Source organism: Lactuca virosa, chromosome 1 (genome assembly GCF_052849685.1).
Source record: "Lactuca virosa cultivar CGN04683 chromosome 1, Lactuca_virosa_CGN04683_v6, whole genome shotgun sequence".
In the NCBI taxonomy this organism is placed as follows: Eukaryota; Viridiplantae; Streptophyta; class Magnoliopsida; order Asterales; family Asteraceae; genus Lactuca; species Lactuca virosa.
Window position 1 is genome coordinate 198,088,978 of NC_136426.1, and position 72,089 is coordinate 198,161,066.

Genomic DNA, 72,089 nt, shown 5'->3' on the forward strand with positions numbered 1-72,089 from the left:
TCGATAGAAGATTAAGAAGTAAGGAATAAGTATATTAGTGTAGCTGATCGTACCTAAATACTAAGGCGAGTACAAGGCGAGTATAAGACGAGTACCGATGTCTTTTTCCCTAAGATAAAGGGCAAGAAAATTGTTTGAAAAACGTTTTATGGTGTCAATGCAGTTTACGACCTTTTATAGAGGTCAAAGGGACATCCTATGTTAAGTTTTAAGCTCAAGGTGGAAACAACGTAGAGCTAAATCGTAGCGTAGTAATAAGGTCTCACGTATGCGTTAAACCTCCGTGTCTCCTTGTGAGTCGAATCCGGAATGCCCACCAATGGTATCCAAGTGATTACTTAGAAACGACTCATCTACCTCCTTACGCGATGCTCCAATTTTCATCCGTGTCAGTATCGGAACGCTTTCCTAGTTGTAACTCTAGTACGAAGACGATGAAGAGGTATTGAGGAATAATTGGTATAGGTTTCGACTTAAGATTATTACTAGTGTATATCTAGCTACTAACCTTACATCTAAAGTCAATAGCTACCGAGGAATACCCATTATCAGTACTAAGTGCATTGCTCCTAGAGTGGTTAGTGATACAACCTAAGTGGTTAACCTATCACTTGATAAGGGATAAGAGTATTTTTAAATAAAGGCATTGTTATAAAAGTGCACTTAGTTTCTAAGTGTATATAGATGAATGCCTATAATATGCAATGCCAGTACGCACACCGAAAAAATTTGTTTTTCAAAAGTTTAAGTTGAAAATTGTTTTGAACATAATTCTACTATAACCATTTCTAGCCTCACATTAATTTTCCTTAATTAAGCATGGTTGGCCAGGCTATACTTAATTAAAGTCTAATAATGTGTACTCGAATTAGTTATACTAGTAGTATGTTCAGTATTTTAAAAACATTTTGAATTTTTTTGGCTATAGTTGTCGTTCTCCAAAGGAAAACCGGTATTCTCTATAACCTTCGGCTCTGATACCATTTTCTGTCACACCCCGCTAAAGCGGAAACACGAGGCGTGGCAGTATAAAGGGTTTCATAGCAAAAGTTAAAAGACAACACCAACCATAGTATTAAAAATCATTACAAATTTACAATGGGTTTGAACAACTTTTAAAAGAAATTACAATGTAAATTGAAATACAACACATGTGAATGCTCCTATAAGTGATGTGTCCCTAAGTGCCACTTACTCGATTCCTGAAAAAACATGTAAAACGAGCGTCAACTATAAAAATAGTTGGTGAGTACTCACAAGTTTAAAAATAATATTGGTTTCATGAATCGAAATCAAAATTTTGATATAAGTTTCCATAGATAAAAATATATTGCTAAAATGAGTAAATAAGTTTGTGTAAACAAAGTTCGTTGTCATCATGAGAAATAAAGTATGTTGCCCAAAAGAGATGCAACGTTCATATCCTCATGGGAAATAAAGTTTGTTACTAAAATGAGTAATCAAGTTTCATTGCTACAAGGAGCAAACAAGTTTGTTACTATAAGAAGCAACCAAGTTTGTTGCTAAAACAAGTAAATAAGTATTTAGTAACAAAAGTTTGTTGTTATAATGAGATACAAAGTTTATTGCTATAATAAGTAACGAGTTTGTATGTGTATGAGCAAACAATGAGTTCTCAACCAAGCCTATGACTGAAGCCCTATCAAGATCTATGCTTATCGTTCCATAGATTATATGGTATCATGCACTCCAGCAATCGGGCGAGTGAGGAGTTGTCAATTCCTAATAGCGCTATCCACAATGACCATTGGCTCAAAGAGTTAATGGTTAGAGAAAAGTGTAAGGGAAGGGCCTTAAGACGATAAGTTCTCATGTTCCGTGTTGCATAGACATACATAGAGAGATATAGAAATAAAATAGCAATCATGTTTGATACAAATCAATTTAAATACAACGAACAAATAATAGTTTTCCGGGACATGCTTTTCCACCCCAAAACATAAAAACTGAAAATAGGGGAGTGCATGAATACTCACTATGCATTGAGATGATGCAAATGATGCCTTGAACTACGTTCCACGTGTATCACTACCGATTCCTACAATAATGGTATTCGGTAGTGAGTATCTAATCGAAATCTAACACTAGTATACTTACTACTACAATAGAATTATGCCAATAATGTGTCAAAATTTAATATTGATAAGTTACAAACATTTTTCTGTGGAAATTAAGTTTCAAAGAATCAATTGTTATATAACAATTTAAGTGAAAAATTTCCATTATTGAAATGTTAATATTTAACATTTTAGAGGTGTTCCAATGATTAAATATTCAAAACTAAATCAATTTAGGTCTACACTTTCCCAAACTTTGAATTTCAGTTTTAATTGAAGTCAAAGACCTTAAGATAAATTTTCTTGAATTTTTTATTTGTCTGACTATTTTTCACGATTTTAGTTTCTTGAATAACCATAAAATCATGAAAAATACTAAACAGTTAATAAAAATTACCAAACTTCAGATTTTGGTTCTAAATGTACTAAAAGACTTCTAGATAAATTTTCATGGATTATGAATATGTATAACCATTTTTCACATATTTAATTCTCTAAATAGATACAAATTCATGAAAAATAGAAATCAGTTACGAAAATACCCCAAACTTTTTATAACAATGTCATTACACATACTTAAGCTGGGAAAAAATATAAAAAGGGGTTTCTAAACTGTTTAACCCGATTTTATGATTTTTATGCATTTATTCTAATAAAAATGGGGATAAATAGAAAACAGTTTCCAAAATTACCCAAACTTTTTGTGATATTGTTATTAAACATTCTTAAGTTGGGAAAAATATAAAAATTGATTTCTAAACTGTTTAACCCAATTTTATGATTTTTGAGCATTTATTCTAATACAAATTGAAATAAATAGAAAACAGTTTCCAAAATTGCCCAAAATTTTTGTAACACTTTTGTTATACATGTAGAAGCTGTGAAAAATATAAAAGATATTTTTCAATTAGTCTTTCTATTTTTCTTTGTTTTATCCTCTTAAATAATCATTAATTGGAGAATAATTATTAAACAGTTAAAGTAAATTACCAAAAAAATTTTACACTTCATTTACAGAGTAAATAATCTAGGAAAAATACCAAATGTGGATTTTATATACTGAAATCCGATTTTGTGTATTTAAGTGTATTTAATCTTAGAAAATAGGAGAAAAATAGTATACAGAAGAGAAAAATCATCAAAATTTTTATGTAGCCTCCTAATGTACTACAAAGTGTTCTGGTAAATTTTCATGAATTTTGGCTGAGCAGAACTGTTTTTTCTATTTTTAGGCCATTATAAATACAAAAATCGGGGAAAAATAGGAATGCATTATGAAAAATTCTGAAAGTATTTTTCTGAGTCTTATACCTCTGGTAGTAACTGCGAAAATTGTTATATATCATTTTAAGATTTTCTAAAGTGCTTTTATGATTTATTGGAGCCAAACAAAAAGAAAATTCAAAATCATATTAAACAGTAGCAAAAATCGATGAAACTTAATGAGGGATCATTATTTAGCATAGGGGTCATCCACGAATTTAACTAGGATTTATAGACCCCAGAAAGTATTTTATATGATTTATTGCCCTATTTTCTTGCATTAATTATAGTAATTCAAGATAAATGAATTATATTCTGGAAATTTACAGAGCATCTTATTTTGTTGATGGGAATCTGGGAAAAATCGGATTTGGTCAGAAAATGAGTTTTAGATATTTATTTGGAAATAAATCATTCATGAACATATTTGAAAGCTTTTAACAACATACTTTGATGATCTAGCATCTAAGCTTGAAGATCATCACATGCATGTTTGTTTGAAGACCATTCATGAGTTTGAAATGTTCAAAAATCGTTTTTGAAAGAAAACTTAGAGTGTATGTGGTGATTTTACACCAAAACTTGTAGAAAAGTGCATTTTCATGATCTTGACTTAGGTTTAGGTCCTTGGATTTCACCATTTACAACATGCATGTTGTTTTTGGATGAAATCCTACCACCATCATCATCAAAACCGTGAGTAGGTGCAAGTGTTCATGACTTTACAATAGAATGGAGTAGAAGAAAAAGAAAGTGTGTGAAAAACAACAAAACTTTGAAGGAAAATGAAGGGAAATCGATTTTACCTTTAAGAACACTACAATATGATGAAGATTTCGAGTTTGAGGAGTGTTATTGGGTTTGTTTTCTGGAAATTTTCGTGAGTATAGAGAGATGAAGAGAGAAATAGAGTGGTGGTGATGAAGAGTGTGAGAGAGAATGAGAGGTAGAGTGAGAGAGAAGATGGAGTGTGAGAGAGAAGAAGTCATTTAGTGTGTTGGAAAGATGAATTTTGAAGGAGGAGAGAGGGTGTCCGATTTTAGGGGAATAAGATAGGGTTTCCCCCTCTTCCATTTTTATAAAATTCAAATATTTTATAAAAATATCAAACCTTTCATAAAATGTGCACCTTAACTTAGTTTTTATGCATAAAAGTGTTGATTTTTGATTTATAAATTAAGGGTAAATGTTAATGAGTTAAATTTTATTTTCCTTAAATGCATTTTCATAATTTTAATTATTATAAGATAATATTAGAAGCTTCATAATTATTTTTATAGAATTTTTAAGGTTAAAGTTTATAAATGTGAGTTTTTAGGGCATTTAGGGCATTTAGGGTCTTTGGATATCAAAATTAATTAAATTTTTGAGACTTCAAATTATTTTTGTGTTTTCTAACTCTTATTCAAGTTAGAAATAATGCTTCTAATTTATTTTTACCGGTTTATTGGCACTCTATGTAGTGATTCCGAGATTCAAGCGAAATTGAGGAATCAAGTATACTAGTCCTAGTCTTTGACTTTGACTTAAGTTTCTATGAGACTTTGACCTAATTTCTACTACTAGGTCAAGTGCATGATGTGTGTATATGATTCATGAAAAGGTGTTCGAGTCAAAGAGTGACCCAAATATAGATAGTCACTACAGTTAAGTAGTAGTAGAATTCACATATCAATGTGAAATCTAAGCACATTATCCATTGTTTCTAATTATTTCCAAGTTTCTAATAGGTTATATCTTAACTTCTAGTTACTAAGTCTAGTATGTGTCGTGCCTATACGTGCAACTAAGTTTATTCAAATCTAGAACCGACTCGAATTTTGACGGTTGTCACAGATAGCCACTTGTACCATTCCCAAAGAGTCTATATGTTTTCATTAGGGGCATTGGAAGCGAAGCTGCCCTAGGTACCTGAAAGAAAGAGGAATCAAAAAGTTTGACTCTGCTTCAGGTAAGTTCACTATCTAACTCTGTTAAGTTCCCATTTGATGATTCTTAATACAAAATGTGACTCTGTTGCATTTTGATATTTAGCAGGATCAAGCAAAGGGAAGGAAGCTTAAAGAAAGAGTATGTTGAATCTGATCGCGTAGATGGATTTCTATCGCATGGTTTGAAGATCGGATTCTTGAGCTACTTCTTAGGAGTTATGATGGATTGCTAGGAAACATGTAATAGCATAGTTTTCATTTCAAGTTGCATTGTAAGGAAAAGTTTTTCCGCATTTTTATAAATAAATAAAAGTTTTACTTTATTTTATATCTCCTTGCAATGGCATTTATGAAAACTTGATGTTTGTATGTTTCTAGCAATATTGGAAATATGAATTTGATTCTTTCATTTGTGGTAGTGTCTAAATTTACCAAGTAAGGAAAGAGTCTCATCACCCAAGGTTCAATTGGACCGAAGCTTGGAATCGTGCAAGTTGTATAGTATGATGAATGAGAAGTTTCTTTTTTGGAAAATTAAGACTAGTTCCTTGTTCACATGTATATGTGACTCAAGAGAAGGACTAAGGGATCAAGTACACATTCCTGTGCACTAGCCAAAGTCCACCACAAAAGATGGATAAGACTATTCGTCATGATTTACTAAGGTTTGGTAAATATGGTTATACTTACAAGCTTAAATATAATTCTGAGACATCGGAAAAGTTTCAATGTATGGCAGAACGAATAAGAAGAATCAAATTAGGCAGAAGGATAAAAGTTTCTCAAATCTGAAAAGATGGGAGAGTACTTTAGTATCATGTTATATGATCATCTTAATGATTAAGAGACCTTATCACAATTCATCCTCTAAGTGCATTCTGATAGATAAAAAGAGGAGTTATGAATTGTTGAAGTGGTTAAATCAAGAAGATGATTCATACTTCGTTCCAAAACAAATCTTAGAATCATACTCCAAGATTGTAACTTGAGTGACACATCTTAAAGAAGGTTTATAACACTTGTCAAATGTAAGAGTAAAAGTTTTCTATTCTTGTACATTTGAAGTTGGCAAGTTGTGTTGTTTTGGATAAAACAAAGACCAACTAAGGCCAATTGTGTGAAGTGTTTGTGTTGATTAGAATCCACACTATCTCTTGAATATTTGGCAAGAAGATCTTATAGGTCAAGAGGACAGTGGGAGTCTAAAAGATCCTGAAATAGTTTCAAGAACTAATCAAGAACAAAAACTGTATTTCATCACTAGCACATGACTAGAGGTTTATAACCTATCATGTTGACATCTCTGTGCCCCATTCCAGTTAAAGTTGGCTATACATTTGAGTTCTACATGTTCTCAATTGTTTGCATAACTACTTAGAAGCAATGGCAGGCCCTTGTACTGCCCGGTGGCAAGAAGATTGCACAAGTTCAGTCCATATGAGTTTGGATTTGTCACTAACCTAGTCTTCTGATTATGGTTTTGACAAATTCATGTGGATAAGAACACATACACCATAAAATCTAAGGGTCATAAGGGTTCTATCCGATTCATGAAAAATGATGGTGAGAAAACACTTCCACCAAGTAGATTTTAAGTAAGATAGCAATTGTGATCTTTGCATTCTCAAAGTCGTTAGTGGAGCGTGCGTTTAACCGGCACACTAACATGGACTTATGAGAAATGGCAAATATCTAAACAATCGAGACTATGATTACGACATCCCTTTTCATAGTTCTAAAATTGTTTAGACACACTTGTGAGCTATCTAAGATAAGGTGTATGATTTTGATAAAGTCTTATCAAAGCAATCTCGTATCAGAAATCTGAACTTTGGTAAGAAAGTCAATAAAGTATTGACTTCTAGAAGTCCAGCTGTTTTCTGGATACATGTCAAAGCTAGTGGGAGCATAAGTGTTATGCTAATAATCATCATGTTAGTGGGAGCATGATAATTATGATAAGTATTGCAAGTTAGCAATGTTAATTATAGAAAACAAAAGTTTCAATTCGTGAGGTTGCAAGGGTTGAAAAAGTTGTTTTGCTATAATTAAGGGAGAGAAAATTATACTTCATTTCAATTCTAAAGGCTTAGATTGAGATTTTAATCATCTTTAGTCAAGAATATATATATATATATATATATATATATATATATATATATATATATATATATATATATATATATATATATATATATGAATTTTATGTTGGTTTGGTTCAACTTAAGAAAATTTTATATATTGCGTTCTCAAAATTCGATTATGATTACGGCATCCCTCTTCATAGTCAAATTTTGAAAACATGGCAAATAAAAAATATTGTAGCAAAAGACTGGTCTAGAATCATGTCTTTATGTGAGACATCATGAATCGTGTCCCATTTGCTTTGGGTACAGGATCGATTGGATGTGCTATAATATTTATCCTTTCTAAATTTTCCAAATGCCTGGGGCATTAAGAAGGGGAAAAGGTCTAGAATTGGATATGACTAAAATGATTAAGCAATTGTCGAGGACAATCTAAGGTTTACCAAAGATTGGTTGCTCAGGGACAGTTGGAAGTATAGTGTTAACTTTGGAAGGACCATAATGACATATTCTGAAAAGAGGCAACTCTTGTTCAGAAATGATAGTCAAAATGGGAATATGGAGTTGTCTCCATAGATGGAACCAATCTGTGTAAGATTAGAAAAACTTAATGCAAGAAGCATGTTCAAAGCAATGTACTTTGAATATGAGACTTAGTTTTCATGGAGTTGATCTCCTTTAGAATACCCTGTAATGACTGTTGACAAGTCTTTGTTACTTTGTACATATTCATTACAAGAGGGTCAGTGCATATAAGTTTAAAATCTAAACAGATTTCGATAAATGATAAGAATTTGGAATTCTTACATTTACAATAAGGATTTGGGAGTGTGAAATTAGAATCATTGAAATTATGTTCAATTGGTTTATTTCACAAAGTAAGGATCATAGACAAACATAGAGTGCATACTTGGTGTATGGCAAAGCTATTGTATAGAAAAACATAGTGTACATGCTTGGAGCATGGGACAACTAGTGTTTTTTATTCAAGTATAAAGTTGACAAAACCGAAACAATGAATAATGAGTAATTAGTATGGTGATAAATAAAAAGTGTTGTATTTATATTCATAGGTTTTGATACCATATTGGATTCAATTATTCTTGTGTTTCATTTTGCATGTTTTGACTTCCAGAATAAACTAGGTCATTCTTCCCGAATGACTAAGTTATTCAAACCATCCACAGTCGGTCATATGTTGGAAGTATATATGAATCAAGACTGTCATGAGTTGGCTTGTAGATGTCTAAGATGTTGGACATAGCAAGAGTTGCTACAACACTTATGAGTACTCATAAGTTCTGAGTATTGGATTCAACCCACGCTCATTTGAATCACTTCATGGATTTTATCACGAGCGATCATGAGACGATAATATCTTATATTCTTCAAACCTAGAGATATGAGCTGTTACTATGAGTTGGTTATACATTGATTGCACGAAAACGCATTGGTAACTCGATGTTATAAAACGAGCCTTTGTGTATGATTCAACAAGTAGTAGAACAAGCCATATGAGTCGAAGTTTATCTATTCCTTTTATCTTCGGGATAAAAGCGATATCCGTGGGCCCCTCGATGATTTAATGATGACACATGTGAGTGCTTGGCCAAGCCAGAACTGATTTGATCTGTTCAATCAGTCAGTCATCATGAATCGGAAATCGGGAAACAACAAATGGACAGAGAGAATGATTTATAATCCAAGTCTCAGTCCATATGATATCTAGAATGGAGGAATATATGATCCCTTATCTAATGGACTAGTCATTGACAAAGGTCAGAGTTCGACAGCGGCTTTTGAGAGCTACGATTGCCAGTTGGTTGTTGAAGTCATACTCAGTAATAGTTTTAGACTTATCCAAGTGGGAGACTGTTGGATTAGTGTCTAAGTCCATAACTATAATTGGTATGTACTTGACCCGACTCGGCATGGTCCATTTGGGTTGCATGGCATCGGAACATTTGGATAGACCGTTTGTGAGAAGAGGACATTTGTGACATATTAATATATTATAAGTCCTAATATATTAATATGAAATCATGTTATTTAATTAGTATTGATCAAGAATTAATTTGGACTTAATTTAGTGATCAAAAGAGACTAATTAAATATATGGGGATTGATTGTGTAAATCATTCATTCTTATATATGTGGGCTTATGATCCATGATTCCTTATGTTGGGTTTAACCCATGTGGTGATCCATGGATACTCCATGGAGGTTAAAACGCATGGAGCATAAGGAATGGGTAAAGTCATGGGTTACATGGTGTAACCCTAATGTGCACACTATATAAGGACCCCTTTATCTCAAGAAATGGGACTAGTGATACATATATGAGGGCTAGCCGATTTGAGCATGAGTGTCTTCTTCTCATGGTTATTCCATGTGTTGGTGATGTTGTGTGAACCATTTGAGGTGTCACACTTGAGGCACTAGGCTCTCGAGCTTCATGGAGTCAAGCTACATCAACAAGGTATGTATTCTATCTATTTTATTACCCAAGTATCAAAGATTGTATCCTAGTTAGGCTAATACCTTGAAATATTCATATTTGCATGTATAATAGAGAAAACATAGATCCAAGGTATTTGGGGTTGCATGTACACCATAGGAGTGTTAGAATGCTCAAAACCCAACAATATGGACCCTAGGAGGTTAGATCTATGTTCTGGAGGCATTAAGGCCGATTGAAATCGACTGAATAGTTTTGGACATGGAGGGACTCGGTGAGTCGCTCATACGACTCGGCGAGTCAGGTCGCAGTTTTTCCCAAACCTCTTCTGATAACAAGCAATGTGTTGAGTTGAAAGAAGACTCAATCAGTTAGGTTTGTTATGGACCTGAAGATCATGGAACTCGGCGAGTTCAAGAACAAACTCGACGAGTTCAAGACTAAGTCCCAACTGCATGAGGAAGAACTCGACTAGTTCATGGAGAACTCGGCAAGTCCAGGACTAGACGTGCCATCTTGCGTGATGCCGGACTCGATGAGTTCAAGGATGAACTCGGCGAGTCAGTTGTAGAAGGTCCCGATTTTGTACGAAGGAGAACTCGGCGAGTTCTTGAAGACTCGGCGAGTAGGGTCGAAGCTTTTAGCATTCTAAGGATTATGGAACTCGGCGAGTTGGTGGATCAACTCGGCGAGTTGAGTCAACCAAATGTTGACCTTGACCAAAAGTTGACTTTGACCAATGTGTTGACCTTGACTTTGACTTTGACTTGAGTTGACCCTGAAAGGGGGTTAAGAGTATGAAATGGTAATTAAGGAAGATTATTATGTGTAAGAGTTGAGAGGAGTTGATCCCGACATCGAGGACAGTTCAAACACTTCACGACATTGAGATGAGTTACCTTCCAGTAGAAGTGGGTCGAAGGCACCAATGCCGGCCCACTAGTAAGAGTTATAGTAGAGATGATTGTCTTCGTGATAATTATCTTATATGTGCTATTTGTTATGATTATGTACTAGCATGATATGATGTTAGGTAATAGGGGGAATAGTCCCCGTATTACGTCCGTAAGGGCCGAAGGGTAGGTCGGGCACCCTAGATATGCCCGACAATATGTTTATGCTAGGTTATTATGTGGTAGTAGTAGGGGTTGGAATAGTCCCCATAGCCGGTTGAGATAAGCTGGAGGGTAGGTCGGCACCCCAGAAATGCCAGACAGGGTAAGTCGGCACCCAGAAATGCCAGTCACGGTAGGTCGACACCCTAGAATTGCCAGAAAGGGTAGGCCGGGCACAACAAAATTGCTCGGCAGTATGTTAGTTATGTGGTATGTGGTATGGTGGGGGAACTTACAATGCTTCGTGCTTACAGTTTTCAGGTTTGTTTTCAGGTACGTCTTCATCGAAGGGGAAGGAGCTGGCTCGGTAGCAGCACGTCACACACACATGATTCCGCATTATGAGATTCTGGGGATTGTACTATGATATTAATACTATTTTTATGATATGGTTTCAAGACATGTGATTGTGGTTTTATAAAATGATATGACTTGATGATGTTTTCTTACAAACGATTTTCTAAATTGTTATATCGAAAATGAAATTTTTGGTCTTAAAAATTGGGATGTTACACCGTTACTATCCTACCACATCCACACATCTCATATTTCTATATCCTCCCAACCCACCAAAACAGCCGACCAGAAAAATCAGACGTCGCCGCCTCCATCGTCGGATCTTTCTTTCTCCGACGAAATAGAGCTTGCTGTTTTGTATGAACCATCTCTTATATTTTTCAATGTGCTTCCCATTATTCACTCTCCAGATTTCATACAATGCCCACACTTTTCTCATACTTTTTTCCTTTTTTTCAATCTCTTTTTTTTTGCTCTCTAAAACCATATGTCATCTCCAAATCATCGTACATAACACCTGCAACGCCAAACATAAACCATTTTCCAGTTCCTACTTGCTCTCTTTTGCAGTTTTAGTTTGTTCATATTTGTGACCTCAAACCTTTTCCCTTCGCCCAAACTAAACAATCTTACAATTGTGTTTCCTCCATACCTCTAAAGAAGTGGGTGCTCAATTATCTAGTGTTTTTCATACAAAATTGAAGATCCATATAAGATAATAATAGCGATTTGAAATATACAGACTTTTTTTAGTTTGGGAAATTTATTGAAGATGATATAGGGAAGGATGTCATCGAACCTACCCTGATTAAGACGAAAATGATGACGAAACGACAGAGAAAGAGAGAAACAAAGGTGGCGGTAAGTTAGGGTTTGCTGTGACATCCCCCAATTATCACGGTCCGAAAAGACGTTTTATTTATACTTATTTTAAATCAGAGTGATCTTTATAAATGTGGAATTTGTTGAAGGGTTTTATAGGCTATTATGATACATATGAAGCTAAAATCTTAACCCTCAAATTCATATGCAACCTATAAAAAGATCTGTGCTTTCTCTAATTAATAGCATCAAACTATGAACATCAAGAACCCTAATGGTAACCTGTTATAATCAAAATATACATAAGAATATGGTTACATACCTTTTATTTGTTGTAGCAAACAAATCACTCCAATCCCTTGTGTTTGATGGTCTTGGAAAGCTAGCACCAAAAGAATGAGGAAGAGAGAGAGGAGATATGAGGGAAATTTCGTTCCTCTGCTTATAGGTAATGTCATGAACAAAATTTACAAGCCAATAAGTCATATTTATAGTTTAGGTAACTTGTAGGCAAAACAAGATTTGAATTGATTAAATAATAGATTTAATCCTAATTTAAATCATTTCTTTTTATACAACCAGGAGGCTTCCACAAACCCTAGAATAGCGCCCAAAACCATCCATGCTTGGATGGTTCTAGAATTGCCTCTTTTGTTCAACTATTGAACAATTACAATTCATCCATTGCACTTTTAATTAATTCAAATTAATCCCAAATTAATTCCAGATTAATTTTGATTATAAATTAATTAATTCTAATTGATTTCTCATTAATTTATTAATCATATAAATTAACAAATCAATTATTAACAATTGATCTCATATTAATTTATTGATCACATAATAAATCAACAAATTAACTATCTATTTCCAATTAATATACTAATCATATAATATATTAACAAATTATTTTCCCATAATTTTCAATTAGCTTATGTGACATCCCCATTTTCACGGCCAGAAAAGACCGATTTGTTTATGCTTTATTTGAAAATCAAAGTAACCTTTTAAAGAAAAATGCTGTGGAATTTGTTACCAAAAGAAAACATGATAAAGATTTTATCAAAGCATTTCCGAAGAAATGTAGTTCATTATATTAAACCTCGGGATGTCATTGTCAATACAGATTAAAAGTATAAACAGAACAACATAGGCCTTACAACATTTGTTTATATCTACTGGTCTATAATCCATAATCTCTCATCAAGTCATCCAACTATGCTCTTGTGCCACTACCTGTAATACAAGAAACTGAGTGGGTCGAGCTTGGGAGCCTGGTGAGCACATAGGGTTTTCAACCCACAATAAACAATTTATTAGTTTCATCACATCAATCAACCTGATTACATGTTCCCGTTATCCTCACTTTACGTCCCTAAAACATCTATTATAAGGGACCTATCCTAAGGATTTTCATCGGGATGGATACTATTGCTAAGGGGGTTCCTCAGCAATGAATGTCCGCAAGGCAACCATGAGGGGGATGGAGTACATCGGTGAACATATCGTTCACAAACACCTACAGGTTGTGAGCCTGCTAGCGTTCCACTAGACTGTCTAGAATAGTCTGTGGTCGTCATCTATACTCCGCTAGATGACTGGATCATCGTCAACATTGAGGCCTCTTATCATTTTATTTCATTACACACCAAGTATTACATCTACCCATGTTTTACCCCCAACATATTTGTAGATATAAAATACATATATAGTTTAAGTCATTTAAAACCTTTATAAAACGTTCATCCAACATAGATATCAGGTAAATAAATAATATGCACACATAACACATAATTTATATTAAATATTTCATATCTATGTGTAAGATGAAAGTAACTATGCACTCACCTGTTAAGGTGGTGATTCCAAACTCAGACAGCGCTTCGCTTCTTAAAAATAATTTCCTTCGACGAAACCTAGTATTATTACCACTAGACTTTAGTCTAAAGATTATCGTGACTAATTATTAATCTTAGTATTATTATTATTATTATTATTATTATATAAGCGTTAAACAATATTTTCCAACCACTATGTACAGACAGGGACCAGACATGAAACACCGGAGGGTAGGACCATTTTGGCATTAAAGCACTTCTGAAATCTAACAACCCAGGCAACCCTTCAAACCGGATTCCCCGTACCGCGAGTAGTTAAAAAGATATTATAACGACACTTATAAGTCATAATAATAGCCCAAATATTTATAATAAGTTCATAATAACAATAATAAAATTAAACTTAAGCTATACTTAAAGTATGGTAAGCGTATCTCACTTTCAACGGGTTTTGCTAAAAACCGGGCTCCGCTGGAGCAGAGCTTCTGAGCCGAAAAGCTCTTTTTCTCGGAGCCTTTAGGTGCTCCGGGGCTTTCCTCTAGAACCTTAAGGTAACTAGGGCTTTAGGAGGGTTTGGGGGGTTTAGAGAGAGAGAGAGAGAGAGAGAGTAGAGAGAGGAAGAAAGAGGTTTGAGGTGTGAAGAATGAGGCACCCTCGCACCTCTATTTATAGCTGGTGAGCTGCGGTCTACGCAGGGCGTTCCTGCGGAGGAACGCAGCGTGTTCCGGAGCGCAGGGCGTACCCCCGTACACAGCGCGTTTGTGCGAACAGGTGTCCGAAGACTGCTGGGTCGACGTGGAGCTTCTGGAGCCATGAGTTGTGAACGCGAGGCGTTCTTCTTCTTGCGCGGGGCGTTCCCTCGGACAGCCTTCACAATTTACACACCCGACTTCTAAAATTCGTAACTTTCGCATACGAGCTCCATTTTCGATATTATTTATATTCACGTGTAGGTGGAGACATACTCAACAACTTTCGTTTAGACTCTGTCGGTTAATTTTGACTTTATTTTTAAAGTTATATTTTTAAACAGGCCGGGACAGGAAAAGTCTGTTAAAAATTCATAACTTCGTCATCCGACGTCCGTTTTTGTCTGTCTTTTTACCTTTGAGCTCCTATTAATGAAATATTCAATTCTCATTTAGGTTGTGTTAGCTAAAAATCGGTCGACCTATATTCAAACTCCGGGTTGCATATTGTTATGCTGAAACTTGGAAAAATCATAACTTCATCATATGAAGTCAGATTTGGGCGTTCTTTTTATGCATGATCTCGGTTTAACGTACACTACGACTTTCGTTTAGATCGCTAAGGCTAAAAAGTACTTTATCGTAAACTCACTTTTTACGTCACACAACGTCGTGCCGGTTTTTTCGCGAAACTTCGACAAGTCACAACTTCTTCGTTATAACTCGGATTTCGGCTTTCTTTATATCTTTGGAATCCTTGTCTCAACCACAACAACTTTCTTCATAGATATCGGGTTTATCTATTATTTTATTTTTGACGCTTATTTTCATTTCTTAACTTATTATATTTTATAAATAAGTATAATGCACATAAATTCACAAAATTCACATAATACTCAAATAATTCCTTTTTATTACTTCAAAGTAAGTTACAATTATTGATCCTAAATATTACATCATTACACCAATGTTTAGCCTAGAAACACGGGTGTTACAGCTTATTAATCATATAATAATCTAATAAATTATAATTATCTCTCTTAATATCATTTTTAGCAATTTTTGGTCATGATGGCAACCCAAAAGGACTTTGCTTCTAATTACAAGAGTACGCCAATTCACCAAGAACTCTCTAAGATAGCCAAACAACTAATTACATGGACAGCAAAGGGAACAAAGTCCAACTGGGAACACAAGCAAGAAACAACATTCCAAAAAGTTAAAACCTATGTTGAGTAGTGCATCAATCCTATCTTTTCCTGAGGAACTAAAGGCTTGTTCAGCTACTTGGACACATCTCATTGAGGATTGGGATACATGTTGATACAAAAATATCACACCCCAAAACCGGAACGGCGGAATCGTTCGGGGGTGGAGGAAGTCATGTACAGTATCACAACAATGCATAGTAGTAAACAAGCAACAACATCATCCATTGCATTAATAATATAATTTAATACATGTGTGTTCTGTTCAGTTTAATAGACACCAAAAATATGAGTCAAAATAAAATATGAGTCTTGAACGGGCTCCATCTTCTCAAAACCTGGCACCGGTACCTGTCTACTGGTGACCTGAGAATACAAGTTATTTTGAAAGAGAGTATCAGCTTTAAAGCTGGTGAGATCATAAGTATTTTACTGTCCGTGTTTGTATGAAAGTGTTTGTAAGTATGTGATGTGTAAGTTTGTAAAAGTTTGTGAATGTTTATAAAATGTTTGAATCTCCTAGAAAACGTTATGTTTTTCTACTAAAAGTAGCCTTCTACTAAGGCATCAAGTGTTTGTGTGTATGTCTCTTGTAAGAGTACGTATTTTCCCAAATCTGACTATCATTAACCAAAAATATAGTTTTTACATTACGGTTCATTGTGTGAAGATCACAAAGTGAATGCAATGGGAAATAAAATAGTACTATAGTATTGTATTAAGTAACTACTGCTGTACTAACTACCTTAAACCATTTGTTATTTAAAGTATCATGTGATCGGCCTGTACCATACTACCGACTAGAAACACGACGATGTAAGACGTCGGAAGGAATGACGTTTGGCACCCGTAGACTTGCAAGTCCCACTGTAGCGAGCAGCAAGGTGTAGGATAGTCAATCCAGTATAGATCTATACACAAACTCAACGCTCTCCACTTAAGGAGATTCTGGATACAAAACGAGCCATGACATGTGATGTAGTAGTATTCTTGTATATGTATTGTGTGTACTAGCTGTATTGTATGTTCTCTCTCTGTCTAGTATGTATGTATGTTCTCTCTGTTGTTCATAATAGTATGTTCCTTTGTATAATTGTATAATATGTACTAGCTGTATTGTAATGTATAGTATGTAATAGCTGTATTGTATGTTCTTTCTCTGTCTAGTATGTATGTATGAACTGACTCCTTGTATGTTTCATTGTTCTAGTAATAGTATTAGTAACTTCCTAAACTATGCCTATTATAGTTTACTAGTAATGTTGTTTGTATGTATGAACATGTTTGTATACCTTTTCTACCCAAAGGTATTGAATAGAAAGAAGGAACTTTTATATCTATATACATATACATAATATATAACTAGGATTCAAACGACCTTCGGACAAACAACCGATACCCTAAGTCCATCATCAAACAAGGAACAGGAGGTAAGGTGAGCTATCAGTCCTAAGTCCTTTAAATCCTACTTATATAACTATATCTATATAGATACATATTTAACAGAATATAAGTTTAAAAGAGTTTAATAAAAGTATTTGACATGTAAAAGAGTTTAATAAAAGTATTTGACATGTAAAAGGGTTTAGTAAAAACAGTTTGAAGTAGTTTGTTTGATAACACAGTTTGAAAAGTAAGAAATCCACTTGTTTGGTAGTTATTAATCACATATGATTGATATAATAACTAAAATAGTTCAACTTGTATCCCCCCCCCCCCATAAAAGCATTTAAAATCATTTAAAAGGTTGATTAAGGGGTATGAACTCACCTGTAGTGAGTGGTTTGGATGAACGGATGGTATAGGATGCTAAGTGTCAAGTGAAGACTTCAACACACACAAGGATCCTAGTTAACATATAATAACACATATATGTATCCAATTAGTCATTTAACAACTAATTAATCAAGTATAGACACCCTAGAACATGGAAAACACTTTGATTCAAGTGCTATAAGTACCAAGGATTGCATCTAAGGGTTGTAGGGCCTTGCTTTTGAGTTTAAGGTCCAAGGGTAAACTCTTTTGGAGTTTACGGTTTTGGGTTTACGGCGCCAATGGGTTTACGGCCGTAAACCCATGGTAACTTCTACCATTTTGTGTTTTGAGGTCTTATAAGTCATAAAGAAGTATCCTAACTTCAAGTCTAGACCTTAGGAAGTGATTGTGGCACCATTGCACCAACTTATAGAGTTTACGGCCCATGGACCATTTCTCCATGAGTTTACGGCCGTAAACTCTAATGGTTCTTGGTCTTTTTGATGTTTAAGGTCCTAAACACTTCAATGATGTGATCTAGACTAGTATCCAAGGCTTGGTAAGGGACTAGGGCTCACAATGGCCCTTTCATTAGGGTTTAGAGTTCAAGAACATGTCTTGACCGTAAACACCTTTGATCTTGTGTTTCTTTGAGTTTTCTAGTTGATTAACAAGTGTATCAAGCCTATAACATACTAGGGTAAGAGTACTTACAATATAGAAGCTTGTAAGGGTGTTTAAAGTCCAAGAACACTAGTGTGTGTTCTTGGTGTTCTTGGTGAAATGAAGAACACTTGAAGATCTACACAAATGGAATGATTTCATGGATGAAACATGTAAGATCACTAGATGATGAAGGATATCAACTAATTAAGGAAAGAAACACTTACAAAGTTGAAGATCAAGAAGGAAAATCGGATGATACTTGAGAGGATTTCGAGTTCTAGACTTGGAGTTTGTAAAAAAAATGAGTAAAATGACTAAGTGTCATATTTATACTCCTTAGAGTTTACGGCCGTAAACACCATGTTTGGGCCATAAACTCCAAACTCTTGGAGTTTTGAGACTTTATTGATGCACAATAAACCCTAGGGTATCCTCTCTCCTGTTATCTCTTGAAGTACTAAGCTTTAAAACACTCAAACTGACTTCAAAAAGCTTAACAGTTAGCAGAAACAGTTCTGACTTCTATTGAAGTGAATGGTTGTACAGAATAGAAATTTCGGGTTGTCACATCATCCCCCCGTTAGAAGGAATTTCGTCCCGAAATTAGAGTTTAAGCAAATAAGTAGTTACAAATAACTAAGTAAAAAGACGAGGATATTTCAGTTTCATCTGATCCTCTCGCTCCCAAGTGAATTCCGGTCCTCGCTTGGCGTTCCATCGAACCTTCACTATCGGGATACGGCTTTGTTTCGTTTGCTTGACCTCCCGGTCCATGATCTCTACAGGTTCTTCCACGAAGTTGAGGCTCTCGTTGATCTCGATCTCGTCGAGTGGGATTACAAGAGTCTCGTCGGACAGACACTTTTTCAAGTTCGAGACGTGGAAAGTAGAATGTACGTTACTGAGTTCGCGGGGTAAGTTAAGTTTGTAAGCTACAAGGTCGATTCTAGTGAGAATCTCGAAAGGCCCTATGTATCTTGGATTTAGCTTTCCACGCTTTCCAAAGCATATTAAGCCCTTACAGGGTGAGACCTTCAATAGAACACGGTCTCCCACCTGGAATTCCAACGATTTCCTTCGTTTATCTGCGTAGCTTTTCTGTCGGTCTCTAGAGGCTTTCAATCGTTCACGAATCTGAACGTTCTTCTCTGTCGCTTCCTGAATGATCTCCGGACCCGTGAGAGTGCTTTCAGGAACTCGTCCTTTAGCTAACTGGGTATCACCCACCTCAGCCCAGCACAGAGGGGATCTGCACTTTCGGCCATAGAGGGCCTCGAATGGAGCAGCCTTTATGCTCGTGTGATAACTGTTGTCGTGGGAAAACTCGACAAGGGGTAAATGAGTATCCCATGCCTTCCCGAAGTCGATCACACAAGCTCTCAACATATCTTCCAAGGTTTAGATAGTCCTCTCACTTTGTCCGTCGGTCTGTGGATGGTAGGCTGTACTCATGTCCAGCCTAGTTCCTAAGGAACTTTGTAGCGACTGCCAGAACCTCGAAGTGAATCTACTATCTCTGTCCGAGATAATGGATATGGGAACACCGTGCAGTCGTACAATCTCCCGAATGTAGGTTCTTGTAAGCTTCTCCATCTTGTCTGTTTCTTTGATAGGCAGGAAGTGTACAGACTTGGTCAATCTGTCGACGATGACCCATATGGTATCAAGTCCGCCCGTGGTCTTGGGCAACTTGGTTATGAAGTCCATAGTGATCCGCTCCCACTTCCATTCAGGTATCTCCGACTATTGTAGTAGACATGAAGGTTTCTGGTATTTGACCTTGACCTTGGCGCAAGTAAGGCATTTACTCACGAAGATAGCAATCTCTGCTTTCCTGTTAGGCCACCAATATAGCTTTTTCAGATCTAGATACATCTTATCTGAACCTGGGTGGACGGAATAACGAGTGTTGTGTGCCTCGGTCATGACCAAGTCTCTAAAACCACCGTGTTTCGATGTCCAGATCCGATCCATGAGATAATAAGCTCCGCCACCCTTGACTTCCAAGTTCTTATCCATTCCTCGCAGGGATTCACCCGCCACATTTTCAGGTTTCAAAGCGTCGAGCTGAGCCTCCTTAATTTGCGTGGAAAAGTGTGAATGGATAGTCATGGTCAATGATTTGACCCTACGACCAGAGTATTCTTTCCGACTTAGGGCGTCAGCTACTACATTGGCTTTACCCGGATGATAACAAATTTCGCATTCGTAATCACTGAGTAGCTCGACCCACCGTCGTTGTCTCATGTTGAGCTCCTTCTAGTCAAATATATGTTGTAGGCTTTTGTGGTCTGTAAAGATCGTGCTTTTTGTACCATACAGGTAGTGTCTCCAGATCTTCAGAGCAAACACAACTGCTCCTAGCTCAAGATCGTGTGTGGTGTAGTTGACCTCGTGTGTCTTCAGCTGTCTCGAGGCATAGGCGATGACTTTACCTCGTTGCATCAGAACACAGCCGAGCCCTTGATTTGACGCATCACAATAGACAACAAAGTCTTCTATCCCTTCAGGGAGGGATAGTATTGGTGCAGTGCACAAGGCTCGCTTAAGCGTTTGGAACGCTCTCTCCTGCTTCTCTTCCCAGTCAAAGGCCACGCCCTTCTGGGTCAAAGTCGTGAGGGGTTTTGCAATTCGGGAGAAGTTCTGAATGAACCTGCGATAGTAGCCAGCGAGGCCTAGAAATTGACGAATTTCGGTAGGCGTCTTTGGAGCTGACCAGCTCTCAATGGATTTGATTTTGGAAGGGCCCACGTGTATTCCCTCTTCGCTAACCACGTGCCCTAAGAATTCGACTCTTCGAATCCAAAATTCGCATTTCGAGAACTTCGCATAGAGCTTCTCCGAACGCAGTGTTTCTAAGACCTGTCGCAGATGTCGACCATGCTCCTCCTTACTACGAGAATAGATAAGTATGTCATCGATGAAGACGATGACGAACTGATCCAAGTAAGGACGACACACCCTATTCATTAAATCCATGAATACTTCGGGCGCGTTTGTTAATCCGAACGGCATCACTACAAATTCGTAGTGTCCATAACGAGTTCGGAAGGCTGTCTTCGGAACCTCCTCCCCTAGCACTCGTAGTTGGTGATATCCGGATCTTAGATCGATTTTTGAAAAGAAGCTCGCCCCTTGGAGTTGGTCAAATAAATCGTCAATACGAGGCAGAGGATAACGATTCTTGACGGTCAGTTTGTTGAGCTCCCTGTAGTCGATGCACATACGAAACGATCCGTCTTTCTTCTTGACAAAAAAGCCTGGAGCTCCCCAGGGTGAGAAACTTGGTCTTATAAAGCCCTTGCTGAGCAGTTCGTTAAGTTGACATGACAGTTCTTGCATCTCTGCAGGTGGTAGACGATAGGGCGATTTGGCTACGGGAGTAGCCCCTGGAACTAAGTCGATTCTGAACTCGACTTGACGTTGCGGAGGTAATCCTGGGAGTTCTTCCGGAAAGATGTCGGGAAAGGCGCGTACTACTAGAATGTTCTGAATGTCTTTCGTTTCTTGGCTCACATCTACCACATGAGCAAGGAATGCGCGACATTCCTTTCGCAAGAATTTTTGGGCTTGAATGCTCGAGATGATACGAAGGTTAGTGCCGGGTTTGTCGCCATAAACTACTAGAGTTTCGCTAGACGGCAGATTAAGGCGAACCGCCTTTTCATAACACATGATGTCGGCACGATGTAGACTCAACCAGTCCATGCCGATAATGACATCGAAACTTTTGATTGAGACCGGCATGAGGTCGATCGAAAATGAATGGCTATCTAGCGTTAGGGTACACCCTACGAATATACTGCTAGTGCTCTCCGTCTTTCCATTAGCCATTTCTACAGTGAACGGTTCTTTAAGTGCTCGTGATTTTTGCTTAAGTAAATGAGCAAATTTTTGGTTCACGAAACTCCTCTCCGCTCCACTATCAAACAATATGCATGCATAAGAGTTATCAAGGAGAAACGTACCAGTGACCACTGTGGGGTCGGCAACCGCCTCCTCGTGGCCTATGGCCAGAAGCCTTCCCACTCCACCGGCATTCCCTGCCTTTGGGCAGTTCCTCTTGTAGTGGTCCACCTCGCCACAACTGTAGCAAGTTTGGCTCACACCAGCGCCGGGGACTTGGGTGATTGGTTTTGCTGGAGCCTTGCAGAAGCGGGCAGTGTGCCCCTTCCTGCTGCAGTTAGAGCACTGCATAACACGACAAGCTCCAGTGTGGTGGAAGTTGCACTGGTTGCACTTTGGCAAACTTTCGGCGTACTGCTTCACCGGAGCAGCAGCGGCAGGTGCTATCGCAGCATGAACTGCCACGACCTGCTGCTTCTTGGCAGCTTTCTTCTTCTTTTTGTCATCCCAGAACTTCCGCTTAGAATCAGCGGTTTTGGCGGGTTCTGAGATGGCCAGGGTTGTTGTCGCGGCCGGGGTACGAACCCCATGGTCAATAAGCCGCTGTGCCAATCGCTTGGCATTATCGAATATAGTGGGGTTTGAAGCTAACACATTCCCCTGGAATGGAGGCACCAGCCCCCATATGTATCTGTCTATCTTTATTCCCTCTGTATGAACCATGTTGGGACAGAGGGCCACTAGTTCACAGAACCTGGCGGTGTAGGAGACTATGTCGGAGCCTTTCATGGTTAGGCTCCACAGTTCCTGCTCCAGCTTTTGGATTTCGCCCCTCGGGCAGTACTCTTCAATCATCAGCTCTTTCAGAGCTTCCCAGCCCATATCATTTGCCACTATAAGGGATAGTGACTTGACATGGCTATTCCACCATGCCAGGGCCTTTGTCTCGAAGGTGCATGCAGCAAATTTGACTTTGCTTCCCTCCGGGCATGAGCAGATCTCGAAGATCGACTCTGTCTTTTCGAACCATTGCGAGAGGGCAATGACTCCGCCAGTCCCTTTAAAGGAAAGTGGCTTGCAGCTGGTGAAGTCCTTGTAGGAGCACTCTCTCAAGCGCACAAGGATTTCACCATGAGTAGATTGAACAGTGGTTCCTCCTCCAGTGGAACTAGAAGAATGATATTGAGCCATGGCTGTTGCCACAGCCGCAGCTACTGCAGCATTTAGAGCTGCCGTATCGATTTGAGGAGCAGGTGGTGTTGCAGTTATCGGAGGATCGCGCCTCATTGATCGGCGTGGAGGCATCTTTTAACTATAAGTTTAGAAAGATGAAGATATTGATAAGAATTAGGGAGAATTTGATGAGAATGCCTCATGGATTAACTCTCCATAGTCCAACAGCACAATTGAACAGCACGATTGAATGTAGATCTAGTACTAACAGATGATAGCATTTGGATAATAATTTCCGTGAGATTAGATATCTGTCAATAATACTGGTATTACAGGATGTAACAAGTTCGGGAAAAAATGACCTAGAAGTAGGTCTTACATCAAACCAAGATGGGAAAATTTTGACAGATCTATTACCTAATCAAGACCTAGCAGGTCCAAGTTCTAACAAAGGTAGGAAATTAGACCAGAGTTTTTACATAAACTAAGTTATATCCAAAAGATAAGCCGAGGAGACTCTAGCGGCGACGAGAACTACTAGAGTGAGTTCTTGATTCAGGCAAACGGCGCTCTATGTCTCGCATGCGCCCTTCATACATTGACTGCCTAGCCCGAAGTTCCCTTACTTCAGCTTGGGATGCAGTTAGTTGTTGCTGCAGAGTCCCATTGGTTATCCTAGCCCTTTCCATAGCTACCTCGAGTTGGCGAATGCGGACCGTGTTAACGCCAGAGTTGGCGTCAATCTCCAACACTCGGTCGATAGTTGTTCGACCTTGCTCGGTGTTCCGAGAAATCCTACGGACCATGATGGGCAGGACACGATCAGCTGAACCTCCCTCGGTGAGGTTGTAAAAGCTTCTGTCCCCATTGTAGGGAATGGGTTGACCCTGTTCCTGACTCCATATGTTCAAGTTTGTGGCCCACAGAGGTGTGAGTCCTTGAAATGCTGGACGAGGGTTTGGGTTTGGAGCTACTGGGGGTAGGTTGTTGACTTCTGGCTCTGAGTCAGAACCATCAGAAAAACCCTCAGCATAGTGATCATCCAAAGGGATTTGGTGATCATCTTCTGGCTCTTCTCCCAGCCATCCTGCATTGCCGTGGTTGGGATAGTACGGGTCTCCGGGAAGATGGAATCCAGCCATTATATCTACGCGAGAAAAGGGATATAAGAATTAAGCACATAAGTAATTTATAGTAACACAAAATACTCCTATAGTATTTTAAGTTTATGTTCTGTTCTAAGGTTTTCGTTGTGGTATTGTTGGTAAGTTTTTAGACTTGTTGCAACCTCACAACCACACTTAGGCACATGCTAGTCACTCCTCGGATAGTATAGTTGATCAGGCTATATCTTCCCAGGGTTGACCATATGTCTCTAAGTCTGATTGTGTTGTCCAACAATCGTAATACTTTTGTTCTGTCCTAGTGACACTGATTTTAGTATGAATGCAGGCATGTATACTTAGTTAAATATTTTATTATTTAAAAGTACAAACTCTTGGTCAGAGTATTTTAATCCCATTGTATTTATAGTCTGTATATCTTTTATGGGTTGATATACTCAATTCACTATAAACAATGCTCTGATACCAATCTGTCACACCCCAAAACCGGAACGGCGGAATCGTTCGGGGGTGGAGGACGTCATGTACAGTATCACAACAATGCATAGTAGTAAACAAATCTGACTATCATTAACAATGCATAGTAGTAAACAATGCATGTTTGTGTGTATGTCTCTTGTAAGAGTATGTATTTTCCCAAATCTGACTATCATTAACCAAAAATATAGTTTTTACATTACGGTTCATTGTGTGAAGATCACAAAGTGAATGCAATGGGAAATAAAATAGTACTGTAGTATTGTATTAAGTAACTAGTGATGTACTAACTACCTTAAAGCATTTGTTATTTAAAGTATCATGTGATCGGCCTGTACCATACTACCGACTAGAAACACGACGATGTAAGATGTCGGAAGGAATGACGTTTGGCACCCGTAGACTTGCAAGTCCCACTGTAGCGAGCAGCAAGGTGTAGGATAGTCAATCCAGTATAGATCTATACACAAACTCAACGCTCTCTACTTAAGGAGATTCTGGATACAAAACGAGCCATGACAGGTGATGTCATGCCCCGTTACGTGGCTCACATAATTGTAGTAGTATTCTTGTATATGTATTGTGTGTACTAGCTGTATTGTATGTTCTCTCTCTGTCTAGTATGTATGTATGTTCTCTCTGTTGTTCATAATAGTATGTTCCTTTGTATAATTGAATAGTATGTACTAGCTGTATTGTAATGTATAGTATGTAATAGCTGTATTGTATGTTCTTTCTCTGTCTAGTATGTATGTATGAACTGACTCCTTGTATGTTTCATTGTTCTAGTAATAGTATTAGTAACTTCCTAAACTATGCCTATTATAGTTTACTAGTAATGTTGTTTGTATGTATGAACATGTTTGTATACCTTTGCTACCCAAAGGTATTGAATAGAAAGAAGGAACTTTTATATCTATATACATATACATAATATATAACTAGGATTCAAACGACCTTCAGACAAACAACCGATACCCTAAGTCCATCACCAAACAAGGAACAGGAGGTAAGGTGAGCTATCAGTCCTAAGTCCTTTCAATCCTACTCATATAACTATATCTATATAGATACATATTTAACAGAATATAAGTTTAAAAGAGTTTAATAAAAGTATTTGACATGTAAAAGAGTTTAATAAAAGTATTTGACATGTAAAAGAGTTTAATAAAAGTATTTGACATGTAAAAGGGTTTAGTAAAAACAGTTTGAAGTAGTTTGTTTGATAACACAGTTTGAAAAGTAAGAAATCCACTTGTTTGGTAGTTATTAATCACATGTGATTGATATAATAACTAAAATAGTTCAACTTGTATCCCCCCCCCCCCATAAAAGCATTTAAAATCATTTAAAAGGTTGATTAAGAGGTATGAACTCACCTGTAGTGAGTGGTTTGGATGAACGGATGGTATAGGATGTTATGTGTCAAGTGAAGACTTGAACACACACAAGGATCCTAGTTAACATATAATAACACATATATGTATCCAATTAGTCATTTAACAACTAATTAATCAAGTATAGACACCGTAGAACATGGAAAACACTTTGATTCAAGTGCTATAAGTACCAAGGATTGCATCTAAGGGTTGTAGGGTCTTGCTTTTGAGTTTAAGGTCCAAGGGTAAACTCTTTTGGAGTTTACGGTTTTGGGTTTACGGTCCCAATGGGTTTACGGCCGTAAACCCATGGTAACTTCTACCATTTTGTGTTTTGAGGTCTTATAAGTCATAAAGAAGTATCCTAACTTCAAGTCTAGGCCTTAGGAAGTGATTGTGGCACCATTGCACCAACTTATAGAGTTTACGGCCCATGGACCATTTCTCCATGAGTTTACGGCCGTAAACTCTAATGGTTCTTGGTCTTTTTGATGTTTAAGGTCCTAAACACTTCAAGGATGTGATCTAGACTAGTATCCAAGGCTTGGTAAGGGACTAGGGCTCACAATGGCCCTTTCATTAGGGTTTAGAGTTCAAGAACATGTCTTGACCGTAAACACCTTTGATCTTGTGTGTCTTTGAGTTTTCTAGTTGATTAACAAGTGTATCAAGCCTATAACACACTAGGGTAAGAGTACTTACAATATAGAAGCTTGTAAGGGTGTTTAAAGTCCAAGAACACTAGTGTGTGTTCTTGGTGTTCTTGGTGAAATGAAGAACACTTGAAGATCTACACAAATGGAATGATTTCATGGATGAAATCATGTAAGATCACTAGATGATGAAGGATATCAACTAATTAAGGCAAGAAACACTTACAAAGTTGAAGATCAAGAAGGAAAATCGGATGATACTTGAGAGGATTTCGAGTTCTAGACTTGGAGTTTGTAAAAAAAATGAGTAAAATGACTAAGTGTCATATTTATACTCCTTAGAGTTTACGGCCGTAAACACCATGTTTGGGCCGTAAACTCCAAACTCTTGGAGTTTTGAGACTTTATTGATGCACAATAAACCCTAGGGTATCCTCTTTCTTGTTATCTCTTGAACTACTAACCTTTAAAACACTCAAACTGACTCCAAAAAGCTTAACAGTTAGCAGAAACAGTTCTGACTTCTATTGAATTGAATGGTTGTACGTAATAGAAATTTCGGGTTGTCACAAAAAAAGACATTGATGATATGGCAACAAATGCCTTGAACTATAAAGAACGAGCCAAACCTTGTTAGTTGCGATCGTTGAACAATGACGGTCCACTCCAACCTTACCACACAGATTTAAGAAAGCTCAACTCGAGTCTCTAAAAGAGAAAAACTTCAAAAGTGAAGCTTTTCTGGGGAACGAATAATAGAATCAAGCTTAGAGATAGCAGAACGAGCCATGACACTTAGTGTCTACAATACTGTTTAAGTAGTGTTTAAGTCCGCCCATTTCCTGTCAAACAAAGAGAACAAGTTAGATGGAAAATCTTCCCGATACTTAACTCAAAAACCAACAAAATTGCACAAGGTGTCGATTTCTATTGTCTCGAGTGGAGATAATAGATTCACCTCACGATATTAGCTACCACTATAAAAATTATTAGGGAGGCGTCTAAGTGTGAACATACCTTGTCATTCTTAATGGACAAAGAGAACCCAAACTTTGAATAATATGCTCCAAGCCTAAGTGATATGCTTTGAAGGTGTGTGGAATACCTAACTACTGTTGATTGATTTCTTTTACAATAACTCCAAATGTATGGTCACCTCTAATGGTTCACATCCAAAACTCAAGAAACCCTGGGATTGAAGGAGAGAGAGAAGAGAAGAGAGAATTTTTGTTCTCTACCTTCTAGGTATGAGAAGCCACAAAAATTAGATGCCCAAGGGTCCTATATATAGTCTAGATTACTTGAAGTTAAATCTAGATTTGAATAATTAAATAATAGATTTAATCTCAATTCAAATCATTTCCTAATCAGCAAGTACGAGACTTCTGGAAACCCTAAAGAGGCTCCTAAAACTATCCATGCCATAGACTCTTCTAGAATTGTCTCTTTTGTTCAACTATTAAACAATTACAATTTACCCATTGCACTTTTAATTAATTTCAATCAATCCCGAATTAATTCCAGATTAATTCTGATTAATTCTTAATTAATTATTACTATTTCTAACTAATATATTAATCATGTAATATATTAATAAATATGATTGTTCACTATTCGGATAAAACCGAAATGTCCAATTGGACAATTTGGTTTGGATAATCGGATCTTTGGATTGGTTTTCAACAAAACCGAATTATTATTTTGGATTGGTTTTGGTTTATAAAAGAAGAACCGAATAGTCCAAAAAAACCGAATAAACATTTATTATTTATTTATTTATAATATATATATATATATATATATATATATATATATATATATATATTAATTTTGTAATTTATTTTTTTAAATAGGTTCAAAACGTTTCAGTAGATAAAAAAACATTAATATGTGTTTTCTCTCAAAAGTTTTCTATCTGTAAAATATTTAACTATAATATATCTTCTTATTAGTTGTTTATAAATTTCAAATCACAGCTAAATAAATTGTTTTCGTTTCTTGTGTAAAGTTGAGTAATATTATAATTGTATGTCGTTTTAAAATGTTTCGGTCTTTGAAAATCGAATTATAAAAACCGATCCAATCGAATTGTAATTGGATCAGATCGGATCAGATTTGATTTTGGTTTGGACTATTCGGATCCATGTTTTGGAAACCGAAATCAATTTGGATTCACTTGAATGGATCTCATCAAACTGATCCATCCAAACGAACACGCCTATAATAAATCATTTATCTCTCTCCTTTAATCAATCCAAGTCATTTCCTGGTGATGAGAGCATCCCAAAAATGACTTTACTTTTATTCATCAACATTATACCAATTTAATTAAGACCTTAAACATCTTAATCCAACAATTATGTAGTTAAGATTTATCTTTATTTTTTTCATGGTTATATAGAGTAAAGCGAGGATATCAATAAAAATGAGAAAATATATTGTTCACTTCAATAATATCCTCAACAAACCAAAACAAATCCTATCCTCAATGATAATAAAAGAGCAAAATTATATAATCATTTGATACAGATCTAAATCTGCTCATGATATTCTACATTTCACCAAGGATAAACCTTCTTGCTCTTTTTCCAGTAAAATATTTCGTTCTTGCAGGTGGAGCAACCATGAAATTGAAACTTGACAACATACCCACATTTTATTTCATGCTAGATAACAAAATAATTCGGTTCATGTGTCAAGTACCTATGTTAAACCATTATGTCAAAACTTCTACCTCGATGCTTAAGAACCATTTAAGATCTTTAAGGTATAGATTGTGCATCATTATAACCTAATATAAGTGCACGTGCAAAAAAGGATCTTTTTGAAATAACCTACAAATCTGTTAAGAAGATAATTCTAGTGGCATAAGTACAGCATTTATGATATGTTAATATTGATATGATATAAAGGAATTAGTAGTTCATATTAATATCATTTATATCTCCTAGAAAAGAAGTACTACAAATCAAGTAAAAGCTATCACGTTTGCATTACAAATTTAAATGAATGTTTTTTTCATTTGAATAAAAATATGGTTACTTATCATTACAATACAAGAAAATTGCGTTGCCTTTGATTATAAATTGTATTTTTAAGTAATAACATCATAGTAGAGGATAGATGATGGAAAATGTTTTATATGATGGAAAACAAATAAAGCTGGTAAACTGATAAGAAAAAATATTAGCTAGTTTGAAGGAGTAAATAAGATATGTCGGATTTGATTGCAAAAAAATATTGTCTTTTAAAAAGGTTACATTTGTAAAATACATACAAAAATTTCAAAAATCTTTGCATACTATTATAAAAGAGTTGTGTAAGGCCTAAGACAATGTCACATAAGGTGAACTTTGGTAAAGGCTGCATTAAACATATACAACACTCAATGGGGTTGCCTTAGCTTTATTATTATTATTATTATTATTATTATTATTATTATTATTATTATTATTATTACAACTACCATTACCACTACCACTACTATTATTATTATTATTATTATTATTATTATTATTATAATAATAGTAGTTACTCAAGCAAGTTAAAATTCAAAGAAGTATATAGTTAGTGATTTATGTAAATTGAGGCCGTTCAGTTATTTTTTTCTTTTTCATTTTTATATAAAGTAAATTAAGGAGATCAATAAAAAAACAAATATTCTTAAATTCAATATTATCTTCAACAAAACAAAGCACATTTAGAGATTATCCTTAATAATAAAAATAGTCAAAAGTCGATTATCATCTGATGCAATTTTAATGTATGACCACTCTTCTAAATCCACTCATGGTATTCAAGATTTGACCATGGATAAACCTTCTTGCTCTTTTTCCAGTCAACTATTTCAATTTCATAGGTGGAGCTACCACAAAATTGAAACTTGACAGCATAACCACATTTTATTTCATGCTCGATGACAAAATAATTCCACCCTTGTGTAAAGTAACCATCTTCAACCATTACGTCGAAATTTCTAACTCCATGCCTGAGGACCATTTGGGCTCTTGAAGGTATAGAATATGCATTAGTATACCCTGATGGAAATGCCTACGTGAAAAAGGATATAATTAAATAATAATCTATAAATTAGATAAGGAGATAATTATAGTTGCAAAAATATGCAATCCATGTATCCAACTATTTATGGTCAATAAGTCTAAGTCTCTAAGATTATCATGGAATGAATTATTATAAAATACTTACTAGACTTGCTTTTGCACCTTCATTATCAATAAGCATACTGAAGTCACCCGCAACCATGACCTGAACAATAAACATAAAGTGTCACAGTTTTATTAATGTCATGTAATTCTCACTTGTTACATACAACATTAAAAATTAAAACACAAATTAATATAGTTATAGATTTATTCTAATTATATATATATATATATATATATATATATATATATATATATATATATATATATATATATATATATTATGAATTAGAAAAGTTTCAATTTACCTGAGAAATATGTTCACTTTCATCACTAACCATGCTATCAATATTATTAGGGAATGGTCCATTGGATATATTTGCTTTGAGCCAAACCACAACATCACACCTCCTTTTCCATTTTCCATTCCCTAAGCCTGTAATATTTTGCTTATATTCCAAGTAGAAGCTTGGGTCGATTACATATTCCATACGGTGATCATTGGTCAGTTGACCAACCACCGCTAATATCCACTGAAAATTATGCATTTGAAGAAAAAATTCAATTCTGCGATCTGCACGAGATTCATTAGCAACTTTTTCTTTCCATGATATGAATATAATTCGATTGGAACTTTGCTCAATAACGTCAACTGTTGAAGCAGATGCCATTTTTTCTGAACTACAAAACTCAACATGATAGCTTCATTATATATAAAATAATAAGAAACAAATAAATAAATTTCTTAAAAAGAAGCTTGTCTAACCCTTCCTCATTCACATTTATTACATAAGCAATTAAAAACTAGATATAAAGTTATTGCTTTAAATTATTACATAACAACTAAAAATAAAATATAATAATTATTTATCGTCGCTGTTTTGCGCGGATACACATGTAGTGTATATATATATATATATATATATATATATATATATATATATATATATATATATATATATATATAGAGAGAGAGAGAGAGAGAGAGAGAGAGAATCGGGTGATGACTCTTTTTTCGGTGATGACACCTTAAAAAATTGAAAAAAAATAAATAAATAATACAAATTATAAATTCGAGTATAATACTATATCGGAGAGAAAAAAAATTTGAAAAAAATTTTTGGATCATTAAAATTGAAACATGGATCAATTTTATTATTCATGATATAATTTTAATGGTCCAAAAAAAAATTTCCAATTTTTTTTCTCTCCGATATAGTACTATGCTCGATTTTATGATTTGTATTTTTTTTAAAATTTTTCTAAAGTGTCATTACGAGTCCTCATCGAAAAAAGAGTCATCACCGGAACCGGACCCTATATATATATATATATATATATATATATATATATATATATATATATATATATATATATATATATATATATATATATATATATATATATGAGAAGGGTTATTTGGAAAACAAAAATACCCTAAAAATCATAAAAATGCATAAAAAAAATACTTAGAGATCACAAAACTTTTTTTTGAATTTTTTATGAAAAAATCGCAACTTTTTTAATGAAATCGCTGAAAAAAAAATAAAAAATCAATTTTTTTTATAAAAAAAGAGGTTTTTTTTCAAAAAAAATCTCAGCGATTTTGTATTAAAAGCAGCGATTTTTTCATAAAAAATTTAAAAAAAAGTTTTGTGATCTTTAAGTATTTTTTTTTATGCATTTTTATGATTTTTAGGGTTTTTTGTTTTTCATAGAACCTAAACCTCTCTCTCTCTCTCTCTCTCTCTCTCTATATATATATATATATATATATATATATATATATATATATATATATATATATATATATATATATATATATATATATATATATATTAATGGGAACCACAAAAAGGTTTGAACCAATATACCTATTTGAATGATTTTGTGTGTAATGAATTTTAAAAGGCTCTTATAATCTAAAAAACTAAACATATCAAAATTAAAATTTTTATTCACGACAATTAGAAATCAATATTAATATGTTTTTAATATAAATAAATTATGTTACAAAAATCACATTTTAAAGATCATAATTTTCAATCATTTTTTTTATGTCTTTTAGTTATAAAAATAAGTTGTTATTTATGTCTTGTTATAGAGAGAAAATAACTATTATTATTATATTTTTTTGATAAAATAAACAAGTCTAAATGATTTGTTCTCATGTTTTATATATATATATATATATATATATATATATATATATATACTAGGTGTGAGAACCGTGTATTACACGGTTTATTAAAAATTAAAATTTAATATCAATATATAAACATGAAATATTTTATAAAGTAATACTTTACTTAACATAATGTAATTTTTTGGAACATTTGCAAAAGAAATTAAATCGTTTGGAGTATTTATGAGAATTAATTATCAAATAAATATTTGCAAAAGAAATTAAATCGTTTGGAGTATTTATGAGAATTTATTATCAAATTAATAGAATAATTTTATTTCCTTATAGAACCCATTACAATTTTATGGAATTTTATTTTAAGAAAATAGAAATCCCTAAAAAATTGACAAGTGTCAAAATGAAGGAGAATATGATATGTGACAAAAAAACCTTCATTTACTAGATATGATATATATATATATATATATATATACACACACACGATAAAACTAGGATGCTATTTAAACATGAAAATGAAAAAATGACAAATGCTTGTCACATGCTTATCATGATAAGCATGCTATTACATGAAGATGAGAAAATTACAAATGCTTGTCACATGCTTATCATGATAATTTCATCTTGAAACTAGATTTATGGTTACTTTTCTAATGGAATTAACCATATTAAAAATTCTAAAAACCAGTTCAAGCCCTTTGATTTTCCATAAAGCAATATAATGATTTACATATGGTGTTTTAAATTAGGTATCTACAGATTATTAGAATAAAATCAAAAGAATGTAAATACACCTGAAAGTTAAAATCATTTCGTCTGACAAAGCATTAACGATGTAACTATTTGTGGAATGTTTCAAGCATGATAAGAAGCGAATTAAAAAACCTATATGTAAATCACCGAATCTTAACCAAACTTTTCGTTATTATGATTTGTGGTTCTTAGTTAGATTTCTTTTTTTAATCTCTATTTTACTAGGCATTTTTTTTTTTTTTTACTTTTCCGTTCATAGATGTAAATAGTTGTGAATGTTCAGATAAACACCGTAAAACAATTCAAATGGGAATAACAAAAAGTTTGAAACATGATAACCGATCATTTAAATGTATCATTTCATGTTTTAAAATTTAAAAACATGTTCATAATCTAAAAATATAACCAAACATATCAAAATTTATATCTCGTTATTATCCACAAGTAGAGATAAAAAATCAAATTATTTTTAACACAAAAATATTACGTTATAGCATTCTCAATTGAACGGGCTCAATTTTTCATTCAATTGTTCATGTTATAAGTTTTTTTTTTTTTTTAAATATATCAATATCAATTTCTTTTTATATAAAAATTTATTAATTTTACCTTTTTGATGTAATAACCAAGTGTTAAAAATATAAAAAAGAAAAAAAATAATCATTCCATTATGAATGATCCGTTCTTAAAGTTCATAGCTTTTTGATGTTCTAGTTTCAACTTTTACACACATACACAATATATATATATATATATATATATATATATATATATATATATATATATATATATATATATATATATATATATATATATATGTTTAGGTGTTTAAAGTAAGTATTGTGTTATTGTATGCATAAATGTGGGTCAATCAAAATTAAATAATTAAATAAATAAATAAGGGTAATTTAGTCATTTGTTTAATAACTTCCAAATAATCCCTATAATCATGGTATCTCTCCAGTTTAAATCTCCTTCCCCTCTTTATCTAAAAACCGATTCTGAAAACCCTAAATTGAACAAATCGACACCCCAACCCTTGTCCCTCCATCCGCCATTACCCCTTTATTCCAGTCTGCATCAAGTTCCGATTCCGACTCGGAGTCGGACGACGAAGCTCAAGTTGCTCTCGAATTACAAACCCTAGAAACGGAGCTCTGGACAAGGAGCAGCGAAGCAGCGACGCAGGTGAGGTTTTCGGAGGTGTTTGCTTGATCGGAGAATGTGTGGGATGCTATAGGGGGCTGCTCCGGTAATCTCCTTGCTCCCCCTTTCTTTCTGATTTAACAACCAACAACGAAGGAAAATGGAAGCAGGCAGAAAACGATCTAAGGGGAGTTTTTTGTTTGATTGATTCTTATAATAGGGAAAGATAGAAGGAAAAGGGAGAGGCTGTTGGTCTCTTGATGTTCTTGGCAGAAACCAAAGAAGAAGAAGAAGAAGAAGAAGAAGAAGAGAAAGGAGCTGCTGATCTCTTCTGTTTGCACTAGAAAACATCCACTTCGGTGGTGTGTTCTTGACTGAAAACGAAGAAGAGAAGGAATGCAGGGGTGATTTTTCTTATGTATTAAATATTGATTGTGAATCGATGCAGAAAAGAATAGAGAATGGAAGAGTGTTTATGTAGATGATTCAATGGATGATATTGGTGAGATTCCAATTCTATTGGAATGGAATCACGAATCCCAATTCTGTTGGAATGGAAAGACAAATTCCAATTCTGTTGGAATCACAGAAGTTGGTGTTTGAAGAACAGACCACAAAATTGAAACGGACCACATTATTCTTTTAGAATGTATTAGTCGTTAGATTTTGATGTTTTCTTTCCCGTTTTGATTGTTTTTTAGTTTTATTCCTTAACAATAAATGTAATTCTTAACAATTGTTACCCGTATTCTATAAGAAATAATGTATTTTTTGTTTTTATTCTTCAATTGATTGTTCAATGATTTGTTATTCTACAAGAAGTTTTTAAATTTATGATCAAGAAATAGGTTCAAGAATAGTTTTATTATTTATGGTTCAAGAATATTTTTATTTTTGAATATAATCTTAAACATATTCTGTCAGAACGTCCGAATTAAAAAAATTATAATACGTAAAATCGGATTTTTAAAATTAATAAAATCTATGATCCCTTAAAAAATGCAATTTTCCTTTATTAAATTTATATTAATTGACTAAATTACCCTTGTAATTAACTAAGATGATATTTTCAATTATATTTAATTCAATAATATATATTAATCACTTTCTTAAAATAAGTAAACTTGATTGGCTCACATTTATACATACAATAACACAATAATTACTTTGAATAGAATAACTTAGGCATATATATATATATATATATATATATATATATATATATATATATATATATATATATAAATTATTTGTATGTTTTTAAATAAGTTAAAGATATATTTAAGTTGTTATTTAAACATGATGAGAAAAGGACAAATGCTTGTACATGATTATCATGATAATTTCATCTTCAAAACAAAATCATGGTTATCTTGTTTATGGAAGTAAATCAAATAAAAATTTCAAATACTAATTCTATCCCACAGAATTTTTAAGAAGAAATAATATTAGTTACATATGGGGTTGGAAATTTGGACTTGAAAGTTGAAAACATTTTGGGGTTGACAAGCATCAAGAATTTAGCTAATTGTTGAACATTTCAATATAGGTAAGAAACAACATTGAGAACACACACACTTTTATATTAATATATATATATATATATATATATATATATATATATATATATATATATATATATATATATATATATATATATATATCACCCAAGCTTAACCAAGCTTTGCACCATTATTCTTTTATGGATCTTAGAAAGATCTACTCTTACCTTAATAATTTGTTTCTTGGTAATCTATTAGTTTACCGTTGGGAGTTGGGAGTAATTGTGAATGATAAGAAGAAAATAAATTAACATGATAGAAAAAAAAACATAGATATTATAGTAAAATAGAACAAAATTAGATCCTTTCATTGAAGTTACCTCCTAATTTTGAAGATGCACCAAGACAGAGATGGAGGATGATAGAAGATTTAGTAATATGAGATGAGTTGTTTCCTATTAAATGTTTTAATATATATATATATATATATATATATATATATATATATATATATATATATATATATATATATATACACACACGATATCTTCTATGACTTTATATGTGATACTAGCTAGTTTTTAGCATGACTACCTCACACATAATGGTGTATTGTGATTTTTTAGTAAATACTAGAAATTCTCGTGTCCATATTGTCAAAAAAATCCATTTGAGTATGTACACTCGTTTATGTTATCAATTAGCTTATCTCATGTAATAAATGTTTTTTCAAATTTAACCACTATAATGCTATGAATAGTCTGGATGGACAGTACTATAACAATTTTTATGTTATGTCTAATTATAGTTGATATTATGATAATTATCTACTTATAATGAAAACGTAAAAATTACATGACTATACAATGATTTATAGATACAATAAAATAACTTATTACGAAAGTTCTATCTTCTTGTGAAAGGTATGCATTCCGTTAAAGGGGTTCTCGTACTGATGATGCCCGCAAAAAGTGAATAAAGTTTATGGGCATTAGGATAATCCATATTTTCTATGATGTAGGTTATATACTTTACAACCCACAATTATTTGGAGAAGTATGAAAATGGATATGTTAGATACCCATCACAACAAAATAATCATTAAGTATTTGCAAAGCTGTTAGCCCTAAGACTAAAGCCAGTCATCGGGGGGTTGTAGGGGAAGAACAATTGGCTTATGTTGAGGGGAGGAACATACTTGAAGGCCCGTTGATTGTAAACGAACTGTGTTCTTGGGCAAAAGCGAAACGTAGGAGGATGCTCCTGTTTAAGGCTGATTTCAATAAAACATTTGATTCAGTAAATTGGGCTACTTAGACTCAATTATGGAACAAATGAAATTTGGAACCAAATGGAGACTTTGGATTAGGGGATGTTTGGAATCAACGAAAGCTTCAGTAATAATCAATGGGAGCCCAACTGTAATAACTCGTGTCAAAAAATATATGTAATATATATATAATTTGATTATATCAATTTAAAAGAAAGAGGATTAGTTCACAATTAATGAGTTAATTATATACAAATTATGAGGCTTAATGATCAAAACCGTCACCTTGATTGGGCCAGTTAAATACGAGCAAATGAAAGGGTTTCGTCGATTTTAGACTTAGGCATTATATATAGCTCGAAAAGTAGAGTGGAAACCCCACTGGAATTGCAAGAAACGACTGAGATTCGAAGGAGAAATCGGGTGTGGAAGTTGTTAAAGATTTTCAGAGTTCTTCTTGAAATTAAGGTATGACCACTCGATTTAAGCTTGATTAAGTTGCTTGATTAGGTTTGTCTGATTCTATTATGTGTTTTGGTTCCATATCACGTTTCTGTTGGGGCCAATAGTGATTCAATTGATAAAAAAAAATTAGAATGTTAAGTTCTTGAAAAAAAATGAATAATGCCTTACCTGGGTGAATTACTGAAAACTGTTTATGGGTATATGTTTATACGATATGGAGATAATTAGAAGTGATTTTACATATTTATTTGCCATTATATTGGGTTAAATCAAAAGCTTCAGTTTTTCTGTAAAAATGGTGGAAAAGAAACAGTGAACGGGTTAAGAAGAAGAAGACGTCGGGCTGCTTGTTGGTGTAACATTAAGAAAAAAAAAAGAAATAATAATAAAAAATACATAAAGAGTGTCAAAGGTTAGTTGGTCAAAGTCTCTCACCTGACTCATTCTTCGAAACTACATATTACATATGTGGTCCTTTGTTTTCTTATGACTTGCCATTTCTTTATTTCCAACTTACGAATGGTTAATTTGGAACGTACAAAAGATGTTTACCATATGTTTTCTTTTCTTTTGTTCAAATGCGTTAAGATTATGGAAATACCATTTTTTCGAAGAAATACATTATTTATTGTTATATTAAGTATTTTCCAATATTAACGATTAAAGGTGAAACCTTGTTATTTAATTATATATATATTTCGAGAAGGTTATTATAAACATCGTATTCAACATATTTAAATAACAATCACTATTTTGGTCGAACGAAACACGTGGATATCGGAACCAAAATGATCGCATAGGATGTTTTTCTAGGATTGTTGCCTTAGGAAAATTTGTTGGTGGAATGTAGGGTGCTTGTAGCGTGTCAAGCTTTGGTTAAGACCTAAACGCCAACAAGGTGAGTTTCGTGTGAATTTTGTGGTTGCTTGCATGAAAAGTTGATTCTAAATTATTTGCAATTATATGTTACTGTTGTTATTGCTATGAATATTTGTGTGAAATTTTGTGATTTATTTCATATAAAAGGGTGGAAATGGTGGGTGACATATAGGGAACAGGTGTATTTACACGGTCTTATTATTAGTCGTCGTACAGAGTGTTAGTACGCGGCGGAGAGCTTACGCTCTGTTTATCTAGCCGTAAGCATATTTGTTGTGCCCGGCGGAGGGACTTGTTCCCTGGAAACGACAGTAGTTCCCTAGATAAGGTGGTTGGAAGAGAACCACCTCAAGCCGAGGTGCTGGTCATTCAAAGTGGTCCCAGAGATCGAAAAGCTAAAAAGATAAGGAGGTACTTGAAGGAGGGAAAGAGGATATTGAAATATGATGACATCGTTTTTAAAAATTAGAAAGTAGAAGTGCAATGATTTGTCTTTTTTTTATTATTTCTCTTGGTTGTTGGCTTGAGTGACTTGATGTGAACAAGACATATGTCTATTTTTGAAGTTTTAATAATTTGGAATAAAATTTATGTTTGTTATACTTATTGTGTTATAAACATAACTATGTAGTTGATATGTCTTCACGAAGATCTGGGAGGTTCACTAGGGTCACTCCGGAGGAAGAACGCATCCCAATTGGAGCTTATGTTAGAGCACCACGAGATGTTCCAGAAACCCCACTGAACCCAAACGCTAGTCGTGGACGGGGCCAAGGAAGAGGTAGGGGTAGAGGAAGAGGCCGAGGGGCTGTTACAGCACCGATACCTGTACAATCGGCCCATGGTAGCTCTGGATCCCACCGCGGTCGAGGTCGAGGTCGTGGAAGGGGTCGTGCGGCAAACACGATCACTAGAGAGGAGTTGGCTGATGAGATTGCTCGAGCAATTCGAGACACCTTACCAGATGTAATTGCTCAGGCACGAGAAGCAATAATGGGTGAGTATGAAGGTAACTTGGGTGGAGGTGAAGAGGACTACAAGTACAGTACACCAAATATGAGTCGTGAACCAAGTATTGCACAACCCACAAGGCATCATGGCAACCACGATCGGCGGGGTTGTAGTTACAAGACGTTCATGAACTGCAAGCCACCCATTTTTAACGGAGAAATTGATCCCGTTTTGTCATCAACATGGATCATGGAGATTGAGGGAACGTTCGATACTAGCAAGTGTGCGGATGAGGACAAGGTGATTTATGCTGCGACAATGCTAAAGAGGGAGGCAATACATTGGTGGGGCATGGTGAAGGAGGTTAGGGGGCGTGAGGCAGCCAAGAATATGTCATGGGATGAGTTCCTAAGAATTTTTAAAGAAAAGTTTTGCCCTCGTTCAGCGGTTAAACAGTTGGAGGAAGAATTCTTGAGGTTGGAACAGGGGAATATGACTGTGCGAGAGTACACCACTAAGTTCACAGAGAAAGCTAGGTTTGCCGAATTTTACGTTTCTACAGAAGAAAGAAGGGTGGAACGCTATATATGGGGATTGAGAACAGCTATCCGTGAATTTGTGCAAATTCAAAAACCGGGTACTTTCCAGTCTGCAGTTGATGCTGCAGAAGGTCGCGAACGTGAGAAGAATCGTCAAGGTGAAGACAGGGCTTTGGGGAAAAGAAAATGGGATGGTACGAATAATGATTCGAAGAAAGGCAAGACTTCACGGCAAGAACGTAAGGTTGATCAAAGCTCTGGAGTAAAGCAATGTCCGAAATGCAACCGTTATCATAAGGGGGAGTGTAACATGAATCAGAAAGTTTGCTACAAGTGTGGGAAGCCAGGGCACATAGCCACAGAATGTAAGACAGGAAGGGTATGTTACGGGTGTGGATCCTCTAACCACATTAAGTCGGAATGTCCCCAGAGTAAAGGTAACAACAATCAAGGCAGAATAACAGACAATCGGCCGGCGGATAAAAAGGCTGACACCGGTAGACCAAAAGCTAGAGCTTTTCGCATGACGGCTCAGGAGGCTCAGGAGACCCCGGATGTGGTGACAGGTACTTTCCTAGTAAACTCAATTCATGCTAGGGTGTTATTTGATTCTGGTGCAAATAGATCTTTTGTGTCTACTACTTTTTGCAAGAACCTGGGTAGAAATGCAAAGACTCTAGAACATACATTAGAAATTGAAACTGCTGACGATCATTGGGTAGTAGTAAGAGAGGAATATGATGATTGCTCTATCGAAATAGAAGGCAGTGTGCTACCGTTAAAATTATTACCTATAGCCCTAGGTGATTTTGATATTGTTATAGGGATGGATTGGTTGTCGAAAAACCAAGCGATTATAGATTGTGAAAATAGGATTGTTCAAGTTTGGGTGCCAGAAAAAGGAATGGTAAAGATTTACGGTAATCGGCGAGTTAAGGACTCTATTTTGATATCAGTGACTAAGGCAACTCGTTATCTAAAGAAAGGGTGTCAAAGTTATTGGGCATATGTTCTCGATGCCAAGCAGGACAAGCATGAAATAACACATATACCAGTTGTACGCGAGTTCCAAGATGTGTTCCCTGATGACCTAACTAGCTTGCCAGCGGATAGGCAAGTGGAGTTTCGAATCGATCTTACCCCAGGAGTAGCACTGATAGCTCGTGCGCCCTATCGGTTAGCACCAACCGAAATGAAGGAATTGATGGCTCAGATGCAAGATTTGCTCGACAAGGGTTTTATTCGGCCCAGTACCTCACCGTGGGGTGCACCAGTACTATTCGTCAAGAAGAAGGATGGGACAATGCGAATGTGCATTGACTACAGGGAGTTAAACAAGGTGACTATAAAGAACCGGTATCCATTACCGAGAATTGATGACCTACTCGATCAACTCCAGGGGGCAAGTTACTTCTCAAAGATCGATTTGCAGTCGGGGTATCACCAGCTGAAAGTCAGAGAAGAAGATGTGTCGAAGACAGCCTTTCGAACTAGGTATAGTCATTACGAGTTTTTAGTAATGTCATTTGGTTTGACCAATGCACCAGCTGCATTCATGGATCTGATGAACCAGGTTTGCAAGCCATACCTAGACAAGTTTGTAATTGTATTTATCGATGACGTATTGATATACTCTAAAAGTAAGGCAGACCATGAGCAACATCTGCGGCTAACACTTAGTTTATTGAGGAAAGAAAAATTATTTGCCAAATTTTCGAAGTGCGAGTTTTGGCTTCGGGAAGTCCAGTTTTTGGGACATGTTGTAAACGAACATGGTATCAAGGTGGACCCAGTAAAGATTGAGGCGATTGAGAAGTGGGAACCACCAAGAACCCCATCAGAAGTTCGAAGTTTTCTTGGGTTGGCAGGATACTATCGAAGGTTTATACAAGACTTCTCGCGCATAGCTGCACCGCTAACTACTCTGACAAGGAAAAATGTGAAGTTCGAATGGAAGCCAGAGCAAGATAATGCCTTTAACGTCTTAAAGGAAAAGCTTAGCAGTGCACCAGTATTATCTTTACCAGAAGGCAATGATGGCTTTGTTGTTTATAGTGATGCATCAAAGTTAGGCTTGGGGTGTGTTTTGATGCAAAACGGTAAGGTGATTGCTTATGCCTCACGACAGTTAAAGGCTCACGAGCGTAAATACCCAACGCATGATATGGAGTTGGCTGCAGTAGTGTTCGCTTTAAAGATTTGGAGACACTATTTGTATGGGACAAGGTGTTAGATCTTCACTGATCATAAGAGTCTGAAATACTTGTTTGATCAGAAAGATTTGAACATGAGACAACAACGGTGGATGCAGCTATTAAAAGATTATGATTGTGAGATATTGTACCATCCAGGGAAGGCAAATGTGGTAGTTGATGCATTAAGTCGTAAGGAAAGAAGAGAACCACCTAAGATTCGAATGATGAAGATGAACGTAACCACCAGCTTACTAGATGATTTGAGGAAGAGTCAGGAGGAGGCATCAAGGGAAGAAAAGTGGAAAAGTGAAGGAGTGGTGGGAATAATACAGTCATTGGAAAAGGATAGTCGTAGCTTGAAGTGTTTCCAAGGAAGGGTTTGGGTACCACGAGTGGGTGAAGTGCATAACCTACTTCTCAAGGAAGCGCACCTGTCGAAGTACTCAATCCATCCGGGAACAAACAAGATGTATCAAGACCTACAAAAATCTTACTGGTGGCCAGGGATGAAAAAGGATATAGCCCATTTTGTTGAAAAGTGTTTGACGTGCTTGAAGGTGAAGGCTGAGCACCAAAGGCCTTATGGACAGTTACAGTCGATGGAGATTCCAGTGTGGAAATGGGATCACATCACGATGGACTTTGTAACTAAGTTACCAAGGACACCGAAAGGTTATGACGCGATTTGGGTAGTTGTAGATAGATTAACTAAATCGGCACACTTCCTTCCGATTAAGGAGACATACCCGTTGGAAAGGTTAGCTAAATTGTACGTTGACGAGATAGTGAAACTGCATGGAGTTCCACTGTCTATTATTTCGGATCGGGATAGTCGTTTTACGTCGACATTTTGGGGTAGCTTCCAACGAGAAATGGGTACTCGAGTAAAATTGAGCACGGCATACCACCCGCAAACAGATGGGCAAAGTGAACGGACAATACAGACCTTGGAAGACATGTTAAGGTCTTGTGTTATTGATTTTGGAGGGTCGTGGGAAACTCATTTGCCGTTAATTGAGTTTGCCTACAACAATAGCTATCATGCAAGTATAAAAGTCGCACTATATGAGGCTCTATATGGAAGGAAGTGTAGAACTCCATTATGTTGGAATGAGGTGGGGGAGAAACAGTTGGCTGGACCTGAACTTGTTCAGCAAACTACCGACAAAATCCAGGTGATTAGGGATAACATTAAGGTTGCTCAGGATCGGCAGAAAAGTTATGCAGATAAGCGGAGAAAGCCAATAGTGTTTCAGGTTGGTGATAAAGTTATGTTAAAGGTGTCCCTATGGAAGGGCGTTGTTCGTTTTGGTAAGCGGGGGAAGTTAAGTCCTCGCTACGTTGGACCCTTTATAATAAAGGAACAAGTTGGAGAAGTAGCCTATCGATTGGAGCTACCAAGGGAAATGCAGGGCATTCATAGTACGTTCCATGTCTCTAATCTAAAGAAGTGTCTGGCGGATGCCGCCATGGAAGTGCCACTTCAAGAAATTAAGGTTGATGAGAAGCTGCGATATACAGAAGAACCTGTCACAATTATAGATCAAAAGGTCAGAAAGTTAAGAAATGTTGAGATACCATTGGTGAAAGTTCAGTGGAAGTATCATAAAGGTTCGGATGCGACATGGGAAACCGAGCGAGATATGAAGACTAAATACCCTCAGTTATTTGCTTAATTCAAAATTCCGAGGACGGAATTTTTCTAAGGGGGGAAGTTTGTAATAACTCGTGTCAAAAAATATATGTAATATATATAATCTGATTATATCAATTTAAAAGAAAGAGGATTAGTTCACAATTAATGGGTTAATTATATACAAATTATGAGGCTTAATGATCAAAACCGTCACCTTGATTGGGCCAGTTAAATACGAGCAAATGAAAGGGTTTCGTCGGTTTTAGACTTAGGCATTATATATAGCTCGAAAAGTAGAGTGGAAACCCCACTGGAATTGCAAGAAACGACTGAGATTCGAAGGAGAAATCGGATGTGGAAGTTGTTAAAGATTTTCAGAGTTCTTCTTGAAATTAAGGTATGACCACTCGATTTAAGCTTGATTAATTTGCTTGATTATGTTTGTCTGATTCTATTATGTGTTTTGGTTCCATATCACGTTTCTGTTGGGGCCAATAGTGATTCAATTGATAAAAAAAAATTAGAATGTTAAGTTCTTGAAAAAAAATGAATAATGTCTTACCTGGGTGAATTACTGAAAATTGTTTATGGGTATATGTTTATACGATATGGAGATAATTAGAAGTGATTTTACATATTTATTTGCCATTATATTGGGTTAAATCAAAAGCTTCAGTTTTTCTGTAAAAATGGTGGAAAAGAAACAGTGAACGGGTTAAGAAGAAGAAGACGTCGGGCTGCTTGTTGGTGTAACATTAAGAAAAAAAAGAAATAATAATAAAAAATGCATAAAGAGTGTCAAACGTTAGTTGGTCAAAGTCTCTCACCTGACTCATTCTTCGAAACTACATATTACATATGTGGTCCTTTGTTTTCTTATGACTTGCCATTTCTTTATTTCCAACTTACAAATGGTTAATTTGGAACGTACAAAAGATGTTTACCATATGTTTTCTTTTCTTTTGTTCAAATGCGTTAAGATTATGGAAATACCATTTTTTTGAAGAAATACATTATTTATTATTATATTAAGTATTTTCCAATATTAACGATTAAAGGTGAAACCTTGTTATTTAATTATATATATATTTCGAGAAGGTTATTATAAACATCGTATTCAACATATTTAAATAACAATCACTATTTTGGTCGAACGAAACACGTGGATATCGGAACCAAAATGATCCATAGGATGTTTTTCTAGGATTGTTGCCTTAGGAAAATTTGTTGGTGGAATGTAGGGTGCTTGTAGCGTGTCAAGCTTTGGTTAAGACCTAAACGCCAACAAGGTGAGTTTCGTGTGAATTTTGTGGTTGCTTGCATGAAAAGTTGATTCTAAATTATTTGCAATTATATGTTACTGTTGTTATTGCTATGAATATTTGTGTGAAATTTTGTGATTTATTTCATATAAAAGGGTGGAAATGGTGGGTGACATATAGGGAACAGGTGTATTTACACGGTCTTATTATTAGTCGTCGTACAGAGTGTTAGTACGCGGCGGAGAGCTTACGCTCTGCTTATCTAGCCGTAAGCATATTTGTTGTGCCCGGCGGAGGGACTTGTTCCCTGGAAACGACAGTAGTTCCCTAATGTGTCACCAAGGGTGGAAAGAAATGAAAAGAATTATATTTGATAAATTGTTGCATTTATTTTTATTTTATTGACGTCAGTATGCATGAAAACCACGAACTCACTAGGCCCTAGGCTTACCCATTAGAATCTTTAAATGCACGCAACCCAGGAAATAACGTAGCAAGTGGCAGCGGGAATGGAAAGGATAAAGTTCAGACTTGAAGAAGGCGACAAGTTTTGAGGAAGACGTAGCGCACCAAGTGTTTAATTAAATTTCTATTTGCTTCCGCTATTACTATTAATAATTACATTTGTATTTGAATCTTGATTTTTTGGAAATTTTGGGACTATGTTAAGTTACATTTATATTTGAAATTTGGGGCGTTACACCAACAATCGAATTCCCTATGACGAAAGGGGTTCGACAAGGCGACCCACTCTCTCCCTTCCTCTTTATTATTGCGATGGAAGGGTTAAATATGGCAATGAAGACGGCGGTTGAAAAAGGGGTTTTTGAAGGGATAAGATTCCCTAACTCTAACATCTGCTTATCTCATCTATTTTATGCAGATGATGCACTTTTCATTGGCGAATGGTCGAGGCGTAACATCACTAATCTGGCTCGAATATTGAGGTGTTTCCATATCGTGTCCGGACTGAAGGTGAATTTTAACAAATCCAAGGTATTTGGGGTTGGTGCTCCGTCTCTTGAAGTTTTGCATTGGTCAGCCCCTCTTGGATGTGAACCATCCTCTCTCCCATTCACCTATCTTGGTATCCCAGTGGGGGACAATATGAATTTGAAAAAAAGCATGGAGGCCGATAATTGAAAAGTTCCACTCCAAGCTTTCTTCTTGGAAAGCGAAATCGCTTAGCTTTGGTGGGAGAGTAACTCTAGCAAAGGCGGTCCTGGGTCATCTGTCAACTTTTTTTATGTCTATTTTTAGGGTCCCGAAAGGTGTCATTGATACTCTCGAAAAAATAAGAAGAACTTTCATCTGGAGTAAGGAATATAACAAAAAAAGCATATGTTGGGTTGGCTGGGACAAGATTATTGCACCTAAAAAAGTGGGTGGTATCGGGTTAGGGTCGATATATTCCTTGAACATTTCTTTATTAGCAAAATGGTTGTGGCGATTGAAATCGGATAGTAGTGCATTGTGGGCTAAAGTCATTAGGGGTGTCCACAATTTAGATGGAAGACATTGGTCTTGCTTCGCTAGTAGTACCAGTAATGGAGTATGGAAAAATATAACAAAAATCAGGCCTTTGATGATGAAAGTTAACATTGATCCTAAGGTGATTGTATCATGGAACTCGGATAGGAGATGTTGGGCATCGGAATTTGTGATTGATAGTAGATTCTCTGTGAGTTTGATAAGAGATCGCTTTGAACTTGCGGGCCATATTGTATGCGATGGACCTTTTGACTGGAACAAAATGATCCCATTCAAAATTCTATGTTTCATGTGGAGAGCGAAACAGGGCATAATCCCTTCTGCAGTTGAACTTAAATCCAGGGGGATTACTATTCCCTCTATTGTGTGTATTTCATGTAAGCAAGAGGAGGAGACTAGTGATCATATGTTGATCACTTGTCAATCGGCGAGGACCGTGATGAATGAAATCCTCAACTGGTGTGAAATAAGGTGTGATAACTTTAATTCAATAAGAGACATGTTACTATTTATTTCGAGATGGAGCAAATGCAAAAAAAGGAGAAGTATGTTGAATGTAATTCTTTGTGGAGCTTTGTGGTGCATATAGATCGATAGGAACAATAGGGTATTCAATAATATTCCTGTTGTTTCGACATACACAGTGGAAAGGGTGAAATCGTTATCTTTCATTTGGTGCAAGCACATGGGGGCATATAATAACATTGATTGGAGAATTTGGAACTTATGTCCGTTTCTATGTTTGTAATCTTTCTTTCTTCCCTTTTTTATTCTCGTTGTAATTTACTGTCCGCGTCATCTTGATGTAGGCGTGCTTTTTAATATATTTGCCGTTTTCCAAAAAAAACATGCATTAATAAATAATTAAGTATTATTGATAGTGAATCAATACATGTTACCCATCAGTGACCATAGGTTCATATATGTCCATAGTACGCTTTGTCCTAGAATGATTAGTTGTGTATTTAGTTAGGTAGTTGTTTTAATTAGCATAAAAATTTCCATGGATACACCACATCAATATGAGTCGAATGCATCATTAGTAAAGTGTTTATTAGGTCATACAAGTGTTGTTATATGTCTAATAGTTTACAAAGCAGCTTTAGAGTCCCCTTACGACTAAATCAACCATTTACCAAGTGAAACCTTAGAGTTTCCATCTCATGATAATTTCATCTTGAAGTTGTAATCATAGTTACCTTTCTCATGGAACGAACCATACAAAAATTTTTAAATACCACTTCACACCATTTGATTTTGAATAAATTAATAAAAATATTAACATAATGTATTGTAAATTTCACATAAATACATCCCTCTTCCTAATAAAAACCTCTCTAAAGGCCACGTGTCCTTATTATAAACACCTACATTCCACGTGTCAATCTTGCAGCTATCTTATCAAGTGTTTTCCCGCCCATTGCTTCATTGAAGAATCGACATCATCTCCTACTAATAAGCAATTCGGTTATCCTCAACTCATTACCTCGTAGCAATTTCAAAATCTATCTTTTCCATAAATACAATTGCATAAAATCAGGTAATTTCCCTATTTGAAATCGCATACACAGTGTACACAAACATTTTGAATTCTCATCTTTTATTTTACAGCTCTCTAAAACCCTGGCGCCCAGGAAGAAGATAAACACTTTGATTTGTGCATCAACTACTACCACTTTTGCTGATACGACAATATTCCAGTGCTTGGCTCCTTCTATTGTAAGTTGTGTTTAATCTTCTTGAAGTTCTAGCAAACACGATTCTTAACGTAAGTAACCTAGCATCAATTAATCATCAATTGATTAATCTAGAAGCAAATCGCCAATGGTTGTTATGGTTTTGGTTGTTTTTGTTTTCGTTACTTTCCATGGTGGATTAGTTCTTTCATGCCTTACATGAAATACTTTATTGCGGATCTGATGATTCTCTCCCGTCTGTTTTCTGCCTTAATCTTTGACCCACTCCACCTCTCTCACTTTCAAACCCTAGGTATGTTCCAATTTTATATTTTTTTTATATAGGGGTTTTCATTGCTTTGGGTGGTTTTCAGATTCCCTGATGTGGAACTAATGATTGACACTCCTTTTATTTTTCGTTCTGCTCTCAAGATGGGAACAGACTTGAAAGATGAAGAGATTTCTAGGTCTTTTCTTGCTGCAGTATAGAAATTGGGTAAATACGTCAGTTTGTAAACAATTATAGTCTCTAACATTCTTTGAACTTAAGACCTTTTACTTTCTTCTTTCATTTTTTGTTGGTTTTTTTGAAAATGTAATACTCCATGATTTGTTTTTCAAATATCAGACTACCAAAATTCATTTATCATGAAGAAGAATACTTTCAGGTAACATATCCTTTTATCTTCACCATTTACTAATTAGAGAATGATGCCAACATATTTGTATATTATGCTTATGAAGATTTCTAAATTAGATCTACTTTGGGTTACACCGGTAAAACTTAGAGAGATAAATCCAATTACCTCATCACACGAACCAAAAGAAGCGTTAGGAATGACAGACAATGCTCCTCCTTCATGGCTTATTGATATCCAGGTGAGTGTGTCACTTAGCTTTGTTCTGATACATCTTTTTCAGAGCTGTTTGGATGTGTGGTTTAAAGTTGAAAGCTTTAGGGCTGCGAAATGATATTTGTACATGCAAATAAAGGCTTGTGAGTATCATTGAAATCCATACCTAAAACGAAAGACTGAATTTGGATTTTTTTTTAAATAAAAATCTTCTTCGGGAAGAGATGTGGATTGAAGAAGAAAGAAATGGTTTTTCATTTCACTCTAAATACTTTTCTTTCATGAAATATTTCATAAATTCTCCTCTGAATTCAATCCAGTCTATCATGAATATGACCCAAATTTCACTGTTGCAAGTCTTGATGAAGCATACCTGGATATCACAAAAGTCTGCAAGGAAAGGGATTTATCTGGTGGAGAAGTGAGTCATTTTTTTCTTTCTTTTCATATATGTTGAAAAAAATACAAATTGAAAAATCTTTTTCTTTTTTAATATTTATAAAAAGGTTGTTGAAGAGCTTAGAGAAAATGTGTATAAAGCTACTGGATTAACATGTAGTGCTTGAGTTGCTCCAAATCGGTTACTTGCAAAAGTTTGCTCAGATATAAACAAGCCAAACGGGCAGTTTGTTTTACCTAATGATCAGGTTGCTATAATGACATTTATATCCTCATTTCCTATACGAAAGGTAGTGCATAATGACTTATATACCCTTTACCCTAATTTCACTTTTTTTTTCTTACCAAAATTCATCTTTTAGATTGGGGAAATTGGAAAAGTAACAGAGCATATCTTAAAAGATGTATTTGAGATCAAGACATGTGAAGATTTGTTGCAGAAAAGCTCCTTACTTTTTGCACTATTCTCTCCTTCGTCTGCAGGTATTGTTGTGTTTTTGAAATTTTAATTTTTGTTGGTAAAAAGACGATACTACCCCTGATGGTTTTTGTACAATGTAGAGTTTTTTGTGTCTGTAGGGTTAGGACTTGGGGGAACAGAAGCACCGCATGTTAGATCACGAAAAAGTATGAGCAATGAGAGAACATTTTCTGCAACTAAAGATGAGGCCTTTTTTAATCAGAAATTATGTCATTTATCATTTTATCATTTTGTCATTTATGAGAGTTTATCTTTTGTATTTCTTTACTGAATTTTATATTTGTTAAATTGAATTTTCAGTTGAACTTTCGGAGATGCTTTCTGCTAACATGGAGAAAGAAGGTCTACATGGAAAGACATTGACACTCAAACTAAAAACCACATCATTTGAGGTACAATTTCGTTCTTTTTTGATAGAAGGGCATTTTTGTCTTTTTCACACAGCCAAGAGATAAAAAAAATTGAAATTTTTAGGTGAGAACTCGAGCGACGACTTTGCAGAGATATACTGAAACATGCTTCAAAGCTTCTCAAGGCTGAACTTCCTATATCACTTAGATTAATCAGTAATGTTTAATGTGTAAAAATTAATTTATATAAAATAATAATATTTATTAACGATAATAATTTTTTTTTGTAGGATTGCATATGTCGCATTTTAATGAAGATAAAGGTGGTAGTGGTGTATCTGATCCTAAACAAAGAACCCTTTTGAATTTTATAAAATCTGGAGATGATAACAGGGAAAGTGTAGATAAAGAGCAATCAGATTCAGATCCATGTTTTGATCATTTTTCTAAAAAGAAAATTTATCGCAATATTAAGCTCTAAGCTTTGAAGACTAAAAGAATTTAAGATCCTTTGAATAGTTAACTAATTAACTTTTAACTTACTATTTGTTATAGATTTTTCAGTTTAATATTATTTTTATCTTATTGCAATTATTGAATTCAATATTATTTCTTTTTTCATTACCCTCATTTTCTGACACATGCTTAGGTATCTTTCGTATCCCATGATTTGTTTTTCCTCCCACTGCATCTTAGATCTTAGAATAAACCATATCAGCAACATGATAGTCTCCTATTAATTAGCCATTCAGTTATCATATTCCCCGTTTCACTCCACTTTATTAACACAGGGGCCATTATGTAATTTTGAAAATCAGTTACACAGGGGCTGTTTTGTCGATTGAATAACTAAGGACCAGATTTCACTTAATTTATTAAGACATGGGATGTTTTGTAAATTTAGTAACACAGGGGCTATTCTGTCCATTGATTAACATATGGAGCTATTATGTAATTTTTAGCAATGTACTATGAAATACATTAACATAGGGAGCTATTATGTAATTTGTTGAAATTAAAATTGTATGTTTGAAAGTTTGTAACACTTGGGCTGTTTTGTAAATTTAGTAACACAGGGGCTATTTCTCATTTCTTTTAATAACACATAGGCCAAATTTCACACAAATCGTATGTTATTTTCAACAGTTGACTTTTATTTGAATCAATTTAAAGGGTAAAATTGTAAAAAAAAAAAAGTGTCTATCTGTGTGTACTGGTTTGTGCGTTTTCTGTGGGTCATGTATATGTTCTGTTTTGTTAAAAGCAAATCAACTTTACGGGGCGACATATCTCTTCTGCTTATTTTATGATAATAACATAAACTTAATGAAAGAATATTCGGGCAAAGTTTATTGTTTTGTTGCCTTTTGATACCTGGAAATTAAAAATAAAAACAAAAAAAGAAAAATATTAAAAGTCTAAATGAATATGTTTTATTCAGGTGTTAAATAAGTTTTACGTATGGGAAAAAGGTCCAAACTCAAAGGCTTTAAGCCCCACCTCCAAAGATTACATAAATATCAACGACTTTTGAAAGATGGCATTTTACCATCTTACATTCCTGTAAGTTCACTTCATTTTGTCATTGACAAGTTTACTAAATTGCTTACTTTCCGGGTGATTTTATATTAGACCATCTTTTATATGACAACTCAATTATGCCATCAAACATATTACTATCACAAAGTAAATTAAATAACTAATGAACTTTTTCCTTTTCAACAACAGCTTTTGCATATGGACCGGTTAATTGGAATACTTACACCATGACACCATGTCAGGGATAATCAAGTAGAGGTGGTTGACATATACGATGATGGGGATAACAAAATAAATAATTAAGTTTGGTGATTTCCAGGTGGCTGACAAAATAAACTCTATGCACATAACATGTTTTTGAAAATACATAAGTAAATGTTTGTTGAAACCAAAATTGTATGCTTGAAAGTTTATATCACTGATATGTGTATGTAAATATTCTTATATGTATCTTAATTTTAATATATATTTTTTTGTGCATGCTTCATGTTCTCTTTAATATGCTATGTTGGACAGGGGTAAAATTGTCAAAATTGTCATCAACACTCTAAAAGGATAACCGGATAAGCACCAAAGTTTCGACTTGTGTTTGTTGATATGTGTTCCGATAAGGATGTTAAACTATCAAATAAAACATTCAATGTTGTGTATAAACAAGTTTTTAGAAATTTATAAAACTTTGTATACTTTTATTATTTATATAGATTTCAGTTTCTGTTTTTATTTATAGTTATATTGCATTCTACAAAATTATAATTTTCTAACATGTCTACATATACAAAATACCAATTGGATATTCAATCCAATATCATTTTCTAATTTCAGCCAATAATTATGTCATTGTGATATTACTGACACAACATATATACTTATTATTTATTAAAGTTTTTATTATCAATTTTCAATAATTAAGTTATAATTTAATTAAAATTATTTTTAAATTATTCATCCGTGGTGCCCACGGGTTATAACCTAGTTTATAGAATAAAATCGACAGTAATATTATAATGAACTTGTAAGTAATAACCATTTCGGTTGACAAGCATTAACGATATCACTATTTATGGAGTATTTCAATCCTGGAAAGAGGAAACATAAAAAATCTATATGTAAATCACCTAATGTTGACCAAGCTATTTCACTATTATGTTATTGTGGATCTTAGCTACATCTATTATATTAATCTTTAATTTACTAGGCATCCTATTACTTTCATGTTCATATTCGAGTAGTTATGAATTTTGAGATGAACATCACAAGACATTTCAAATAACCACAAAAGGTTTGAACCATGATAGCAGATCAATTAAGGTAGAATTATTCTATACTTTTAAATTTGAACAAATATTTATAATTTTGAATAAAACCAAACATATCAAAATTTATATCATTTTCTTCTCTACAAGTGAAATCAAAATGAATTTAATTTTTAACACAAAAATATAATGTTATAGCGATCAGTAGATCATATATATATATATATATATATATATATATATATATATATATATATATATATATATATATATATATATATATATATATATATATATATAGTTAGGATTAAATAAGAATCACAAATATAGTGTGAATGTTTGATCAAATTCTAACTATTAGATTGAAAAAAATGAAAGGATGTGAAGTACATGGTATTAACATAGACTATCATTAACTATATAACTACATGTAATTATTCATAAAGGCAAATATAATATTTTAATAAGAGGGAGAAATGAGAAATACATGTATCTTGGGCAACAAAATCAAATTAATTAATAATAATCAAATTTTAAAAATACAAATTATTTTTTTATATGTTTTCAGAATTCAATTTCCATTTTTATCATTATCATTCTTAGAGAATATGTTTTTATTGGAGACTGTTTTAAACATTACCAAGAATATAGTTCAATTTTCATTCTTACTATTATAATTCTTGAAGCATAAGTTTTTAATGGAGATTGTTTTGACCGTTGACAGGAATATAACTCTATCTCAATTCATATCATTCTCATTTTTAAAGAATATTTCATAAATTACAAGTTCATATATAATATTCTTTTAGATTAATAGTTACACTCTTGAAAAAATAAAATATATTCTTAAAGAATAAGAAATTATATACAATTAGATAACTAACATTCTTGCAGAATAATATAATATTTTTGAAAAAATAAAATACATTCTTTGAGAATAATACATGAAAGAAATAAAATAAATTCTTAAGGAATAATATAACATTCCTCAAACAAGCATGCACACGATGTATTGTTCTTGCACCGTCTCACATCAAGTGGAGTTTTGGATCACTTAGGTGGTACATGTTCTTAACTTGTTGGTAGAAAACATCTTTTTTCCATTCCTGCAATAACAATGTAGCATATTTAATTGGTATAACAGATCATACAGAATTCATGTCAGCAAAGTAGTAAGCCTAAGTAATAAGATTTTAAAACTTGAAAAATTAAAGAGGATTACATTTAGGCATTTCATTAAAACAAACATGTTGCAATGCTAACTCATGCGTGTTACTTAAAATTGGTGATATGAGGATTAGTCATTTTGGGTAATTTTTTAGAGTCTTTGTTAAATTGAAAGGGATCTTAATCTTTGGTTTATTAAACAGGTCAATCTCATTTCATCACCATAGTTTAAAGAACAATATCATGACAAAGTACCATCAATTACTAAGTCAAAACTAAGTAACAGCCACCTCGATTTACAAGATGCAGAAGCATAGATTCTGTCCCTAGTTAAGTAGACATGGGCCTCAATTATGCATCTTACTAACCTCCATATCATAACATCATGTGTCAACATTAAAGAACACAAAGTTGAACCCTAAATCAAATTAAACAACAAAAAGGTTAAACCCAAAATTGAATTAAACCTTAAAATCTGTTAAACAACAAAAAAATAAACCATAAATCGAATTAAACCATAAATCGAATTAAACCTGACTGGAATTGCACCTAGAAGAGAACCAAAAATCTTGCTTCAAAAAAAATTTGAGAAAATTACCTAAACAAGGGCTTTTTGAGAGATACAAATTTTGGAGGCAATGACATAAAAAATCGAAGACCTTATAAGTTAGGGAACCTCCCATAAACAAGAACAAACCATTAATCAAGACTATATGTACGTCTATAATATATTTTTTTTACCAATAAAGGAATTTCCCACCAGCATCGTCTTCTTCGATCGATTCCTCTGCAAAAGATGAGTAGCTCGAAATATGCACTTAACACCAACGATTACTAATTTGTGAGCAAAATAAGAGGGGGGAAATTTAGAGTCTTCGATCTGGACTCTGGACGGCGGTGATGAGCAAAGCGAGAGATAGACGAAGAAGAAGTGGGGGAATAAAGATGAAGAATAATAATCGGGTTTCTTCCATAAATATGAACGTGTAATATGGGTAATTAATTTATTAGTTAATAAATTTACTATAATTCCCCTATCTGGCCTAGAATTACTTATATATTCACACAATAGGGGTTTACAAATAAACGTAACTATATATATATATATATATATATTCATTTGTTTAAAGTAAGTATTGTGTTATTGTATTCATAAATGTGGACCAATCAAAATTTAAAATAAAAATAAATAATTAAATAAATAAATAAGGGTAAATAGGTAATTTGATAATTAGTTTCCACAAATAATAGCCTATAATTATGGTAACCATTGACTTAGTTACCTACATTTTTTCCATCCCTTTTTAAAACCACAATGACGAATGAAAGGGGTGTTTTGGCTCGGTGACTCTTTGTGTTCGTTCTCCCATCGTCGACAGCCCCAAAAACAACAGCGACAGTGGCGGTCGACAGACAAGAAATCGCATGTAGTAAGGGATGGTCAATCGATCTCCGGAGGACTCCTCCTTCGTTCATCTGCTTCGTCACCAGTGATCACAAATCAACAGCGGGAGAAGAATCGATCGACAGAAGACGGTAAGAGATTTCATATTTTCTCTTTTCTCTTTTCTCTTTTCCTTTTTTTTGTTCCAGCAGTCTCTAGTTGTTCTTGTTTGGGTTGATTTGAAAGAAACGGAGGTAGGAAGGGATGGTTGGAAGGTGGTTCGGTGGAGGCAGGGAAGAAGAACCGAAATCAGATGGATGTTTGGATTGAGGCTGTGAAATCAATGGGCAAGCAGAAGAAGAAACAAAGGGTTTTTTTCTTTTTTGTTCAACTAACATCCTATTTGATCGCATCTGTGAGTAAAGCTGTCTTCTAGATTCCTGTGATCTCTAACATCCTATTTCAAGGTTGTTCGCACACCAAATTAGTATTTATTCTTATTTCTGTGCTGGTCCTACGTTTGAATTCATATCAGATGTCACGTGTTCTCCATCTTAATGAGATGCTTGGTTACTTCTCAGGATCTTGTGTGGCTGTTTGGCCATTGTTTGGTTTTCTTGTGTGAAATCAATGATAAACATGATGACTTGATGAGGGCATTTATGTCAAAATAAAAAAAAAATCTTTTTTAATGGAGTCTGATGTATGATGATAAAAGAGGCAAATTTGGTCTAAAAGCTTGAACTCTATCCTAAAGTTATGGGTTATGAACATCTCAATTGCTCTAAAAGGTACAGTTTGTTCTTGACCAGTTTTTTGGCTGCATTTTATGAATTGTTTCATATTTCAATTTATGTTTTTTTTTCTAATTTAACACTTCATTTATATGGACAGTGCAGGATCTTGATAAGCTTGAATTCTGAAAAGGTATCAAGTATGTTTATGTAGATGATTCAATGAATGAGATTAGTGAGATTCCAATTCTATTGGAATGGAATCACGAATACCAATTATGTTGGAATGGAATCACGAATTCCAATTCTGTTGGAATCGCACACACAGACACAGACACAAACACACACAGACACAGACACAAACACACACACACACACACATATATATATATATATATATATATATATATATATATATAGTCTGTGTGTGTGTATTTATGTATATATATGAATATGTGTACACACACACACACACACACACATATATATATATATATATATATATATATATATATATATATATATATATAGGTAGAGGTTCATTTGAGACCACCTATATTTTGTGAGACATGGGGACCAAATCTTAGCCTTTGATCAAAACTGATCTTGTGGCTCATAAAAAACGTGATTAACTCTAATTAATCTAATTGATTAGTTAATGAGAGGTAGATTAGTCACCAGGTTAAATTTTAGATGATCAGATCTGATTCAATGTTAGCGTTATCTTCATGTCATCAAGAAATCACCGGCTTCGATTTTTCTACCAAGATATTCGTTGGATCAACATTTATTGTTCTTCAATTCACTCCGATCAATTTTCTATCTCCTTAAATCTTCTATTCTTTCAACCGATAATCAATTTGATTTGGACATTGATCGAACAATGCTAAATAATAGTTATTAAAGTTGCGATTTTTGTGCTTTTTGAGTTCATGTTCTTCATTCTTCTACATCTGCAATTGATAATCTGAGTGATTGAGGTTTAATTTCATCTATCGACACCAATAATTCATTACAAGATTGTTATCGATTTTAGCTCTGTGATCATTGATTTCATCCAAGGTAGAGGTTCAAGTGTTCAATCGATTTCTACTTATCTTCATCTTCAACAATTGCTAACGATCTTTCAAACTGTGATTTTTACTCTACATCACGATTTCATCAATTGATCAAGGTTTGAGTTTTCTTCTCTGTGTTTTCATTGCTTTCATTGTTACTTGCATATAACATGTTCAATTGTTAACCTTGTAACATGAACTGATTGACTCATCAAACTACTAGTCATTTCTCCAATTAATATATATATATATATATATATATATATATATATATATATATATATATATATATATATATATATATATATATATATATAATTCATGATTTCAGCTATCAAACATCATATTGATTGATTGAAATCAATTATTGTTCTTGAGAAAATTCTCTTAAACTATACATGCATTCTACCTGTTTGATGAAATTCCTGAATGAATAAAGATTCTGATGTATCACCCCCTCCTTTCCATAAATAAAGTCCTCTTTAAGAATGAGTATACTTTCAAAATATGAGTTAAAAATTGGAGTAAAATAATTCAATATTACTAATCTTATTAAATTTACCTTAGCTTTGTTAAAGTATGTCATTTTCTTTAAACACAGATGGTTAGAGATGTATTTTACCACACTTTTTTTCAATATGCTCTTGTTAACCTGTAGGAAATGGGTTGAACTATAAAAATATTAGATGCTATTAAATAAATTATTGTTCTTCTAAAGCTAGTATATGTTAACAATGAGTTATTTTATGATTAATTTCATAAGAATGTATATTGTTCTGATTATATCCATTGGATACATACCATCACTGATATGTTATTACATGATGTGATTCTCTACTAGTGTATATTATTCTGATTAGACTAACTTAATTCTATCATTGAAATGTTATGAATATAATTTTGTAAATCTTAATCCATCTGAAGTTTGAATTACTTGTAAAAACATAGTATTTATTTTAATCCATATCTATTCTGAAATGTTCATTCATTTTTGTTGCAGAGAAATTTAGTTAATGAAGTTCAGCTTGAAAGGAACTTGAATGTTTCAAATTAGAAGTTCTTACGACATATGTTGAGATTAAAGAACATGTAATATCTTAGTGAAAGGTTCAGGTTAGTCATAGTCCTCCTTCTCAGTTGCATGTTAAGTAAAAGATGCATTGACTAGTTTTGCATGAAGTAGAACAGGTTTAGGTTAGTCATAATCCTCCTTGTCATGTAATTTTTTACTCTATTCATTAAAACCTGACTGAACTATAATGTTGACATTATACCATATGTTAAATATATCTTATACTATTAACCATAACTAGAATATTATGCTACAAACTAGAGCATTACACCACGAAGTAGAATTTATGACTTTGTTTCAATAATAATTGACATCGTTATTGTGTTTAATGTTATACATTTTTCTTTTATCTGGTTTTCTATAGAAACCAACTCTTTAATACAATGAAATGGTTTTTTTATTTCAAACAAAAAAATATTTAAGATGTTTTTTTAGCATAAATTTGTTTAAATATATATAGCACTACATATTTTCATAATTAGAACAATACTATGTTTAGTGTTTTATGTTAAGTATTGGTGATTCAGATATTCTCCATCATGAGAAAAATCATTTGGAAACCCAAGGTAATTTTGTTACCAATATCAATTATTCAGTTATTCTTATAGAATATTGATCATAGATTTATTAATTCCAATTATCAACATCGTGTTGCTGATTAGTTCATGTTACCGCATATTTTCTTATATAATATTGAACATACATTTATGATTAAAGTCATATGAATGCACATTATTTTTATTATATGTTAATGTGGTGGTATATTGTTTTTTGTAGTTCTAAGTGACAAGGTTGCAGCACAATATGGCTCTTGCAAACAAATCATTTGACCTGATGGTTATTTCTTTTGGATACCTGAAGTTGAAAGGAACTTGAATGTTTGAAGCTAGACTTTTTCAACTATAAGTATTGAGATTAATGGATATGTAATAGATTTTATATGTCACAAACATGTAATAGATTTTTTATGGTTTTTGGTGCATTGTTATTTGACTATAACTTGATAAGACTTTTTGATATTCATATTCATCCTTTTGTCTAACAAGGTAACCAGATGATGAAGATTTATGATATTATCTTGAAATGTTGTTCTCAAATTATCAATGGTTTTCTAATAATTGAGATTCTTTGTTTTAGTTTCATTGACTATCGGCTTTTGATTTTTCCATTTATTCAATTCATGTACATAAACAAAATTAATATAGATACTCAAGATTCAACAATATTATGAAAAATATGTCTTTATAAACAACGCATTAATAATTAAACGAACAACATTCTTGTAACGTTAACTCTTAATTCTATAATATTACATATTCTAAAATTATAATATGACACATAGTTTTAGAATATGACACATAATTCTAGAATATGACACATTACCTCAGTATTAATAAAGTGCTATCACAATATTTTCCAAAGAGGTTCAGAACAAATTGTTTCCAAAGAAAAGAAAAATGTATAAAATCATATATTACATATTATTTAATAAAAGAAAAATTGTTTCCAAAGAAAAGAAAAATGTATAAAATCATATATTACATATTATTTAATAAAATGTTCGAATACATCACACAAATTGAATATCAACATTTATAGATCTTATATACTAAAACTACAACTATATTGTCATATATACTTGTTTCGTATTCTGTTGATCCGTCTTCGGTCGGTTGACGATCTATCAGACGAGGTACCGTGAACTAAGACTTTTTTCCTTATCTATTTTTGATGGTAAACATTGTTGTACATTCTTTCCTTTAGGACAAAAACTCATTTTGCCTTAAATTTAGTAATTTCTTCATTTCCCTGCATTAAAAAATAAAACATGTTTTTGTTAAAACAATAAAACTATGATATAAAGAAGAAATTTCTTCTCAAACAAAAAATTATGTTCCAAACCTGTTATAAAATAAAATGTAATGATACAATATTTCTAAAATCCTAAGAATTTGAAAGAATGAAAAATCATTTAACAAGCAATTTACAATTAAGGAATTGCATGTTGTTATTTCCAGGTACAATCATAATATGATAAAATACTTCACAAAAGGTTCAAAACATGTTATTTCCAAAAAAAATGTAAAGTCTAAAATCATATATTACACAATAGTTAACAAAAAGGTTGAAAGCAGGCTGTTTCCAACAAAATCAGAATATTTAAAATTAGATTACGACACACAATTTTAGAATATTTCACATAAGTTGATACTATATCAAATATTATCATAATATTACACATTACTTCACTAAAAGGTTCAAATAAAGTAGTTTCTAACAAAATATTAATGTCTAGAATACTTTATCCATACTTTGTTTGTTTATTAATACTGAATTTATCCGTCGAGCCTTACAATTATCTTTTCGTTAAGCCTTTGGCTATACCTGAATCATTCATGGTTTCTAACAAGATCAAAATGTCTAGAATATTTATACATAAATACCTATATCACAATATTTTTACGACATCATTTAATTAAACAACAAAATGTCTCGAAAATTTAGTAAATAGTATCATAATCTTACAAAACCAGAATACATAATGACATGCTAGATTTAGAAGTTAAATCCTTCTTCTTTGTTGGCTTTTTTTCTTTTAATTTCTTCATTATTTTACTTTTATCTGCATCAATAAATTATTGTTAATGGAAATAATTCCATAATATTAAGAATATAGATTCATATTAAAAGTTACAACTGCACGTCAATGAAAAATAAAACAAACCAATATACTATGTTGTTAAATCAATTAAAACTAAAGTAAAATATCTGAATACTAACGTAAATTGATTACTTATGTCAAACATTATTAATACTCTAAGAGTAATTAGGATTATAGACCAAAATAGAATATCAGAATACTAGTGTTGTTATAAACCTAAACATATATTGAAACTTAACATTGTATAACATCAATGATATCCAATTAGTCTTGTTCTATATTTCGTTCTAGAATATCTAATACATAATTTGATGTTATTCTTCAACAATTATATATAAATGTTTGGTTTAAACTTTTCTGGAATACTAACTCTAATTTCAAGGAATCAAAATAATAACTTTAAAATTTAATGAAATGATGAATAATTAGTTAGATTATCATAACAATTTTGTTGATTTTGAGTTTTCATAAGAACTCAAAATCTCTAATTAGAACACTTTTAAGTTACCTGTAGAGTTAAAATCTAAATGTAAATCTCTCAGGATTTATATTCTAGATGTAAATCTCTTTACAATTTCATATATTCTACATAAATATTCTATAAATATTTATAAGCATAAAAATTGAATATATAACAAGTAATATACTATGTTGTTAAATCAATTATATATGAAAACAAACAAACTTAACTTAATCACAAACATCAAACATTAGTAAAATTTACAACTTTACAACATACAAGAGATTCAATTAGCTACCAAATCAAAAAAATAAAACCAATAATCAATGGATTTATAGGATTCAGAATCATATAACAATGTCTAGAATACTATATCAACCCCTATTTTACTAATTTAGCACTAGATCATGTCATTAATTAACATATTAGCATCTCAAATTAAAATTACAGTTCATCAATAAACAAATTGAAGACTATTAAGAAATTAAAAAAAGATAAAACCTAATTTATCAATTACTGAAACCTAAAATACCTACAATAGTTTTAACTTCTTCATGTTTTGGATCTTTTAATTTATCAACATCAAACATTCTCCTAATAACCTATAAAGAGTTGTTCTTTAAATAATACATAAAGTTATGATAATAGAAAATGTAAAATATTAGAATGTTCTATATATATACATTAACTTTACACAATAAAGTCATTGGTGTATGAATTAGTTTTACTTATCAAAGTAAGCAGTAACATCTAGTTAATCAATAAAATAACATTTGAAATCAAATAATGAAGTAACACCTAGCTTAACAAATAAAAATACCAAGAATATTAAGTTATCAAAGACTATTTTACTAATATTTTTACTAGATCATCTAACTAATCAAACAAAGTAACATTTGAATGAAATTAAGAAGTACCATATGAATTATAAACCAGAATACTCAGAATATAAAGTTATCCAACAATATTTCACTAAATTTTTACTAGATAATCCAATTACTCAAACAAAATAACATTTAAAATCAATTTAAGATGTAAGTTATGTCTTATCAAATTAAATTCATATAGAGATAAATTCGACGATTGTAACACATTAACTCAAAATCACACACTAAGATAAAACTGTGAAGAGATTATAGTATTATACATTACCTAGAATAACTCTAGATGCAAAATCTAAATCCAATTATCCAGAATAAGCCATTTGCTGGAATAACAAGCTTTAATTTCTTTTATTTAGTAATGGTTGATGATCCAAAACTTGATATGGTTTCAGAATCAAAATCACAAGGTTGAAAATCCAAATGAGAATGAATCATAAATTGTGTTAAATCAAAATGCCTAGAATAGTTATGTATTAAACTTTATTTCAATGTATGTGTACTGCATTATCTAATAAATCAACAAAATAACATAAGAACTTAAATTTCACTAATCATAATACTTAGAATATTACATATTTTAAATTAGAATATGATATATAGTTTTAGAATATATGTCATTACTTCATTATTTTGACTAAAAACTATTCTATAATCAGAACACAGAGTTTTATAGAATATTTTATAGATGGATACATTAACTCAAAATCATACAGAGAGACAAATTTGCCGTTTATATCATAGTAACTCAAAATCACACGCAAAGATAAAATCGTGAAGAGATTAGAGTATTATATGTCACCTAGAATAACTTTAGATGCAAAATTTGAATATGATTGTGTAGAATAAGCCATTTGCTGGAATAACAAGCTTTAGTTTCTTTTATTTATGAATGGTTGATGATCTGAAACTTGATATGGTTTCAGAATCATAATCACAATGTTGAAAATCCGAATGATAAGGAATTAGAAATTATGTTACATCATTTTGCCTATAATATTAATGTATTAAATCTTATTTCCATGTATGTACTGCATTATCTAATTAATCAATAAAATAACATTAGAACTCAAATTGTACTAATAATAATACTTAGAATATTACATATTTTAAATCAGAATATGACATAGAATTTCAGAATATATGACATTGCTTCATTATTAATCAAGAACTATCACAATTTTTCACAAAAAGGTTCAAAGAAAAGTTGTTTCAAACAAAAGAAGAATGTCTAAAATCAGATATTACACATCATTTAACAAAAAGGTTCAAATCAAGTTGTTTCCAACAAAATCATAATGTCTAAAGCCATAATATGACACATAATTTCAGAATATTTCACATTAATTCATAGTAAAAGGTTTAAAGAAAGTAGTTTCTAACAAAATAACATCTAAAATCAACATAGGAAGTAAGACCTCACTTATCAAATCAAAATATGTATAATATCAAGTTAGCTAGCACAAATTTACTTATCTTTCACCAGATCATCTAATTAATCAAACAAAATAACTTCTAAAATCATATTATATTTAAAATACCTGCAATCTGAAATGTGCGATTTGGTTCAATCTTCTCCCCAAAATATGATTCATTTGAACCATCGATAATCTATGATGAATGTGCGAATTCTGATGTTCTTCACTACTAAAACTTGAATACAAGGCTAGGGTTTTTCAATCCTATGGTTTTGTCGATGCTAGGGGTTTTTTGAATACTGGTCCTTTTGTTTTCTTGATGATGAGTGCGATTATTAGGGGATTTGGTTCAAACACTATTGGATGAAGATTGACGAATGATTTTGATCGAGAAGATTTTGAAGGGGGAGAAGGATATGAATGAACTCAAAGAAATTAGGGAGAAGAACGATGTGAATGCTGAAGTGATCAGATCTAATATATTGATGCTCGAGCGATTTCACAATCAAAATCAAAATGAAAGGATGATAAAACCAGAGCTTTCAAATCCGAATCTGAAAGAAACAGAAGATATTGATGATTGAGATTGAATCAAACGAGTTTTAGTGTTTGTCTCGAAGGTTTTAGGGTTTTATGAATCAAAATGAAGAAGATTTATAAGAATACCGGGTGTACTGCGATCTGAATGAAATAGAATGTAAAATTCCATTACTGCCCCTCCATGCCTTATTCTAATCCCAAAGTTCCATTTAATTACAAAAATACCACCGTCTACTTGTGGTTCCTTGTGGTTTAATATGATTAAATTCCAGCCTTTGATTATTCAAGATGAGTGGTCAAGATTTGGTCCTCTTGTCTGACAAAATACTATTGTCTCATATGAACCTAACCATATATATATATATATATATATATATATATATATATATATATATATATATATATATATATATATATATATATATATATATATATATATATATATATATATATGGAAAATTGAATATACCCTTAAGGGTATATAGATTTAGGTACCCAATCCATAAAACTACGTAGTTTGATTAGTGATTTAACTTTCTTCGAAAAAAACAACTTCCTTAAACATTAAATGTTTCCTTATTCACTAATTTTGTTTTCAGGATCGCTTGCTTCCATCGGTAGAAAGAATAAAATTGTCAAACGATCGCCAATAGAAAGCCTTCATTCTTGCATCACAAGTTGAGTTTCCACTTTCCACTTTCCACTTCATTCATTCTCTTTTTCCCTATTATGAAATTCTATTCATTGTTAATTAGTTATTTATGTTATGAATTTGAGTTTTTACCTTCTCGAATATGACTTTCTTAAATTCCCTCGCATGGACTATTCATCCAATATATTGCAGATACTTTTTTATTCTTTTATTAGTTACATAAGTCTTTATAAGGATATTAAAATCTCATTCATTGTTAATTAGTTACACCCTTTTAAATCTCTACCTAGATGATATATTTTTTTTTATATTTTTATTGTGATGATGGTATTTAACTATTAAATGTAAAATTTCAGATTCTTCAAAAAAGATTTTAAAGAAATCGGAGTTCAAAGAAATCGTAATTCACAAGGAAAGCAATAAAGTTTCAATTAACATAACAATTTCAAAGAAAAAACGGTTTCAAAGGAAAATCACAAAAAGCATGATTCATATAAACCATTAATTGTATTTTTTAAGTATCTGACCAAATTAGCCATTAATGAAACTTTGTTGCCATTATTGGTTAATCTTTGTTAAATTGCATTTGTCTTGATTGATATGTGTAGTGGAACCTCTGGATATAAATTTGTTAAAAAAAACCATTAATGGTATTTTTAAGTATTTGACCAAACTAAGCACAAATCTTGAAAGATAATTGAGCTAAATCGCAACAAAACTCTCACATTTTGTTTTTGATTATTCAACAGATGATAACACCTTCATATCACAAAAGCAATTGTCTTAAAATATCATCCATTGACTTTGGTAATGATAACATCCCAATCTTAAATGAAATACATCTAAAAAAATCTTTTACAGAAAAATTACATTAGATAAAAACTTATACTGATCCCAAACCACCTCCCCAGTGGCATCTAAACCCACCCAATGTCATGTAGTATGTCATATTATATGCCAACTTGATGCAAGGTATTTCTTGTGTGGTTGATGGGCAATATGAGGCTGATGAACAGAACATGTCACTACTGGTGCGAATATATGCGCATATATTTGCTCCACTACGAGTATGATTTGGTTGTCCAGGTGACAGTTGGTAAGAATATCCGCATGTAAATGTAAACACTTAGAAATAGCATTCTAGCAACATAATTGTCTTTTCTTCAACCTACTAGCATCCTTCTCTTAACTTCTTTGGTTTTCTTATCCACCTGATGGCCTTTGATCGTCATTCTCCTCAACAAGATCAACAAAACTGTATGGTACTTCTATTTCAGTATCTTCTGGACTGCTGATTGTCTTGCCAAAGACAACTAGCAAAGAACGAAAGTATACAAGGAATTATAGAATATGCAAAATAAAATGTTCGAAGAAATTGAATAGAATGGAATACTGGAAGGAACAATAGAATACGTGTAATAGGAATATAGGATAATTGGAATCTGTATTATAAAATCAATTACACATGTAACATACAACCGATCCCCCCAAAAATCATAACCGATCCCGCTTCATAACATAAATCGTCCAGTATAATGTTCTAGGGTTTATCGCCTCTAACCATCAACTTACTTTGATACCCTTTAATCCATTATTTATAATTCAATTAATTAATTACATGTGTCAATTGCTAATTGGTCATCACTTGATGTCTTAGTTTTCTATTTTTCAAAGAACCTAATTATATATATATATATATATATATATATATATATATATATATATATATATATATATATATATATATATATATATATATATATATATATATATATATATTGTGTGTGCGTGCATGCGCGCGTACGTGTTTGTGTGTGTGTGTTTACGTTAGTTAAAAGATAAATTTACTATGCAATTATTCATGATGAGAAAATGAGAAAAGATTGTCACATGCTTTTCATGATAATTTCATCTTTAAAAAAACATGGATTACATTGTTCATGGAAGTAAGGCTATTAAAATTTTTAAAATACTTTTTCAGCCCCTTCGATTTCATGTGAAGAAATAATACTAATTACATAAGCGATTGAAAATTAGTCATCGATGCATTTATGGAATTTATTTCAAAACGATGTAATTAAACTTGAAAGTCAAAACCATTTTAGGGTTGACATGTATAAGGAATGTAGGTATTTGTGGAATATTTCAATACATGTTAAAAACAACATAAAAAAAGTATACACACATCACATAATCTTATCCAAGCTTTTCCCTATTATTATTATGTTGTAGTTAGGAATAATTGTGAAGGGGAGTGATACTTCCACGGTTGTTTTTTTATTCATCCACGATTTTTAAAGTAAATTGTCAATTTTGCCCTTCATTTTTATTTAGGGTGTAATTAATTATTCAAAGACTACTCTCTCCCAATCTCTCAAACACCACTTCCCCTATTTCTCGTCTCATCCAAATTGAAAATCTTCTGAGAATACCTTCTCTCCATAATGAGACATGGGGTTTAAGAATAATCGCCTCATTGCTTCACTAGGTAGCAACAATCACCGGTCACAATTTGTTGCTTGTGCTTGCAGAGCCATCGTCGGCTTATTTTAGTGCCGGCTATTACACCTCATGGATATTTCGTCATCCATGTTCCAAGTCTTTGGAATTGTGTGTAAAATTTCATGATTTTTATGTAAAACTGAATGTAGAGTAGTAGATCTAGAGTTTTAAATGATGAATTTTATGGAGGTTTGAAGTTTGCTGTTTGGAAATTAGGGTCAGTTCGTAATTTACATCCTAATTTACAGGAATAAGGTATGAACTTGATGTATGATGCTTTGGTTGAATTTATGAAGATTAAGTTTCATTTTGGTAGATTTTGAGATCAAATCGGAAATTAGAAGTGAGAGGCGTAAGCGATAGGAGTATGGATCCCATGCTTACCATCATCGTTCCGGATGTCGGTAACAACCGGTTCATCCTCATCGTTTACGTTTCTTTTCCTTTTTTTTATGTACAGACGATCTGTAATGGGTAACTGGAACGGTGTAGCTATTACTAGAAACGAGCATCACGAAAAGAGCATGTTAAGGTGAAAATAATGGTCGCAGAAGATGAGACTCTGTCGGAGATTGTGGTTGAAGGGAACAACCAACAAGTTGAGAAGATGAATGAGTTTGCAGGCTTAAGATTTCCTTTGGTATAATTGTTTGCTAAAAATCAATGTTGTTTTTGAATAATTAATTACGCTCTAAAAATAAATAAAGGGTATAATTGTCAAATGCTTTAAAAATCAGTGGATGTATAAAAAAGAGCCGTGTAAATATCAGCACCCAATTGTTAATGTTGAGAAGAAAATATGTTAACATAATGGAAAAAAAACAAAGATAATATAGCAAAATAGAACAAAATTAGATCCTTTTATTGAAGTTACCTCAAAATTTTGATGACGTGCGAAGACGGATATGGATGGTGATAGAAGATTTGGTGTACCTAGCTAAGTTGTTTCCTAGTAAATGTTATAATATATTACGGTGATAGAAGATTTGGTGTAAGAAGCTAAGTTGTTTCCTAGTAAATGTTATATTACCTTATATGATAACTTCTACGACTTTATGTGTGACAATATCACAATAGTGTTTAGCATGACTTCCTTACACATATATGACAATATTAAGTTGTGTTTTTTTTAATTAAATACTAGAATTTCCGATGTGCATATTTTTAAACAAATCCATTTGAGTATCATACCTAATAAATGAAAATACTTTTACCATTTGTCTTCACCTTATTCAATATGCCATGACATTTTTTTTTATTTTTTTATTTTTTCTTTAATTCCACATGGCAATTTGTCCTATTTTTCCTTTCTCTTAATATTACTACTAGGTGTAAGACTCATGTATTATATGGGTTCATTTAAAAAAATTAAATATGAAAATTCTAAACATTTGAAAAAGTTTGAATTTATAAGAAAAATTAGAAAAATATTCAATTATTAAATTAAAGTGTTTTTTTCTCTTTTAAATTCAAACAAATAATTTAGATAAATAAACAAATGAAACTAATGAAGTTTTAATTTAAAATATTGAAATTACAAGGAAAGTCAATTATTGAAATTGATATGTATTTATTATTACATTTATTACAATTATTAATGTGGAATTTAATAAAATGGAAAAAACCACAAAATGCCATGTGGAAAAAAAATTAATTGAAAATAACCACAAAATGACATGTGGCTAAATCAATGAGAGTGTGACATGTGGCAAAAAGATTTTCATTTAGTATAGTAGATTTTTTTTACTAATAACTCCTTAATTGGCAACATATGGTAACATAAGTTTTATATGTAAAGGTATTGAATGTTTTATAATCTTGGCATAATACTTTGTGAGACATATCTTTCATTCCTTTTAAAATCCATTATTCTTTCGTCTATTTTCGATTTTGCAACTATCATTTCATACGTTTTCCATAATTATATAATTTCAAATCAAAAGAAATCATCGATCTCTGTATTTTGGTATTGTTATCCTTGCCAAAATCAAATTTCAAAATTATGTATAAAGACGATTTCATTCTTACGTTATTATTACTTCCGATGTTCAATTTGTTATCAAAGAGTCTTCAAACCTTTACTCTCCATCAAAACCGAATGTGCCACATCTACATAAGGTTAGCAAATAATTTTGATTTAATGATGAATTTTTCCTCCAAAGCATCTGTTTATTGTTTATGTGCTCATTTATGTTATAATCTTATATTTTCCCTTCTTTTATCGAATTCTCATGTAATTCTAATGTTCAAATTCTTGCTTGTGTTAGAATGCATATATGGTGTTCGATTAAATGCCTCAAACAAATACATTAACAATGTCAATTAAAATATTTGATTTCGTTATATTTGGGCTACTTTGTCCTGTTTGCATAAACGTTTTTTTTTTGTTCTTGATAATCAAAATTATAGCACAAATACATGATAAATCTGCCCCTGCCCTTAATTCGAATAAAAATAAATCACCATATGCTTTGTTGTCGAATTGCATGTTAAAGTATATTTAGTATAAGAGTTCTAAATAAGAATAAGAGCTCTAAATCATAAATAAGCTCAATTATAGGTTGAAGTTTATTTAGGATTCTCATAAAACTACATGCCTATAAAGGTATCTCCGTAATATACAACGTAATATAAAGTATAATTTTGATTTCAGGGGCATTTATCATTTATGTCATGATTTACAGAAATGCAATTTTTTTTTCTGTTTTTTGTTATGTTTTGTCTGCTTTGGTTTTACTTTAATGACTTAGACATAAACATGAGATGAACCAATTTGTTTTACTAGGTGATTGGTCAACTAATCAACATTACTATAAATTTATACACGTGCCAAAATTTTTAAATTTTTTAATCAAACATATAATGGTTGTACACATCCCCAATGAATCCATTTGAAAGATTCATTGGAACAGTAAAAAACACTAACTCGAATATAAAAAAATATAAAAGAGTATGTTCAAATGTCTAAAATACACCTCAATAGACCAATCATGTTCACATTTTTTGTCATTACTGAAGGGCACAATGGTAATTTATGGGTTAAAACTGTGATAGAAAAGAAAATGTTACATTTTATATGAATTGGAAAAACAATTTTTATAGAAATACATTTTTTTTTTGTTTTTTACAGAAATACAATTTTTTTTTTCGCAAGATGACTACACCATCAATGTCTGATTTATCTGTCTATGGAAACAAACTTTCTGCAATAACCCTCAACAAATCCCTTGGAAAAATGACTGACACTCAAAATGGAGGATTTAGAGTGGGATTCATTTTTATAGCTATATTTATTATTTTTGTGAGAATATGTTTTTTTATTTTTCTTATACAGAGGTGCATATGTTTCTAAGCACCCGAGCAATTTTGTATTGCTTATTCAACTGGCTAAGTTGAATCTTATCCGATGTATGTATTTAGTAAATTATTAATTTGTAATATTTTTATTATTAACATATTTAAGATATGAAATTATACTTATGCAAAAAATTATTTAATTTTCATTTCAGAATGTCCATACGTCAATAACACTTAGCTACAAAACTTTTTATTGAAGACAACATTGAAGAAATAACCTCATTCAAAAAGAGGAAATTGACTTGATTTGGGATTATAAGTTTTTTTCGTTGTTATTAATCTTGATTTAGTAGTTTTTAAGTTATATGGAAATTAACCGTATTCCAAATATGATAAGAAGTTTAACCATTTTTCTCAATATCTATTTTTTCTTTTATATAATGTCATTTT

The 72,089-nt window shown here is 33.0% G+C and overlaps 2 protein-coding genes and 2 long non-coding RNA genes across 11 annotated transcripts; 2 read left to right on the forward strand and 2 right to left on the reverse strand.

Moving 5' to 3' along the window:
• Window positions 1-46,486: 46,486 nt before the first annotated feature.
• Window positions 46,487-46,909, forward strand: LOC145126344 (putative mitochondrial protein AtMg01250). Its single transcript, XM_079061728.1, has one exon. The coding sequence runs from the start codon at window positions 46,487-46,489 to the stop codon at window positions 46,907-46,909; it is 423 nt and encodes a 140-aa protein (XP_078917854.1).
• Window positions 46,910-49,281: 2,372 nt separating this feature from the next.
• Window positions 49,282-50,234, reverse strand: LOC145108186 (uncharacterized). Its single transcript, XR_013708100.1, has 3 exons — window positions 50,161-50,234; window positions 49,740-49,894; window positions 49,282-49,411 (listed from the first exon to the last, which is right to left on the reverse strand). It is a non-coding gene; the product is annotated as an uncharacterized LOC145108186 (long non-coding RNA).
• Window positions 49,282-51,695, forward strand: LOC145108153 (DNA polymerase kappa-like). 7 transcript variants are annotated; one of them, XM_079045176.1, is made up of 10 exons: window positions 49,282-49,429; window positions 49,562-49,601; window positions 49,691-49,812; window positions 50,108-50,208; window positions 50,294-50,476; window positions 50,549-50,669; window positions 50,748-50,813; window positions 50,968-51,059; window positions 51,142-51,233; window positions 51,308-51,695. In XM_079045176.1, the coding sequence occupies exons 5-9, from the start codon at window positions 50,444-50,446 to the stop codon at window positions 51,205-51,207; spliced, it is 378 nt and encodes a 125-aa protein (XP_078901302.1). In that variant the 5' UTR covers window positions 49,282-49,429; window positions 49,562-49,601; window positions 49,691-49,812; window positions 50,108-50,208; window positions 50,294-50,443; the 3' UTR covers window positions 51,208-51,233; window positions 51,308-51,695. The 7 variants fall into 7 exon arrangements, 5 of the variants coding, with proteins under 5 accessions (XP_078901302.1, XP_078901281.1, XP_078901311.1 ...); XR_013708095.1 differs by having other exon boundaries at window positions 50,766-51,059; XR_013708094.1 differs by having other exon boundaries at window positions 50,294-50,434; window positions 50,748-51,059.
• A 2,934-nt stretch (window positions 51,696-54,629) lies between these two features.
• On the reverse strand, window positions 54,630-55,978 carry LOC145108192 (uncharacterized). Of its 2 annotated transcripts, XR_013708109.1 has the most exons (3): window positions 55,721-55,956; window positions 55,270-55,397; window positions 54,630-54,918 (listed from the first exon to the last, which is right to left on the reverse strand). It is a non-coding gene; the product is annotated as an uncharacterized LOC145108192 (long non-coding RNA). The 2 variants fall into 2 exon arrangements; XR_013708110.1 differs by lacking the exon at window positions 55,270-55,397 and having other exon boundaries at window positions 55,721-55,978.
• Window positions 55,979-72,089: the final 16,111 nt, after the last annotated feature.

Coding starts and splice junctions, on each gene's coding strand:
- LOC145126344 (XM_079061728.1), top strand. CDS start 46,487: ATGACGAAAGGGGTTCGACAAGGCGACCCACTCTCTCCCTTCCTCTTT.
- LOC145108153 (XM_079045155.1), top strand. CDS start 50,444: ATGACATTTATATCCTCATTTCCTATACGAAAG. Junction 50,477..50,548: donor CCTCATTTCCTATACGAAAG/GTAGTGCATAAT, acceptor TTCATCTTTTAG/ATTGGGGAAATTGGAAAAGT. Junction 50,670..50,747: donor ATTCTCTCCTTCGTCTGCAG/GTATTGTTGTGT, acceptor TGTACAATGTAG/AGTTTTTTGTGTCTGTAGGG.